Genomic DNA, 65,638 nt, shown 5'->3' with positions numbered 1-65,638 from the left:
CACTTTTAGTACCATACAGAGAACATAATTATAGATTATATCCAAAAAATGTCAAATCTAGAACCCCTGATGTTTTTGGTTTTTATTATTTGACCTGGAAGAGTGTTTAAGAATTCTATCTAGAACCCTACAGTAGTGTGTGTTCTTATTAAAGTAGAACCTGTGTACAGTAATAAACACTCTTAGGGACTAAAAAGTGCTTAACATTAACATTCAGCTTAGAACATGGAACAGAACAGTTAAAATGTAGAACCCTTCATGGTTTTTGGGTCCGTTTGTGGTCAAAGCTTTAATGTTTCTGTGTAGAACTTCACAGCAGTCTTTCCCGATCAGAGAGAGATCGAAGTAGAACCATGTTAGAAAGGTTCTCTGAGCCTAGAATGCACTGAAGACGTGTTAATCAGCTTCGAACCTCATTTTGATGTGAGTGAAGGTTCTGGAACAGCTAGTTTTGTGTTTTAAGAGATTTCTTCCTTCAGTCTCCTCATCATCAAACCTGCCACTTTTCCCCCCTGATAAATTCAGTGTGTTTTGGCTCTCGTCTAGCTCCATGATGAAGTTCCTCCTGATCAGACTGGATGCATTTCTCCGTATTTTGTCAGACATTTTTTAGATGTCTGATATCATTCTGACGCTAACCATCATGATCTCCATCATCACTGATGATTATTAAGTCTGATCCAGAAGCAGAGAGTCAAGCCCAAGCCACACCTGACACCACCACCACCACCATTAGGTTTACAGGTAAGTGTGAATGTTCCTGGCTTTGTCCACACTTTGGTCATTCCATCACTTTGCTGGAGGTCGTTCTTGGTTTCAGAACTTTTGTGGCTCATCTCTGTACTGCGTTACGAATTCCAGTCTGGTTTCTGATCCTTACTGCTGATGAGAAGTTCCTGGTGTGGCCTTGTTTTGGAGCGGACTGTAAATAACACATAGAACGCTTGGATCTAGAACTCTTCTGGTGTAATTTTGGAGAAGAATCCCTTTTTTGAAAGGTAAGAACTGAATGAATCTAGGTTGCTACAGTGAATTAGAGGTTATATACAGATGTTATGCACAGATGTTAGCCTACATGCAGATGCTATGTGGATTACAGATGTTGTCGTCCATCGATTCTTTAAAAGAAATGTAAAAATAATTCCACGATTCTGACATTTCTGCACCCCGGGAGGAACACCTTCGACTTCCCACAAAGACTTTGTAAAAAGTCTCCTCGGCACGAGCGGCGGAGTTGCTGATCGATATGCAAATCGGAGTGATGAATATGCATGAGCGGGCGCCGGTAATTGCACGTCAGCGCGGCGGCGCGCGGTAATTTCGGCGGCTCGGGGATCCTGCAATCAGCGCTCTATTCATTAACACCGGAGCCATTTCATCACGCGGCCACTCGAGTCTGCCAATCACCCCCCACCCTGCACACACACACACACACACACACACACGCAAGCAAGTAGCCGCGTGCAAAAAAAAAGCGACGTGGAAATAGTTTCAATTAGCAGCACGAGCCAGGGGCGCGTGGCGTGGTGTTAACGACGCTAAACACCGTATTTACAGAGCCTTTGAAGCCATGAATGGCCCGTTAACACACTGCGGGGTGAGAAAAAAGGCAAAACTTAACGAAACTGCATCATTTCACGCGCCCATGTCACCTTTTTGCCCCGCGCGAGGTGGCTGGCTCCGGTTGCCTGGCAGTTGTGTGAGCTCGCGCTCGTTAGATGCTTGTTTCTGTGGAGAGCAACAATTACCTCCAAACACAAAAGGAATAATGTGGACAAAAATTAAATGTCCAATTGAGTAAAGCGGTCGCGAGCCTCTTGTGGCGTCTTTGTCCCGTGCAATCTGGAGATCTGAGACGCGCCAATGGAACACTTTTCTTTTGTTTTATAAAAGCTTCACGTGCTCACAAGAACGGGTTTATTTCCCCGACTGCGATTTAACACTTATATTAATAACATCAGCGTTTAAGAGAAACGTGTAGCTTCAAACACTGGACTTTATTCTCTCTCTCTCTCTCTCTCTCTCTCTCTCTCTCCTCTTTCAGAAAAATTATACACTTCACATCTGAATCATTTTTAGACATGCGTATTATTTTCCCCCCAGTGATTAATTTACCCTCACATAATACCACAGGTGTACTTGTACTCGCGCGTGCAATTCGAAGGTCAGGAAAGATCTCTAAACTATTCAATGCAGATATACAAAATAATGTGTGTGTGTGTGTGTGTGATGTCAAATCTGGAATCATTGATGGATTTTAAAGTCCCTTGTGGGAAGAAGAGAACGCTTAGAACCCTAAACTATCCATACATATACAGATACAGTGTTTAAATCAAACAGACACTCTTAAAGCAAAAAAAAGGTGTAATCTAGAATGAATATTTGGAGTCCCTATATGGGATCATATACAGGTTCTGTGTATCTAGAACCCAACAACAGAATTTTTCAGAATCAGAACCGTAATTACTCAAAAATAGATAGTATAATATGTGCATATAGACTTCTTTAGTATTGTTAATGTCAAGCGAGAACAAAAACACAACATTAAGTATGTATAAATGGATAAAAAAAAATAACTATTGTGCTCGTGCTGTGGTGTAAGAGTAGAACTCTTCAGAACATGGCTGTTATCAGAACCAGTAACTCCACTTTATCACACTGAGCCCAAAAAGCGCCTGTTTTTGTGTGCTGCAGTTCCTCTCTCTGACACTAGGGGCAGTTTTTGCAATAGTTCAGGTTTGGAGGTTTGGGTGGAACACATGGCTTAGGACCAGAACCCATCCGGCTCCACATGGCTCTCAGTGAAACCTCTCATCCTCTCTCCGCCCGCTCGCCGCCTGCCGCATTCTTCACTGTTTGTGTTTGTTTCCATACAGATTCCACAAGTACAGCTGTCTGTTTTCCAGCGAATCATCAATCTGTTATATATATATCCTGGTGATGTCATCTGCTTTCGATCTTCACTGCAGAGCGCTACTGTCTCAGCCGTACCCTCCATCTCTGTCTCACCGCCTCCTCTGGTCTCTTCAGGATTAAAGCACAGGTCCAGTTGCAGTAGTGGACGAATAGCTGGACTCGCTCACCATCTCTGGGATGTGCATGACTGCAAACCTCCATCCTTCTCACAAATCACAGAAAGCTGCATTCAAATTCCACCAAAACCTCAAACCCCACGGTTCTATTACCTGCGCTGGATCATGGTGATGCTAGACCTTTAAATGTTTATGAATATGTGAAAATGTTGACTGTTGGATGTTAGATTCCAGATAGTATTAATTAATTAATTTATTTATTTATTTGTTTATTTATCTGACATAAAACCCGTGCCAAATCAAAAAACATGATCCACTGTGGTGACCCCGAACAGGAAGGAGCTGAAAGAACAAGAAAAACAACATTTATTTATATATATATATATATTCATTCAACATTAAACCCGTGCCAAATCAAAAAACATGCGGACCAAACGATCCACTGTGGCAACCCCGAACAGGAAGCAGCTGAAAGAACAAAAACAACATTTATTTACACATTTGTTTATTTGTTTATATTTTGTTTATTATTTATTTGTTTGTTTATAAGGTAGTTTGAGATATTTTACCATCTTATTTCTCCTTTATAATCACTTTAAAATTCAGATCTGTTAATACCAGGTCTCAGGATCACCTACTTTTACAATTCTCCCAAAGACATGAGGAGACATCATTATATAATGATTTTAAATATAAAGTTTTGATTTTCCTATATCTGTAATAACACTTGTACATGTTTTAAATCCCAAACTCCTTAAATCTAAAAAAATTAATACAATTTTTAGGTATTACTTGACCTTTTACCCAGTTGTTCATGTCACGTCTATTTATATTTATAGTAGGAATTCATTAAATTTCCTCAAGCTGTTGCTAATTTTTTGGCCAACCATCTAATGCTCCTCATCACATGACAAACCTGAGAACATGAAGAATCTCACATATCCTCAGAAATCTGTGAAGCCTGGTGCTGACATCAGAAAAACTGGTTCTTCACTGGTCAATTTGGTGAGAATGGATTTTAGCTTCCTGAAGGACTGGTCGATTTTTTTGTATAGTGATCTTTAAGGCTTCACCTCAGAGAAAGAACCCAGAGAACCCTTCAGGCCACTTCTCCAGAGAACAGGGCTCCAGGGTGGCTCGGATGGTCATGGATTTGTAGCTTGTTACAACTTTTTGTGATCAGGAATACTCTGTAGGATTTGTTCCACTGTAGATTTAAGGGACAGAGAAACTGAAGAACCTTCATGGTTCTAGAGCTGTTCACATTTGGAGACTTTCACAGTCTAATTCTATAGACTGATGGAACTGATAGTCTATGATGATAGACTAGATGGAACACAGCTGGTCTGATTAAGTATAAAGGATTCTTTAACATAAGAGTTCTAGCTTCTTAAAGAGGTTCTATTTGAAACATTTCTGGCAGGAAACCACCCTGTGCTAGGGTTCTACATAAATCCCTCAAGGGTTCTAAGAGAAGGACACACAAAATGTTTTCTCCTTCTTTGAGGAAAGTCAAGGTTAAAAGTGGTTTTAGGTTAAAATACTGTGTTTAATGGAAGTTCTATACAGAACACTTAAGGGTTCCCCAGATGGACCAATCAAATAACCCATTAAGGTTCTAGATTAAACCTGATTTCTAAAAATGCATAAGCTACACTCTTAGAAAAAGGGTTCCTTTAGGCTTTTTGATTGACAAAACACCCCAGATTCCTAAGAAGGTTTTATTTGGAACTTTGTTTAGAAGGGAAACACCCTGTTATTGGGTTCTACCTAGAGCTTTCAGAGGGACAAACCACTGCTAGTGTATCTGTTACACTCTCATTAGTGGATTCCTCATGGGTTCTTTAGATGGTTAAGTGATCTAGTTTCCTGTAGCGATCGCACTTAGAACCTTTTCTGAAAGGGAAACAGTCTGTTTTTATGAAAGTAGGGGATAATCCACAATACTAAGATGGAGAAAACAGGCTAAAGTTAGAAGCAGGATGTTCAACATTACACAGAACCTTAGAATGAGGACTGGAACTAACGAGAGAACATGATAAGAATTCTCAAAAGGTTCTGCGACACGGAAAACTAATCAATAGTGGAACACAGAACTGAACAAGGGAACACATCACTGACAGGTCAGGGGTGGAGTCTAAACCCGAAACAAACACTAAACATAAGAACCATGTTCTAAGAGGGGACATGATGATATCTGCTCTGAGAAAAGGTTCTTGTGAAGGTCATTAAGGGATAATTAAGGGTTCTTAGCTTCCAAAGAATGCTTTTACTTGGAACTCTTTCTCACTAGGAGAACACTGTGTTGCAGTATTGTCAATAGAACCCTCAAGGTTTCCTCAAGAACCCCATTTTAAACCTGTACAAACATCTACATAATAGTTTAATCACTTACTGATTAGAAGGTTGTGGGTTTTGTTTTCAATGCAGAATAATTCTCCAATGAAATGAAGGTTCTTTCACAGAACCAATCAGGTTCCACTTCACTGCTTCACTCTCTCCTTCCATAACACTTCTCTCTCTACCTCTTAAGAGGATCCTGTCCTTACTTTATGCTTCTTCAGGAAGGGACTTCCCAGTGCTCGGAAAAGGGGGTCTGGGGAAGAGAGAGCATCTGTCCCGGGAAGACCGACACTCCGTGGATCCTCCATTGTTTACTTTGACACCGACTGCAGTTTCCTTTGCAATAAATCTGCCCCGTCAGAGGGCAGGATCGTCCCCGCACTGCCCCTTCCATTGTCTCTCACAGGAAACCTCGGCGAGGAGGAGACCGGTGGTTCTGTGAGAGGGCAGGAGGGCAGCAGGAGAGAGTGGACTGGAGTGGAGAACACTCACTCAGATAAACAGCAGCCATGTTTCCTAGAGTCTGAGTGCGTGAAGGATGAGGTTTTATCAGAACACGTAAGGGTTCCGTTTAATCCTTATCAAAACTACATGCAAAGTTTTATTCAGCTTTAAGTGGTTCAAAGTAAGTTCTTCAAGAGATCCTTAAAGCTTCACTGGATATCTGAGGGTTCTTCAAGGGTTCTATGTGGTAGAACATGATAGAGAAGTACTCTGGCACAGGACTGCACACACCTGGAAGCTCAGAACACGTAAAGAACCCATGAAGAACCTGTTCCTTTATGTAAGAAAGTCGTTAAACACTGCTGAGGTGTTGTTGGTTGCAAAATTTTGTCGGAAAACGAAGGCTTAACATTTCCTCGTGTGCGTTTCTCGAATTAAAAGCAGATGATCAAAGAGCTTTTTGTATCCTCCTGCTTTAGAACCCGTGTGAGGTGAAATGGCGTCCACTCAATGGGCTGCAGTTTGGATCTGATTTTAAAAAGTAATTTATTGCTTCCTCAGATCCTCAGATGTGTGGACACTTGAACCAGGTCAAATAAAAAGAATCATTTATTTTCTCTGGTAATTGATTCGAAGGCATTAAGTAGAGAAGCATGCAGACAACATGCAGATTTCAGAACGCATTTAATTTTGGCACGAAGCAGCAGCGAACCCGAGCTGTCGAGAGCCCAATGTCTCGGTTCCACTCTCTCGCTCCAAAGAAGGCAACGTACAAGAGGAGACTTGAGATTCGAGAGAAGACGTGGAAGAAATGAGAATACGTGAGCTCCGTCTGGTTTTCGGGAAACTTCGGGAATCTTCAGGAATCTTCGGAAAAAGGCCGCCGGATCGACCCGTCGCCGTCTCACTGACTCAACACCCCGACACACACTTGTCTTTTCCTCAGGCTCAGTGGGTGGCGTGTGAGAAGGATGATTTCATTTGACAGCAGTTATTGCTCTAATCCGAAACAACAGCTGAATGCAGCAGAGAGTGTGCGTGTCTGTCTGTGCATGTGCGTGTCTGAGGCGAGGCGGGAGCGAAATCAAATCCTGATGTCAAGAGAAATGCAAAGGAAAAGTAATGTAGAATAAAGGAACGGGGGGAAAAAGAGGTGGTGTGAGTGACAGCATGGACTTGGCTGCCTTGTAATGGAGGTGTAGCTCAGGGCCAATAAGCAACACGGAAATGAGAGGCGAGTCGGGAAGGTCCGCGGGGTCTCTGTTAGGACAGCCGAGGTCTACGTTAGGGCCGCACAGATTAGCATTTACATGTAGCCTGTCATGAGACAGGTGAAAATAATTACTACTACTACCGGCCTCATTACACATCTGGTTAAGTTTTGGGGGAGAACTTGGTGCTAGGGTGGTCCTCTCACCGCAAGCAGAATGTCCTTTTAATGCACCGCACTCTGGCCTCCTGGAAAAAAGCGTCTACGGTTCTTTCATGCAGGTCCACGCGTTAGCGATAGCCATTGGTCCCGATCCAATTATTGATCAGCAAACGCTAGTTCAAAGGAGGAATCTTTGGAATCGACCGCGTGCCTGTCAAATTGATTAATTGGTTCATTAGCCGTCAACAGGATACAGCGAGGAGCTCGGGCCAAGAAGGGGAGCGCAGATGTGCGTCCTCGAGACGGGCTCAGCTGCCAAATCTGATCTCTTGGGCCGGGAAGCTCCCTCGGTGACAGTGTTGGCAGAGGCCAGAAGGCTTTCCTCAGTGGAAGTGCATAAATGTGTACTCATGCTCAAGAGCTGAGATAAAAGAGCAGGGAGGGGAGCGCTGTCGCTGGAGTTAAACATGGAGACCGGCAGAATGGCACACGTCGAGCGGAGACTGCTTATTCCCTAGACTTTTTTATATCGTCACATCTGAGAGAAGTACCTTCAGATGGCTGCGTATCAATGAGTTAACAGTGACTCGCCACGCTTCAATGCAAAATCAAGATCCGGCCGAACGTTTGTCCTGATAAACCACGTGAAGTGATTCGGGATGAGAGTCGCTGCTGTGATGTAGACCACGGCGGAGCCGGATCCTGGATTCTGATTGGTCAGAAGCTGCTGATTAAAGTCGTGCAGCTGCATATCACAAGGTTTTACGATATCAATGCGCTCGTTCTCAGAAATAACCTCTGATATGGTGAAGTTTTCTCCATGGAAGGAGTCTCCAGTACCAGAGCTTAGTAACGGTCAGAGTTTCTTGGTAAAACGACAAGCTGTGTTTTTTTTGACTTATTGACTTTAAAAGAGAGAAAAATCTGCTGAAACATCAGTGAGAACAGGAGCTGGCTGTTCTGTCAGTGTTCCACATACTAATGGATGGATGGATGGATGGATGGATGGATGGATGGATGGATAGATAGATAGATAGATAGATAGATAGATAGATAGATAGATAGATAGATAGATAGATAGATAGATACTTTATTCATCCCAAAGGGAAATTTACACCAAAGGGAAAATTACAGTTTACTAATATAACTATAAGTGGATAAAAAAGTATAATGTGTCTCTCTTTAATAAATAACGATGTGTAATTGTTGTTTCAGAATGTTGTGTTATAAGAGGAATAAAACACTTTGAGGTAGATGAAGGTTTATACGAGTTTACTGAAGCCGCTGATCTCCTTATTTGGTCAGATATTTGGTGTGTTGATTCCGACTGATACTCAGATTTAATTATGGAGCATAAAGGATGATTTCTGGCAACGCAGCAAGACAGTCCCGTATGTACATGGCTCAAACCGAAAGGTCATAGGAATTACACACAGACACACACACACACACACACGTACACAGTCATGTTTTGCCTTTGAAGATGCTGTCTTTCAGATCTGATTGCGAGGTCTTGTTCGCCATGGCAACACACACAAAGCAGCGCTTGCATCTTGGACATAAGTAGCAACAGATGCCGAGCTGACCTCAGCTGCTTCCTGGAAACACAAATTTGTCAAAATACGAAAAGTTAAGTTAATGTGGACGGCTCGTTCTTCCTAAGGAAAGTGTACGACGGCGGCTTTTGGGGGGTGGGGGGCGGGTTATGGCGGCTTCGTATTCAAGTAACTGTTTAGATGCTGACGAAATTGAACACAGGGCCTCTTCAGCTCAGGACGAAGGCGCCGTTTCATCACGTCGACCACGCAAAGCTTTCTGAGCACCTCGGATTACCTCTGATTACCTCTTCTCAGGTGTAACGGAAGCCAAATTTCCAGTCTGGGTCTCACTCAGAAAGTTCTAGTTGGAATCACAAATCTCCAGCACTGACTCGGTGCACTGACTCCGTGCCCTCCGCCTCCTCCTCCTCGCCCGGCCGCGGCTGGCGGAAGCAATCACCGTATCAGAGGAACACTCTTGACCGCGTGATATCACCTCCCATAATAGAGGAAAGCACACTGGCCGTGTCCACATGCAATCAATTATTTCTTAAGGAAAAAAAAAAAACATGTGCACGGGGGGAATTTCAGCCATTAGCTACATGGTGGGATCATATCCAGGGTAATGGTGGCTCCCAGAACAAACACATTTAAGCAGCAGGTCACAGGGAACAAGGCTGCTGCGCTAGAAGATCGCCGCTTTCAGTCTGCTGGAGCTCCCATCGTGTGGCAGACTGAGAGTTTAAGCAGCACTAATTGCACCATTTCCAATAATCCCATGACCTTTCACCTTGTTTTCTGGCACCTCCTGCTTCCCGCAATCTGGGGAGAAGTTTAGCCAAGTTTTCTACACCCAGGAACTGCAAATTCACAAGGAGAATCAACCTCAGAGCTTGCTTTTGTGTTGTGTTGAAATGTTTCATTTGAGAGATGCTGTCAGGACTTACTTATAAAATAAATAAATAAAAAATAATGAATTAGTAAAACTTCCAAAGTGCTTTCCTATTAAATTAGAAAAAAATATATATATATTATATTATATATTTATTTTCTATTATTTTATTATATATTACATATAAGTCAGAAGTCATAAATATTATTATTATTATTATTATTATTATTATATAAATTCTACTTATTAGCAATAAATTAATTCTATCCTTAAGATTTACTTTATTACCATAATAATAATAATTGTGTATTAAACTACTGTGTACAACTATTGAAGAAACACCCATAATTAATAAAACAATTAATTTAAGCTGGGAATTAAGATCAAATAAAATAATTATTATATTAATCAGTCATTAATACAATGATAAAACTTTAATTAAATAAAGCTGTATATTTATTAGCTATCATTTTTTCCTTTTTTAAAAAAATAGAGAATTTTTTTTGGCATCTACCTGAGTTCTGGACTCTGATTGGTGGTCAGGTGTTGATTAATTGCCTAAAACAGCAGCTCTCTCAGTAGCACAGGTTTATATTAACCTGCTAGGTGTAATACGTTCTTGTTTCCATAGCAACAGATTGTTCTCAGGGACTCGAATGTGTCACATAAACTCAGTGGTGTGTAATTGTTTATATGTTTTGTTTTTCTCGAACTAGATGTCTATTTAAGACGTATGGAAGGAGTCTCCAGTGTCAGACGTCCAGCTGAAACTTTTTTTTCATTTTCCCACAGCTTCAGAAAAACGACAAAGTGCATGTTTTTTTCTTCAGCAGAGAGGGAATGACTATTTATAGCTCTTGCACAAATAACAACATTAAATGTAACTATAAAGAGATAAAAACTACAAAGTGGGTTATATTTAATGACTGAGAAATGGAACAAATTGCTGTGGTGTGAGAGGAATAAAACATTTTGCTGTGGTTATTGGAAAATAATCAGATTCTTAAACCTTGTATAGTCTGGACTGGATTTTCAGGGCAGATGCACTGCTTTCTTTATTTATTTTTTTTCTCGTGCCTGTCAGATTAACATTCTTCTCCTGTGAAATGGGTTTTAGGGCATTTTCCAGAGCAATTTAATGACATTTGGGAAAAGCCTTGCTAGCTACACGCCAAAAATAAGTATTTAAATGTGGTTATAACTCCAACCCAACACCACCCCTCTTTTTTTAATACAAATGGACTGCTCTGTGTGTGTGTGTGTGTGTGTGTGTGTTGGTATACGGTTCCGTACAGTACAATGGAAAAGCCAGATAAAGATAGTATTACCGCTGTGTGAGTGTGTGCTGGGTGACGTGTCGGTTCTCGGGCCGCTGAGGGTCGGCTCTGTCGTTGTGTTTATTCTTGTTGCAGTGCAGCCCAGACTCTGGAGCCCAGAGGAGCTTGTTTCTCAGGCGCAGACCGGCTCTCCTCAGAGCCCATATCAACACAGTGTAAAAAGAACCGGGCTGATATTTCCCAGCGTGCAAAGCCGCCAAACACTTCCAGACTCCCCACCGCCGGCAATGTAAACAAGGCCTTAGTGGGAACCGGATTTTTGGTGCGTGCCGTGAACCTGTTGTGCTCCGACTCCAGCACAAACCAGCCGCCTCACCTGCGGCTCGCCGAGTCCCAGAACTCCCAGAAAAACAGAACAGAATCCATCTCAGGATCCGAAGCCAACGCGGCGATCGCCTCCAAATGCGCACAGCCCAGAACTCGGCCTTGGCCGCGAGAGAGGGATGAAAGCGGGTTTTCCAGAGCACGCCAGCCAGAGCAGATGTGTTCGGAGTTTGGGAAGAGCGTTAGCCGTGTGCAGAGGCCAAGAGAATCTGAGCGTTCCACCGTGGCCCAGCTTGGAGCGCATGAAAAATGGTCTTAATGCTATTAAGACACAATACTGTAGTTCAGGCCAAGACATTACTGATCCTACACACACACACACACACACACTCAAACAAAAGTTTGCTTGCGTGTAGAACCCTACAACTGATGGTTTTCCTTTAGAAGTAATTCATACTAGAACCTCTTTACATAACTAATGCTACTGCTAAAGAATCATCAAAGAACACTTAGGGAACTCTGTGTGTAAAATCACGCAACAATTCATTTCCATTTCAGAAAATCTAGAACTATTAACCATCCAAAGAACCCTTAGTGAAACGTTTCATGTCAGGGTGTAAGGAACTGATCTGAGCATTAATGGAGAACAGGGTTACAGCGAAAATACTAACGGATCCGTTAAGGTTCTCCTTCTTCCTTTTAGATATAGTTCCAAGTCAAGCAGAAAGGTTAGGATCATAGCTATCCCAAGAACCCTTAAGGAAAACGTACAATATTAGTGGAAAATCTTCGGCTTGTACTTCCTGAGGAACCCCTAAAGCATTTCTGAAGAACTCTCCAACAGATTGTGCCTCTTTTCCATAGACTTCCATGTAGAAACCCTTTTAGGAAGCTCAGAACTATCCCAAGAACCTGAGTGAAATCCTTGTTTCTAAAAGCGTAAAAGGATATGTTATTAAAAATCAAACTTCTGGGTTCTTAACATCCAAAGAATTTTTCAAGAATTTGAAAGGCTTGAAGGTTCTATGTAGAGCCCTGCAACAGAGAGGGTAGAACCACCCTATCTAAAGAACCCTGGAGGAACCCTTTAATCTAAAAGTGTTTTATGTGATACATTTGGAACAAAACTCTGAAAGTGTTCCATGTAGAACCCCTTTAAGAATCTAGAACAATTAACCACACATTCTGTTATGTTTTGAAGTCGACTCAGCTTTCAGCTCAACAAGAACACGGGAGAACCTTACACAGAACATGTGTTTATTAGAATTCTGCAGTTGATAACTTATCCAGAACCAAGATGAAGTTCCAAGTTCCTGCTATAACTAATTTTTCAGAAATGATCATAAATTCTTTCAGTGGAACTTATAAACACTGGACCTGACCACACTGAAGTGATTGGACAACAGAAATCCATCCTCCGAGTTCTGATTGGTCCACGCTACACAGCTCTTAATTTGCATAAAATAGAAAGTGGAACATTTCCTTGCACACCTAAAGAACCAATAAGGAACCTTTCTGTCTAGACAATGTTGTGTTTTTCTCTTTATATTAAAAGCCCTAGTGTTTTTGTGCTGATTATATAAATATGCTCACACTGTAACCATGGCAACGCTCCTAACCTTCCTAGCAAGTTCCTGCTAACTCAACAAGGCACTTTATCCCCCGTGTTGGTTGCAACCAGGAAGTAAAAAAAAAAAAGCCCTTAATGTCAGTTTTTCTGAGAAGTTCCAGATTATTCCAGATTATTAAGACTGTTTTTCCTCAGCGAGTGTTTAATTATTGAATTTCTGACGCTCAATTTATTCCTTAGCTTCTGCTGAATGGTTTTATTCAGACCCTGAGCGCAGCGATGCAAAAATAAACACCACGCTCTCACACATTTCAGATTATAGCCATAATTAAAACAAATGGCTGAAATAAACGAGTGAAATGGATGGATTGATGGATGGATGAATAGATGGATGAATAGATGGATGGATGGATGGATAAAATCAGGTCATGTCTAACAGGGGATATGGCTGTTGTGTTTTTGTTAACAGGTCTGCGATGGTGATGGATGGAAGCGCGTCAGAATGGAGCAGAAACACCGCCCGCTCCACCCAGGGGCAAGAAACGCTGCTGTATTTTTTTAAAAAAAGGGCAAAATTGGAGAAATAAGACGCAGCAGTGAGGTTTATTAATGTATATTGATTCTCACGCTGCATACAGTTGCATCTATATATATGCAGATGTACACAGTGTCCAGTTTGTTTATGGTCAGGTCCAGAATTATTGGCACCCTTCATGAAATAATAGGAAAAATAAAAGCAGATTTAAAAAGCAGCAAGACTTTACACTTATACTTTATTGTTATTTTTCTTTTTAAATTAAACTTGTTTTTTACTTTCATTTCTTTACTTTTTGTTTGACTTTGACAGCTATACATACATTTATTATTTTCCTCATTTAATGATTTATTTTCATGACACATTATTATTTATTTATTTATTTTCTCATTTAACAATATATTATTATGACACATTATTTATTTATTTATATGTTTGTTTGTTTTTTTAATTATTTTCTCATTTAATGATTTATTATCATGGCACATTATCTATTATTATTATTATTATTATTATTATTATTATTATTATTATTATTATTATTGCCAATAATTTTCTTATTTTTTTATGTGCATTTTGTGTATGAAAGTTGCTACACGAATAAAAAATGCTTAGTTTATGTATTTACTAATGTTTACAAATGTAAGAACACAATGATGACAGTATAATTTTTACTTTTGAAAAATATTCAAAGAATTTGTAAAGAATTACGCCAAATGTACAGCATTGTGTAATAGCTTCTAGACTTCCACCTTGAAACCCGGAGCACTGATTAAACCTAAAAAAATCAGGAATAGAAAATATGGACTGTAGAAGGAACCAGTCTTTTTTTGGAACTTAAAACGAAAAAATGAAAATATAGATTTATACGAGGATGTTTGATGATGTTTGACATCCTGTTACTGTATTATTTTTTTTTCACTTACGTTTAATTCGTCTTTAAATTAATGAAGCCAAGAGACGCTAGAGTGAAGTCATGTAACTGTAACGTGTGCGTGGGATGGAGGTTATTTTATCATGCTTTTAATTTGCTATTAAAGAACGAAACGCTGGACGCTCCAGCATGACATCATGATGGTGTGCGTGAGCCGGGGCTGCGCTCGGGGGTCTGAGAGGTGAAGGCCGAGCACCAGCAGAGGGACTTTCAGCCATTTCCTCTCGTCCTTATTTATTTTTCGCTGCGTTGTTTTCTCAGTATCGCAATGCATCACTTGACATTACCCAAGCAAGCTGGAGCTGCGCAGCATCAGCTGAAAGCAATTTGGCTCCGGAGCAGCACAGCTGCCAGGCGGATAAGACTCTCACTCTTTCGTTTACTTTGAAATGCTTTCTTTTTTTTTTCTCTCCCCAACATCCAAAATACACAAGGCAGCCAAATTGCTGACATGTGTGCGAGAGCCTGGTGAAATCCTGCATTCTTTCATGCCCTTCTATGCAAAACTCCCATGTTGTTTATTTAAAGAACACAGAACACTTTGGCACTATTAAGAAACATGTTATACGGTAAACTGAAGGTTTCCTCGCAGGAAAAAATCCTCCGCTGTTTATTTTCCTATGCCCCCAAAAAACTTATCTTAGTTGTGTTTTGAAAAAAAAAGGGCCACATTTACAATTTAAAGGAGCCGGTGGACAGTTGAGGGTGGACGGAGGACGGTGGGTGGTGGTTAGAGGGTCGGGGGGATGAGGGATGGGTGGGGATTTGTAGCGAGGCTGTGCAGCGTCTGACATTAACAGGCAAGGCAAACGTGGAAGTGAGCTGTTTATTTGTGCTCGGGGAACTGGACAGCTCAGCTGGGTTCCTTCTCTCAATGAGTCCACACATCACTTCACTTCATATCTCGGTGTTCAGCCAGCTGCTGGCCGCCACAGACCTTCTGACAAGGTGCAGCTCTGTTCCTAACCTCCAGCTACCGCCCGGGACTCTCCACTCCACTCACCGCTTAACTAATGTTTCCTCTGGAAGTGGCCTGTAGGCTTCAGGGGCGTCAGTCAAAATGTTCCCTGTCCTGAGAAACATAATAAAGTCTGCTGACCTTTTACAGAAACTTTATTGAAACTTGAGGAGAAGTTATTAATGACCACTGAACATGAATGCTTCCTCAGGAAATCACAGATTTGTATCACAGCCCTCTGTTGCCATGGCAGCACTCTTTAGGTGGGAGGGGCATCCTCTTTCTCTCTTCTGTCAGTCACAGCAACATCAGCCAATCAGCAGCGTCTGAGAGCTGGCGTATGTGGAAGAGGGCAGACTGCTCCTTCCTCTCAGTGTGTTAGGATCAGAGGCGATTGTTTTAAGACACCTGGGATTCGATTCGTATTTCACTCAAATATGGAATTTAATAGCAATGATCAGGCATAACATTATGACCACCTGCCTAATATTGTGTTGGTCCTCCATTTTGCTGCCAAAACAGCCCTGACCCACCGAGGCTAGATCCCTGAAGGTGTGCTGTGGTATCTGGCACCAAGATGTTTGCAGCAGATCCTTTAAGTCCTGTAAGTTGTCCCCGGAATGATGAAATCCGGACACATCCTCCTCAGAACTTCCAGGCATGTGTAGAAGAATTCGGAATAAGTGTATCAGGAATTTACACACAACACACACCGAGCCATCCGTGACTCAACTCTCTTCACTTCCTCAGGGCAGTTTGACCCTGCAGGTGGTGCGAGCAGGAGACAAGGAGGAAACGGGATCGATCTGAACGCCTGTATGAGTTCGGTGCGAAAGTTTGTGCACCCTGAGTGAGACTGATTATTACAGATATTCCTCTGTTAATGTGAGCAACAAGAAATGGACAAAAGTATCTGTGAAGCTGTGAGACCTTACTTTATATTCCTCTGAGAAAGTTTTCTATTATTTTTTTCCCAGCGCTTTGCTCATGTCTGTGATTTCTTTGTCATATTATCATTCCAAAATGACGGTTTCTTCATTGCAACACTTTCACTTGTTGTGTGTGCTAAGTTCAGGTTTACGTGTGTGTGTGTGTGAGTGAGAGAGAGAGCGTTTTCACGATTCCAGTTTACTCTTAAATCATCCACTTGACAGTTTGAACCTCAATAAGGCAACGTTCAAATCAATCAACTACAACAGCTTGAGAATAACTCAGTAATAAAAATTTTTTTTTGGAGTCAAATTGTGCAATAGTGATGATAAGGGGGCAAAAATTTTTGCACCCATTCACATAAACAGCCCAGGGTCTTTGTGGAAAGTGGATTACAAACACGTTTAAACAGGAAACGGATCAAACCTTTTGACTAGGAAAGTAGTCAGGCAGGGAGTGTGTGTGTGTGTGTGTCTGTGTGTGTATATGTGTGCTGCACTCAGGGTGAAAGTGGGGTCCTGGCCCACAGTGACTGATAAACCCACCGCAGTCTCGGAAACCTGAGCTGCAGGAAAAGACTAACACACCTCGACATGTTCAGGAAACTGCAGCAGGACTCCGAGCTCGCTGAGATCCGCTCGCCACCAGACACGCCGCACGGAACCGCTTTAAAACTCGCCGTGTTTAGATGAGCACAGTGGGGAGGAATGCCTTCATCACGCACCTCCTCCTCCTCCTCTTTCACTCTGTCTGTCTAAACCGTGTCATGCTTCATCCTACCTCCCAATCCACACAGAAAACTGGGAAAAAATAAACAAGAGAACTTAAAGCGGCCGTAAGCAGAGACCCGGCTACAGAGATGATGGAGAACTCTGTGTGAACTATCATTAGGCATGTTAATGTTAAACTCCGCCTCTTGGAGGTGTGGCTTTAGAAAATGAAAGTTTCAAAACAGCTAGCTTCAGCTAACAGATTTGCAACAGATTCTGTCTTGCCGTGTAATTGGTGTTTATCCCGTGTATTCGGTTCCTCACCTCAGTCTGGAAATCTCGTCCATCTACATGCATGTTTGTTAGCCGTGTTTTGTCACTCCTTGCTTTAACAAGTTTAGCTACTTCTGTGTTTTAATCCTTCCTCCTTGTGTGTTTCTGTCTGTGTTTTTCATGCCTGGATCTATGACCATGATTATAGGTTTAACCGAATAAACAAAACGCTGATCACACACTTGCTTCCTGACTCTGACCTACAGGAGCAAAACAGCTGAAGGTCAGTGCACTTGTAGATTTCGTTCACGCTGCATTACTGGAAGCTTTGGAGTTTTGTAACGTGTTTGTTTGGTTCAGCTGTGAAATCATTCACGCACAACTTTATTGTTTCGTGTGTGAGAATGAAAACGGTGACGCATTCTTACATCATTACGCTTAGGAAGAAAAGAAAGCCTCAGAGGAAAGGAAAGACGAGAGGAAAGGAGGTGTAGAGAGACGGAGAGGAAGGTTATGTAGAGAGCCACGACTCGGCCTTCTGTCATTTCCGCAAGGCAAAAGTGATCCGTCAGAGCTGAAATTTCAACAAACACCATGTATATGAGACACTGCCTTTGAGACAGACAGACAGGGAGAGATGGAGTGAGAGAAAAAGACAGAGAAAAAGATTTGCAGCTCGCACGAACACCGTAGGCCGAGTGTGTAAATAGTGTTTTGCTCTGTATCTCAGGAGGAGTAATGAAGGCCTGGGGACGAGCCAAGACAAACAGAGCCGGCTGTGCAGCCTCTTTCCTCCTTTTCAAACCCACACCCCTGCTCTCTCTGTCATCTGCATCCCCCCTTCCAGCTGTCAGCAGCTGGATCTGTCACTCACTGCACCCTCTTCCATCCAGTAATCAATCACTCGCTCTGTTTGTTTGCGTGTCTACAGGACCAGAGTGTCACCACGCCGGACCCGGTCCGTACCGGCCGGCCGGAGCTGCGTGAGAGACGACAAAACACGTCGCCAAGCCTTCAGGAAAATAAACACGCCTCAGAGATACGGACGCGTCGACAAAAAAGTAGAACCTCACGGCGGACACACGCTAAAGCAGCGATAAAGTGAACAATAAACGGTGAGTCTCAGGATTCCTGCACTGAAGTTTATCAGTTTAACCAGGAAATAAAGTTCACTGCAACATTATTCATTAAAGCAGCTTTCTTAAATCTTCTGAATCATTTTTTCATACAAGAGTTGACACCAAAGTACAGTCAGAGTCAGAAAGACTGAAAAAAACTAAACCTGCTGAAGGATAGAAAGAATCTCCACATTACCTTCAGTTTGAGGAACGTTTATAATTTCTGCTCATTTTGAAGCTAATCTCTGCACACCAAAGTGTTGTAGTTCTGTCTAATCTATCACCAGTTTGCAAGTGAAGTTAAATGTAAAATGATTTTTAAAACTAAAATTAGCCACAGAGGCTTTATTTTAACCAGCTTGTTAGTGTTGTTAGTTAGCTGGCTTGCTAAGAAAACAGGACACTGGTTTTAAAAGATTAGTCACATTAGCATTGTAAGCACCAAACACGTCTGGCCTGATGGACTGTGTTTGTGGTAAACGTTACGTCAATGTCTTTAATATTGCAAAAAATGACCTCAGAGCTCGCGTGGTGTTTAAGGCCCGGGGATCCGTCAGCGCGTATCCAGTGGCATGACGACCCCCACGGTCGCTCACACACTGTTTAGACGGCTCATGTCATAACACACGAGCGTGTGGCGGTCCGTGCAGACTGCCGCTGTGGCCTCTATTTTTTTTAAACTTCAGTTTTGCAATTTTTACAAATGATATTTGAAAAGTAGGACAAAGCGTTTTCTGGATCCGAAGCCAAAGAACACAAACACTCGGCAAGCTTGGACACATTGCGCATACACGCGGTACCGTGTTCCCCAGCGAGTGCTAAGATCACACCACTCAGAGTCACTCAGGTGTTGCAGAGCGCTGCTCTCCACGCCCCGGCGTTAACACTTCGCTACTAAACATACCGGCCACACAGCGAACCTTTCACACACCTCCTGGAGCACAAAAGAGCTTTACACGCCGCGTGCTGCGACGGAATGCAAACAGCTGGATGTGTAGTAGCCGTCAGCTGCCAGATGCTCGACATTCCCTCTACTGTGAGGAGCAGAACAGCGTAAACTCCAGAATATGGGCGAGATTTACGTTTAACACCAAAGCTGGTGACTCCTCTGAAATGTCACATAACCACATACTCACACAGAGTCAAGAGAAATGTTGGGAAAATTATCAGTGAAGCATGTTTAGTGCTAACGGGTTGCTGCTGTAGATCAAGACACGTCCCTGATGATGTGACAGATTGCTTCTGCAGTTCTGCTCTGGAGCCATGATGCTAGCTGCAAATAAACAAAATTTATCTCACTCATAAATATATACATTCAAATTCTCCATAAATTTCAATCAATTGCTGATCTAATCTCATTTCAGCTTAGTTCTCACCCAATTTCCACTCGCTAGCTAGGTTACACTGCATTAGTAAGCCTAATATTAGCAATTAGCCTAAGAATAACAATATACAATAGTTTGTTTGTAGTAAGCTAGCTTGATAGCTGCAGTAGCTTGTTAGATAGCAAACATGGCTACCGATTTTTACCAGAATTGCAGAGTATAAAAGTTACCATGTTGCTTTGTAAGCTTTTAATCATATGTTTTATTAATACACATAATAGCATATTAGCTTGGCATAACGCTAGCAGCCATGATAGCCTGCTAGCAAACATGGCTGATCGGTTTGACGCTTGCTAGGTTGTTAGCTCGCAAACCTTGCTGCTATTGTTGGTTATACATGCTAGCATGTTGTTTGCTAGAATATTTAGCAACGTTTTAATAACCATATATGATAGTTACCTTAATATTTCAGCTAACTTACTAGCAAACCTTGATATTAACAGCTAGCTTGCTAGCGGGCTAACTTGGCTAATAATTTTCCCCTACATAAAAGTCCCATTGTTTGTTAGCTTACTAGCAAATTTGGCTGTGTGTATATTTAGGAATATATATATTTAATTACATGCAGCTACTTTTTTAAAATCATTTTAAATACATATGAAGTGTTTGATGTATATTTTCCAGCGTGTTTATAATTTTTTTAGTCTTAATTATTTAAAAATCTATTTTCTTTTCCATAAAATAATTATATTCTTCATTTTAAAAGACGTTTCAGGATCTGTGAATATTAGGAACACGGAGCTTGATTCTTCTGGAAATCTGTGGTTTTGTGTGTGTGTGTGTGTGTGTGTGTGTGGATTCAGTCATTCCTTTCTGTCAAGCACCTGACACTAATCTCATTAAAAATGCAAGCTTCATTATACATGTGGTATGGATCAGACGTTGCAGGATCCCAGAACGTTCAGTGCATTGTTCCGAGGCGAGGAGAACCATCTGGGCGGTTAGGGTTCCGCGCTCGACCTGCATGAAAGTTCAAAGTGGCTCTCGCGAGCGGACGTTTTAAAAGGAAACATGAAAGCTCTTCACAAAGCTGCAGATCAGAGCGAAGGGGGAAGCCAGAAGGTAAACACTCGAGGCTTCTCTTTTCAGCAGAGAGGAGCACAACGACGGAACCTTCAAGAACTTTCAGGTTGTGTTTGTGTGAATAGACGCTCTTTCCACACCTCGGCTTGGAGCAGCAGCGTGTGGAGTAAAACATGTCGCTCTTTCTGCACTCAGGTCTCCGAACACACAGCGCTCGTGACCTGACGACCTGCAGGACCCAGCGTTGAGATGTTTTGCGTTCAAATATTTATCTTAAACCCCTCAATAGTGGGTGTGAACCAGAGGAATATTGACAGTAGAGTTCTGCGATATGAGGTGGTGTGTTTAAGAGTATTAGCACCGCGTTTTTTGAGACTTTGAGACTGTATTGTATTTCTTTCCGCTGCCAGACTCGGCTTCCTGCACTGGGGCAGTGTCAGCCCGCTCTGACCCCACTTTCCTGTGTTAGGGTCTGAGCTGAGGGGCTGCCACGAGCCCTCAGGCCCTGCCCACAGCCTCCAGACTTCAATGCCAAAAAAAAAAAAAAAAACCCTCCACCCGTGCTGTCACAATGTGGTCGAGGTCACAGCCAGAGCTGTCAGCGGCTTCCTGCACGAGCCGCTAGCCTGCACCACACCTTGGGAATTCGGGGAAATGTAGCGTGTGTGTGTGTGTGTGTGTTTGTGAGGGGGATTTTAGATACACACATCAGGGTCAATAACAACTCTAGGAATTTACACAAGAAGCTTCTTGTATAAACAGGAGAGCAGAACAGAGCGAGGTGATACCTGTGGAAAAAACAATAGAGGCTAACAATAAAGGCGATGTAACGTAACCTAAAGGAAGAACAGCATCATGGTGGACGTTTCATCTGTCAGAATAGTTTGAAAATGAATATGAAACGTGTCTTAACAGCTAGCTAACCCTGACAGCATTTCTGCTTACGCCAGATAGAAAGAGTGATCGAGGTGTTTGATCAACCTTCTGACCAGTCAGAGTCCAGATCTCAGCAGCACTGTGAACACACTACTGCTAATAATAACAACACGGTCCTTCTCTGGTCTAAAGCCTCCAGAATTGCATGATTAAGGTTGCTTATGAATGTGTTATGAATGCTGAGTTTTTAGAGCCATCATAAACAAAGTGGTGAGGAAAAAAACTCCTTGAGAAGAAACCTCGAGATGATAAACCATGACAGTGTACAGTACAGGTGTCTGAGAGCCCAGCATCCAGGTGAGATCAAGCTGGGGGAAAAAAACAACGTTCTTGAGAATGTTTTTGGTCAATGCACAGGAGCAGAATCTGAGACAGATGTGCAGAAGATCCGAGCAGAAGAAAGGTCTGGATGAATTTATCAAATATAATTAAATAAGAGAAAATCCATTAGTGTTAACAGCAGAGAGAGAGAGCTGGTGGAGTTTAGGCATGGCGAGTGTACTGTGGATCAAAAGCCGTCTAATGGTAAGAAAAATGATCCAAAACAACAAATGACTGTGGTTCATTAAACATTTCTCTAAACATTCAGATGACCAGATGTGGTACGCTTGGGTGACGTTAAGCCAAAAGCTACTTGCTCTCACACACACACACACACACACACACACACACACACACACACAAATTACTTTCAGATTATAATCTCCTTCAAAATAAACACAGGTTTATATGATAAGATCTTTTGCTATACTCTTAATTCACCTTCTCGAGCTGCCGGACAATCCCTGAATCTTTATTAACACCGAAACTCGATCCGCCACAACCTGCTTTCAGAAGAAAAAAAAAAGGTCTTTGCCTATTTTCTATATATTAATCAAGAGTGGTGAAAAACAGAGCTTTGCCCATTAGTTTTATTTATATTGGGCCGAGCCGTACGTTGCCTGTGGGGCCGGTTGACCCGAGGTGGTCTGGAGAGGTGCAGTTGAACAGAAGGGCACTGCGGATCTGCTCTCCTGCTCTCGCGCTTTGAACTGGAGTTGTGTTGCACAGACGCTCCCGCTGCCGAGCTCGAAACAGGAAGTCAGAGCCGAGCGCTGGAGGAAATTGGCCTCGGCCCAAAGGGACCGAACCTCCAACCTCGAGGTCCCTGACATTACACAGCCTCAGTCTGGTTTTACACTCACACACTCACACACACACACAGAGCTTAGAGAAGGGGAAAATTTGCACTTGATTTGTAGCTGAATGAAGCCATTTACTCCAGAGGCACAATGCCGAATGAATCGCTGTATTCTCTGAAAATCACACTCCTCCAACACACACACACACACACACACATGCACACTTCATTTCATAAAACCTTATAAAGCCTTATTATGTCTTTTGTTTTTGAGGTTTTCAGTGTGTATGGTTCATTGCACTGATTCTTAATTGCATTGTTTCATACACAACCACAGGCAGAGGAGGTGTATATTTTTTCCCTAAAACATTTCTTTCTTTCGTTCCATCTTTAAAGGTTTTTGTGACTTCAAAAAATAAAATAAAATAAAAAATAAATAAAATACAATAAAAGTAAAATTAAATTTAATTAAATTAAAGTAAATTGACGTAACTGAATTACAAATAAAAATAAATAAAATAAAATAAATTTAAAAAATGAAAATAAAAATAAATCAAAATCAAATACAAATAAAATAAAATAACAAAATAAAACAATTATGAGGCAGCTTTGTTTTTAAATCACAATATTTTTAAAAATAAATATTTTTACTAACCTAATTGACAGAACTTTTTTTTTCCATCATGTGCATGTCACAGCCTCTAAATAATTCTTTGATTATAGAAAACAGTGACATAAATAATTTAATTCTTTCTCCTGGAAATTGTCTGGTTGTGGAATACATTGGTCATGTGATCCTGAGAAATCATTACATAATAAAATAAATCCATTTTTTGGTTTAATAAACAATGACGATGACAACAATCTCAAGTATTTAGTTCCTGTTGTCACTTAGGTTATAGCAGCTATAAACACACCTTCCCTCACCCGCCTCTCCTACAGTTATTGAGGAAAAAAAACATTGTTACTGAGAAACCACGAAGAAGTGTAAAGTCCTCTGTCCTGAAGATGTGGAAGACCTTAAAGCCTGACACTGGAGACTTCCAGATGTTCTGTAAACATCTCATTACAAAACATTAATGATTAAACAGTTCTTAATCGGTTTATGGCACTTTATGGTGACAGAGCAGTTGCTACAGAAACGCATCAGAGCGACTGCATTAATATAAACCTGCGCTACGGTCAGGGAGAATTAATCAACACCTTCTGACCAATCAGAGTCCAGATCTCAGCAGCACTGTTAGCACATTCAAGCTGCTAATAACAACAACACGGTTCTGTGTGTGGTTTTGTCTCAGGATCTTGAGTTTCGGAGAACATTAGAGCATCACTTAACTCATTTGACCAAAAAACACTTTTTTACTGGACAATTAAATAAATAAATAAATAAACTGCAGAATAAAAATAACTAAAAATAAATGTAATAAATTACTTTAAATGTATTTTTTAAAATAAATTAAATAATTAAAATATTTAGAATATTATCCATTTTAAAAATATATATAAAATAAATTTTTTAATTTTTTTATATTTAAAAAAATAACTTAAAAGAACTTTAATATTATGATAAATAAACGAACACACCCCAATGATCCAGAGTGAAGTGTCTGTATGGATGAGGAGACAGAATAAAAAAAAGTCCAGTTTGAATGAAACTTATTTAATCCACAACACATGAATAATTGTATTTATTGAATACATTTCTACATGTAGGATAGCAGAGCGACGCTGTGGGCAAGCAGCGCATCTGCTACTGTCCATCTGTCTGGGTCCGGAAATGTCCGAGAGGAGCTTCAGCGGCTTCAGTGGAGGGAAAGTGAAACGGCTCTTCACCAGTTCCAGAAAAACAGGCGGCTGCCATGCTTGGCGGGTTCCAGGGGGGCGTCGATCACGGGGTTGGGCTCGGGTCTGGGTCTCGAGTGGTATGGGTTCTCGGGGAGGGGCCGGGAGGTCGCCACCTTGGTCACCTGAGAGAGAGAGAGAGAGAGAGAGAGAGAGACAGAGGAGAGAGAGAGAGAGAGAGAGAGAGAGAGAGAGAGAGAGAGACAGGAGAGAGAGAGAGAGAGAGAGAGAGAGAGAGACAGGAGAGAGAGAGAGAGAGAGACAGAGGAGAGAGAGAGAGAGAGAGAGATGAGGAACGAAAATAGATATGGATCCTATATGGAACATCTGATATTTCAATTCAGATTGTCTCTAGGAATGTTTGTAGATAATTCCATTATATTTCTTTTGCATCTTCTTTATTATTTATAGTAATAAAACACACACACACACACACACTAATGTGCTTTTTACAGTCAACATACACCACAACTAGTAGGAAATTCGTTCATTGTTAGTATGATATGGACAAAGGTGTAATGAGTGTGAGGAAAGTGTAGTGTGTGTGTGTGTGTATCTGACCTTGGACAGGTCTCCCAGTTGTGGTCTCTCCCAGCCCAGCTTCTCCAACACACAGTTATCAAACTCCTTCTGCTGCTTGCGGCAGTGACGGAGCTCGGCCAGGTTCGTGTAGTCCAGACAGGTCCAGTACTCGGTGAACGACTCGGCACAGTTCCCCTTAATCTGCCTGTGTGTGTGTGTGGGAGAAGAGAACATTATTGAGAACCTCTCCTGCATTACCTCTATCCATCCCAAACACACACCTTTTATTGCTGACGACTATTGACCCGGAGCGTGCGCTCACTCTGCAGATGTTTGTTTAGATGTTTCACGAGCAGAGTAAACCATTTTTTGCAAGGTTTCAGCGGATTTTTCCAAATCAGTAACAGATCCAGAAGTTTTATTCAGCAGATCCCTGATTCCAGACTCACAGAACTGTGCATTTTTGTGCCGGAGCCGTACACAAGAACCAAATGTTTTGCAATAAAAAAAAAAACACTGGGAAGGCTTCCAGATTAGTTCCCAGCCAATGAGGACGAGATAAAACATCCATGAGTGTGAACAGGGAAGATACTGGGATTACAAAGAGAGAGAGAGAGAGAGAGAGATAGTGGGATTAAGGCCTCATACCATGTCTATGACTACACTAAACCCACTGAGACCTACTGGAGCTGCAGATTAACCGGATTTGGTTCTGATCTTCAGCCAGTTAATAATGAGAACCGTGGCTCTTTTTTTTCCCTCTCTCTCACGCAGGTTCCTTTCCGCTCTGTTTGCGCTCAGTCCTGCTTGTTTACACTGCGGACAGAATGGTTTATTCCACCCTCCTCAGCCAGCGGTTAGATCTGTCCGCTTCCCCCCTGAAAAAAAGCTGGTTTGTGTTTTAATGACAGACACCAGTCACGGCGCAGAGGCGTCGCTGTGTTATTAGAGCCCAGCGCCTGCCATTAGGTAGACTGAGACGAAGCAGACCGCTTCCTACACACCACGGGGCAGGGGGCAAAGCTCTCGGCTGCGCTCTGGATGCACGCAGACACCACACGCTCACCACTCCACGCCTAATTACGGGATTTAGTCGCACGGCGTGATGATGTCACAGGGTTAAACACCGATCATTTTAATTACAGTTACTTACTGAGGCTTTCTGTCTCTTTATATCTAAACAACAACAAACGCATGAACTTAATCATCATCTGATGAAAGATTTGATGAATTAATTCTAAAGAATGGAGCTGATCATCAGATATACAATACAGCAAAAATATTTTAAAAAACCCAATACAAGGTTTTTTAAGGTATAAATATTCATTTTATTTTATTTCATTTTATCGATGAACATCACAAAAGCAGATCTATCAAAACATTTTCATTAATAAGTTATTTACATTTTTTAAATTTATCTATTTTTTTTTTTTTTACTACTTTGTAAATTTTATTACTTTTTTTACTTATTTAATAGTTTTAATATTTTCTCATACAGGATGTTGGACTTTGTGAATGATGTTGAATTTATTCTAAAGAATAGTGCGGATAATCAGAATTACAACAGAGCAAAAAAAAAAAAAAACACTAAAAAAAAAATTCAATCTGTTCAGTTCAATTTCATTTATTTTTGAACATAACAAAAGCAGATTTTGCAAAACATGGGATTTAGGGGGGAAAAAAAAGTCCTCTGCTTTTTAAATATTATTTTAAAAAAATATTTAAAATCAATTTCTATTTTATTTTTTATTGTTCATATTTTATTTTTGCTTATTTGTGTATTTTCATAAATATAACATTTATTTATTTCTTTGAATTTTATTACTATTATTACTTATTTAATACTTTGATAATTCTCATACAGGATGTTGGACATGAATAAATAATAAATCAATTTTTTTGTTTATTTATTGATTGTCGGATTAGGACTTAAAAACAGCTGTTTTGGAAAAAACCTGAAAGAGCGTCTCATCCTGTTTCTCAAAGAAAGCAATCCAGTGATTCTGCTGACCAGATGAAGTTTTACGCAAGTTTTAAAAACCACAACAGACGCCGCGTACGGCTCCAACTGAGGCACATACCGGCCCTGAGATCTTATGGCTTTGATTCACGAGCTACGTAAACACCTGGATGATGAAGGACAACTGAAATTAAATAAATAAATGGTTTGAAGGGCATCTTGAACATAACGTGTAGCGAGACTGGAGGTGTGTTACGTTTCTGGTGTAGAAGGGAAAAATCTAGCTTCGTGAAAATGTGAAAGTACCTGAAGAAATTAAGTGCGCACTCGTTGACTTTCCTCCCTTCGTTCAGACACTTCCTAGGGTCCTTCTCCTCCCACCTGCACAGCATGAACTCCTTGTTGGGTTTGTCGCACTGCGAACCGTAGTGATGTGCGGCGGCCTTCAGGACGGCTGATGAGACGTTTACCTTTCAAATAAATAAATAAATAAATAAAAAGACACAAGCGTTAATAAGTGAGTTTAATGCATTTGGACAGGACCCTGGTGTCTTCTCGGTTCTTCAGTCAGGTGAGAGAACACAGCAATCACACTCAAGACTCATGTCTTCATCTGCATTCAAGTTAACTCTAATAAGAAAGTGAGTCGAATCTGAGTTGACTCACTGCACAAAGTGAATTCTCGACTCGTGTCTCCATCTGCTTTCAAGTGAACTCCAATGACAAAGTGAGTCGACTCACTGCACAAGGTGAATCAAACACGAGTCGAGCACTGTCATAGCTGCTCTAGCACAGAAAACTAAACTTCTGACCAATCAGAGCAGTTTAGTATACAGTAAAGAATCAGAGATGTTCTGAATGAAATGCATTAGTTGTGATTTACGAATTACATTAGCATTAATTAATATTCATTGCCTCATATGCATAATTGTCTCAATAGTTCTTGGGCTTTCACGAGGTTAGGTTTTCTTCTAATACGAGTAGAAATATACCTTTTAGAAGGCGTACCTGGTCTTAAGAGTGTTTATGAATATTTATTAATTATGAATAATTAAGAAAATATCACAATTTATAGAACACTATATTCGTGAGCAAGCTGCTAATAATAACTAGCTAGCAAAAGTGGAACAGGACATTTATCCACTCAGCTTATAAAAGGTGCACAGATTCAGTAAATTATTTAATATATGATAAAATATTAGACTATATTAGACAGAAGCAGGATAGCTAGTTGTCTAGCTGCCCAGACTTCATTTCTAAGCAGTTTGCTAGCACCAGTTTGCTTTCAAGTTTAACCTAAAGATGGTTTCACCTTTTGTAAACAAACATACCTCCTCGACGCTCAAATCCGACAACGTCGGAATATCAACCTGACCGGGCATGATTCTGACTTACAAACACGCCGAAAATAATAATAAAAATAAGGCTAACAGCTCACTCGCTGCTAACCGTTTTTAACGTCCCGGTCAGCGCGATATCGTTCCTTCCACCCGTTTTACTCAAGAAATCCCGCCTTCTAGTTATGATTGGCTAACGTGTCACCGTGACAAGAAGTCAGCCAATCACGTCAAAGCTTTAGTGTGCGCGTGAACTGCTACCTCCAAGAGTGAGTTGTCTGAATACAGGCGGGACAACAACTCCGCTGCAAGGAGGACGGCCGGGACTCAATGGAAGGTCAGTAAGGGGCGCATGCGCAGGTTTGTTATGGCGTGGAAGCTGACGCATGACGCAGACATTATGCGACGATGTGTACATTTCGGGCAGCAAAATATTATATATATATATTTTTCGTTATTTTATTTCCAATTCAATTATTATTTTTCAAATTTTAGGTGAACTTTTACCTGAAAAGTTCATTTGTAGCTCTTTAAAAAGCTAAACAACCCTCCGTATTGGCCAAGTGTTTCCATGGCAACATCAACACGTCTGCATCAGCTCAATGGAGTTTACAGGTAGCAGTTACAGAGGAACATATAAAAATGGAAGGTAAAATAGTTAAAAACGTATTTTGTGGACGTCCAACGAACTGTTTTTGAGAAATTAATAAAATATAAGAAGGTTTTACACAGTTATACGTTTTAAAAACAATACAGCCAGGTCTGATCGAGTTTATTGCAGGACTCAGTGGATTCATCACTGCTTCTGTTATTATAGTCTTTAAACCATAATTTCGCGCCTTTTATAGTCTTTAAAAATGATAATGAGTTGTCTTGTCTGTTTTAGGATGGAGGGCAGAGGAGAGTACACACTCCCCACACATACCACATATGAGGGAGAGATGAAGGATGGCATGTTTCATGGAAAAGGAGTCTTGCACTTTCCTAATGGAGGGAAATATGAAGGAGTCTGGGAAAATGGGATATGCAAAGAGGTCCATGTTTGTTTTTGTCCCTATTAGTACGCAAAACATATCCTAAACGAGGTCGAAATGGCTTTTTATTACTCTTCAGGATTAATCTCCCCTGTACCTGTCCTATATTTGAATAATTTCATTCTCCCACACACCTGATTCAGTTACCTGGCTCATTACCAACCCTCCCTGTGTTGAATCAGGTCATTTAGATGCATTAATTAACAATCAACCAATCAGGATGCAGTATAAAGCGTGTTCGTCTACTGAACATTAGATGATGCACTTGTAGGGTCACTACACGTTCTCTGATGGACTGAAGTATGAAGAGACAGACTGGGATTACTGTGACGGCTACGATCGACGTTTCTACACCGAGAGATGTCACGGACTCAAACCTGCAGGTAAATCAATCACTGTTCATCCTGAGATAAGGAACACACTTCAGTTCTTGATAAACTGCTCCTTTTTTGTTTTTTTGTTATTTCAGGAGAATCTCAGCTGACCAACGCCGACCCTCCTCCCGACATTCCTGATGGCTGCTACGACTGTGGAGACGGATTCTACGATCCCAACACCAGAGTCGTCACGGATTACACGGGCTGCTTTCTCAGGAACGCTGGTAAGGTGGCAGGAGTAACGATAGAATTGTGTGTAGAAATGCGACAATCACTTTTACTGTAGTTATAAACTGTTCCTGACCAAAAAGTAAGATTTTTGTACATCATTACAGGGAAACTTTACTCTCATCATTTTAGGTCGATTTTCTAAGGTCTTTTCTTTTCCGAAGATGTTTTTTCTTTAAAATGTTTTGGATGGTAATAATCAATATATCAATAAATAATGCTTTTTCAACTCAGTTTAAAATCTCTCTGCAGCCCTTAAGCCCCGCCTCTCATATGCCTCTCCTCCCATAAGCCACGCCTCCCAGTTTTAAAGACAAAGTTATTCTGGAACACTGCTAGCGATGTGAAAGGCTGAACGTGTTCCTGTTAGAACCTTACGGCTTGTTGCTTAGCAACAGACACCCAATCAGAACCTGAACAGCGCGTGAAAACCTCATTAAGTTAATTTATCTTTATTTGTCTCATATACATTACTGCACAGTGAAATTCTTTCTTAATATATCCCACCCTTAAGGGTTGGGGTCAGAGTGCGGGGTCAGCCATGATGCAGCGCCTCTGGAGCAGGGTGGGTTGGGGGCCTTGCTCAAGGGCCCAACAGTGGCAGCTTGGCAATGCTGGGGCTTGAACCCTGATCTTCCGGTCAACGACCCAGAGCCTTAACCACTTGAACTAGCACTACCACTCATATCAGGTGAAAACCCTGAACAAGAACGGCTCGGGAGATAGAGTCAGGCGGAACAACGCCGAACAGCTAAAAATCCAGATCCCGTGCCCAGGTGGGAGCAGAGCCGGGACGTTTCACATGATTCCACAGTAACGCTGGCCGAGTCGGGATCGAAACCCCGGGCCATCCAGAGCACGGTGCAGGAGTGTAACCACACCACCGCCGCCACTGTCTCACTGTCTCATTTCAGAGTGAGAGAGAGAGCGGGTAGGAAGATTGCGATCACACCATAACTCCAGGGTAGGTCCTTTCCGTCTGCCTGACACGCTGACATGCTTCTCCACAGCAGTCATTTGAGCCGTCTCTCCCGAAAAAAGCCAAATGTAAAACACATTTTTTTCCCATCATGTACGATGCCCGGGCTGTGATTTGAAGGGAATTTGGGATGTCAGGATGGCAGATAGCAGCTCCGCTCACCGTGCCAGACTTCCAGATCGGCACACCACCAGGCCATGTCGTGGATTAGGGAACGGTGGGGAATTAAATATGATACACACACACACACACGGTCTGGGACAGTGTATACTGTATGTGTCTGTGGTTTGATGCTCGTGTATATATGAACCCAACATGTGCTTCTAATAAAGCGTATCTGAGATATTAGTTCGATTTACACTGACAGGACATGTTGAGGTTTTATAGACTACCTCAGATAATATGATACTCATTCGTCATCACTTTGATCAGTGTGTGTTCAGGTGTGTGTGTGTGTGTGTTTGTGTATGTGTGTGGTTCTGGCTTTCCATTTGCAACCGCTTGGCAGTTAGCTGTGTTTTTCCGTGGTAGTTTGCTAAACCCTGAGTGAAGGAACTACACCTAACTCCAGACGGTTCACCTGATGAACTCACAGCGGTTAAAGCTTTGGAGTTCTTCACGCACGTCTCGAGCACACGTGAGTCAAACCTTTCAGGAAAAAACACATACAAAATTCCCCCAGGCCGCGTCTGATCCGTGACAATCCGGTCAGTTGTAAATAAAAAGTTTATCAGCAGGTTTCTTCTTCAGGAAATGCCTCAGTTCTGCAGCGCCACACGTCTAGCTCTTCGCTGCGGACAAATTACTCCGGTGTTTAGATTTTGGGAAACAGAAGCAACGTGCAGTTTGTTCAAAAATATTGCAGGCATGTGCAAACAATATAATAACTGCAAGAGTGGGTGGGATCAGCCAGAATTCCTGCACAGGTGAGATCGCTCCAAGCAAGAGGAACTGGGTCAGAGTTCTTGCAGGAGAAGGTGAGATTCCTTCAAGAGTGATGGGATTGGCCAGAATTCCTTCAAGAGTGAAGGGATTGGCCAGAATTCTTCGCAAGCAAGTAGGTTTGGATAAAGGTCATCAAGAGAGGTTAGGATTAGTCAAAATTCTTTTGGAAGTGGGCAGGATTGTTTATAATCTCTTAGTGAGTAAATAGGTTTGGTCAGAATTCCTTCAGGAGTGGGAGGGGTTGGTTGGAATTCCTTCAGAAGCAGGTGAGATTGGACAGTATTCCTCCCAGAGTGGAGGGTGTTGGAGCGAATTCCTTAGGAGTGATGGGATTGGCCAGAATTCATTGGCAAACAAGTAGAATTGGTCAGAAGTCCTCAGGAGAGGGTGTGATTGGTCAAAATTCCTTTGTGAGTGGGGGGATTGATCCTTTGTAGGATTAATTGGATTAATAAAATTGAAGGATTAATACACTTTCCTTGGTAATTCGATGGGATTGGTCAGAATTTCTTTAGGAGCAGTTTGCAATGCTCAGATTTCCTTCAGGAGCAAACAGGATTGGTCACAATTTCTGTGGGAGTGGATTGTCCAGAATTTCTTGCTGAGCAAATTAGATGGGACAGTTTTAATCTAGGATGGGTGGGATTGGTCAGAAGAACAGTGGGACTTTCTGTCATCTATAAACATCACCAGCTCCTCAGCACAGAACTGACCACTGGAAGGTTGTGATAACGTTATGGTCACAGCCAACCGAAAGCTTGTGTGTTTTTTTAGCTCAGTTTCACATCTCCCTGTCTCCCTTTAGCCCCACCTCTTACAAGCCCCTCCTCCTATAAGGCCCGCCTCCCAGTTTTAAAGATGGCTTTATTTTTAATTTCTATTTTGTGAAAGCAAACTCTTTCTCTTATTAAACAGCTTTTTATCCATGTTAAATGTTACAGAGCTTAACCGTGACATACGATTTGGTTCAGATTGACTTTCGTTATTACATCAACTCCACTGGTGTTGTGCAAGAAAGTAGAGCAGAGCAAAGCGATATTTTTATCACTCAGAGGTGAAGGTCTATTTGTCCAAATGGGTGTGAAGATGGAATTTATTGCCGGTGGCTTCCCTCCAGGATGAGGGATGGTCAAGCACACACACTCCGAGCCACCTCTGAAGAGGAACCCGTGTCCCAGCGGGGGGAACCATCAGGGAAGGACAGGAAAGACGGACAAACTCAGGGATGACAGGAGGCAGCCGGCGCAGGGAGCAGCAGCTCGAACCGGGGCAGGAAGCCTCGAGGAAATGCCCCGGCTCAGGGCCAAAGCCTGGAGCAGGACGGAGGAAAGAAACCCTGAGGGATCTCCGCACCGAGCCGAGCGTAGGACGGACGGAGAAGAATGTGTTTTTTTTCTCTGGGAATATGAGTCACTCGCATACCTGCTGCTGCTGCGTACAGATTCCCTGTCACGCTGCCAGACGCCCCCTGACCATTTAGCAGCACTTCAGCAGCACGAGCAGCAGGCTGGGAGGTCAGACCCCAGTGTGAGTGCCACCTGAGAGCCACTGACGCAGGAACACTTTTATAAACATTCTGATCTGAAACACGCAACGTTCCAAACGAGATCCGTTCAAATCTGAAACGTCGGATCCAAACTCCTCGGACCGATCCTGTAGCCCGTCTGGTACGACTTTATTTCAGTTCCCCGCTCCCAAATCGGAGCATTCCTACCTGCAGTCACTTCCTGCTGAATGTTCCATGCGCAAAAATGTCTAATTGTAGTTTCCTGTCACATACGTCTCATTTCAACATGTTTAGAGACAAAAGTGAGAAAAATAATCCTGGGAAAGGAAGTCGAGAGATTGTTGCTGTTACATCACCAGTTAGCGCACGTTGCTAATCCTGCTAATCTGAAATCTGAACACATAATATAAATGTGCATAAATCTTACACTGATGAACTGATTACTGTGTCATTTTTGTTTATTAGCTCATTAACTAATTAAGATATGAAGACTCATTATCAAAACTAGAAAAAGATGAATTGATGTCGGTTTCTTCTCCACGTTACTCAGTAAACAAGATCCGAGTCTGATGTCTCGTTCTTGATGATCACTGCAGTGTTAAATAAAACCTGATCACTCCAGCTACATGTTTGTGTTTGAGAACTTCGAAACACGCCATTCCTAACAGCATGGTAGTGTGTGTGAACCGTCTGTCAACAAACAAGGCCTTGTTATGGTGCACACACACTCACACACTCGCACAGTAGCACTGCTCTTCAGGTGTTTGGATGTTCCTCTGAAATGAGAGGTGTTTTCCTGCGTGCCAGGGAGGCGTTTAGAGGAAAGACAGATGATTACTGCGGTTCCTCCCTGAGCAGACGCTCTGTAACGCCAGGATCCGCGCCAAGACCCCGTCATTAGAGTGCGAGGGCGTGATAAAGCACACTGAAGCAGGAGTGTAGGAGCTTCACCTCGCTGTTAAACACTCTGAGGAAAGGTGCAGTGATAAACAGACAGGCTCAGATTCCCAGAATTTTCAAGAATTTTTTTTTATTTCAGTTTAAATCTAATGACATTAATATGTAATGGAAGTCTCATAGACCCTTTAGATTTGAATGCTTTCCTCAGACCTCATGTTACAGTCATACAGATGCACACACCTGGGTGCTAGTCGTTCTAAACCCCGCCTTCTTTTACTCCCGGGTAGAGGAAGGTTTCACACTTGTCATGTAGAAGCAGGGTTATGAAGCAGGGCTTTTTCCCCCTGGGGTTCTGAAACTCTGAAGCTCTTACAGTGTTGACTCCACATCGCGGTGATGAACATGTTACAGTGTGAAACCACGCCCTGTTTTTGGCTTGTTGCTTAGCAACAGACACCCGATCAGAACCTGAACAGTGCTTCAGCCTCGGATCAAGTAAAAAAAAGTCAGGCGGAAAAACTCCGGACATCATGGAAGTGCACGCCGGAACGAGGGGGAAATACGGTAAAAAAGAGATGAAAGAAGGAATGTCTGGTCAACTACACGACAAACTTAAAAAGATGAGGAAGCTGTGAAAGATAAGAAAACCTGCTCAGGTGCAGAAGACCTGAACATTTTTTCTTCACTGATGAAAGTGAAAGCGCGAGACGAGCCATTATTCAAAGTGGCCGGGCGCTGGATTTATCCAATCAGGATCGTCGATACTGTGAATATGCAAATTAGCAGCAGGGTTTAGGAAGGTAGAGTGTGAAACAAGGGCAGATGATGAAGAGCAGGATTCAGTGTTCACCCCGGGTAAGGTAGGAGCAGTGTGAAACTACATAACCAGTGTTGCCAGATTGGGAGGGTTCCCGCAAAATCTGGCTCCGTCTACCCAGGAAAAAAAATGCATGGGGCGGGTAAATAAAATTTGGGCTGGTTTTCATTTCATTAGGCTCATCCTGTTCAGTACGATGAGTACTAATCTTAAGAGACTGCACAAATATATTTAATTCTGGTGTTTCAAATAAAAATAGGCCCCGCCCCTAAAGTCTGACATCTGGCCTGTTGTTTCATACATGCTTTATTGAATGAACTGGATTCCTGCCCATTCGACTGGGATTTATCCGTTCAATTCGGATCGCACCGTATTCTTTAAAGCCGTTCTCAAATTTTTTACCAAGACAACAAATTCCATAAGCCTGAACCCGCTCGCGAGCAGTTCGTTCAGCATGAAGAAGATTATACGATTAGTTTGTTTTGCAAGTCCTTGTTAAAAATCATCCGAAGTGATCGGTTTGTAAAGGGAGCGCGAGTACAGCAGCTTAAAACTTTTTCATTCGGATTTCCTGATTCTGATTTTTTATTATCCCATAACCACTAAATTGTGTGCAAGAAGAAAGAAGAACTTTTTAATGGCCTTTCCAGATCTCCATACGACTCGCATTAGCTAACCAGTGACTCAACGGTCAGATTTCGAGCTTACATGCAGGCGAAAAAGTGCTCTGAGGTGCGTTCAGAGAACCCAATCGTCCCGTTTGCAATCATCATCACGACTGAGCACCAAGTTCAGGGTCAAAGAGAAACTGGGCGAAGTGGAGTTTTTTTTTCTCAGATTGTTGATTTAGTATGATTTCTGTGGCATTGTGACTGGATTCATCAACATATAAAAGAGAAAAACAGATCATTTTAGTTTATTTTACAATGTTTAAACAATTAAAGCGGAGTGTAACAACCACATTAGAAGACCTCTGTGTGTGTGCGTGTGTGTGTGTGTGTGTGGGTGTGTGTGTGGGTGGGTGGGTGTGTGTGGTGTTGCTAGTCTAGATATTGTTAGTGTAAGAAGGTAATATTTTCATGGGCTTTGTAGTAATAATGGAATTGATTTATGTCCAGTGAAACCACGTTTAGAATCGCTGGCTCTTTTCCCGAAGCTCTGTTGCCGCACTGTTTGTCCAGGTTTCCTGCTTGTAAAGTAATTTTTCCTGTGAAACAAGTGACAGGTTCCCGCTCTCCCTCACCGCCAGCAGAAAACAGGACCAACCCGAGCTCCTTCTCCAAAACCTGCAGATACAAAACAGGCTTCCATACCCTCTGGTCAGCCTGTCTGTTCTGGATGCAGCGCTTTTCTTAAATTAAACATCATCTTAATTAAATTGTCACGTTAGGCTTCATGCTAGCTACGTTCTCAGCTGTGATTAACAAAGTGAGCTAAGTGTTTTAGCTCCAGCTTAGGCACAGACGATCCTTCCAAGCTTTATTTTTATTCCTGATGTCTCTGTACAGGTTAATGAAATAAAGCCAGTTTTAAAACTGCTCTAAAGTCGTCGAGAGAGACTGGAGACACGTCCGAACACATGCCACAGGATAGATTAGCGTAGAATTGAGAATATCTCCATTTTGCCTCGTCTCTGAAACTCGCACGTGGGCAGAAAATGAAGGGTGGCTTTGTTGCTGGTTGTAGCGTGAGGATCTCTTGGTTCTTCCAGCACGAGCTGGCTGTGATCTCCAGGCCAATAATGCGAGCGCAGATCTGTTTGGAAGGAAACACTTTTCCTTCTGAGTGTATTTTAGGGATTAAGATAAACACCTTTTAACAAGGTGCCATTAGAGCTTCCCGTCTCGCCGGAGGGCTTCGGCTCAGAGACTGAGCCGAGTGACGAATTATTACCGGCATTAAGCAGAGGCAGGAGAGACGCTGGAGGACAGCAAAAGCCTGCTTCTTCTAATCACTGAAACATGGGCTGAAGGAAAAGAACAGCGAACTCAGGCTTTTAAGGGCTTTCCATTTGTGCTGCTCTGTTTATCTGCCCTTAAAAAAAAAGTTAAAGGTTTTTACAGGACGCAAAAAAAAAAACATATTAGCCATATTCAGAGAAGGCTTAGGGAAGCAATTGTTGTATTCATAATCATCAAGACCTTGTGTATAATTTAGAAAGCACATATGAGCCGAATATCAGAGATCCGAGTAGCGATCCTTTTACCGACTCCAGCCTTAACAAACATTGTTTTTAAGGTTGATGCTGTGAGACCACACACACTTTATTCCTCTGTATTCACATTTTGTCATGTATAAAAATGCATTATAGACAGGTGAAGATAACATGAATCTAGAATTTTAAATGGATAATATCGATCATTTATTGAAGAAAGCAAACCACGCGTCTGTTTCAAGAGTGCATGTGAGCAAAAAATTTCAGAAAGGAATGTTTTAGTAAGTCTGATATGAAAGGCTGGAGTGCAATGGCTTTTTCTTAAAGATCATGAAGCCTACCACAATGTGAGTTTGCTTTCAGAGACAGCGATAATTCCAGATAAAAGCAGTGAATGTGATCTGAATGTGTCCTGGTATTCTGTTTGCCTCCACAGACTCATAAAAGCCCTGGGCAGGTTGATTTTTTCCTCCACTTCTTCTCTTTGTTGTGTCTCTGAGCTTTGTTTTTACTTTAAACACTTTTACAATCTTAAATGCCATGAAAGATCAGTGTTTTCTGGATTAGGCATTGATACACGAGAGGATGTAAAAAGGGATGCACACTTTTGAGCTCCATAAAGGAACTCTGAGAAATAATAAACATGGCTCACATGTTATATAACCGATACAAACCTTTGCACTCATTTATTGCTTCAGAGTAATTATTAATGAAGATTGATCCTCTGTATAAGAGTATATATATATATACTCTTGTTCTTGGTGCACGTGAAACTGCACGTGTGAATACAAACAAGATTGTCATGAAGTGGACAGCTTGAATATGAAATCTTCTGAAATTAAAAACGCAACGTGAGTCCACTGCATGCCAGAAGTGTGTGAGGTGTTTAAATACAAACCCACGTGACTCTTCACGCGTGACTGTTAGGTCACCCTGCATTTTTTCATATATGCATTATTATTATTATTATATTTTCCTGCTTTTTACGCGGCGCACTGACGCTTCTGCAGCAACATGCAGCGAATGTGTTGCTTTGCATCCTTTCTTTCTTTCTTTCTTTCTTTCTTTCTTTCTTTCTTTCTTTCTTTCTTTAACCTGCTAGTGAAACACGGCTTGTTAACTCCTCCGCATTTACAAAGCACTATTGATATTGAAATTGCATGTCACAAGGTGACTATTTGCGGGCCGTTAAATGCGTCGGATAAAAAAAATCAACAACCCAACAGGAATAAAAGTCCATCCGGGGCTCCTTTTGAGCCTTAACGTGAGAAGCGCGAGGCCACCTGTGCTCGGAAACAGAGCCAGATTAGCCTATGAATTATAGCGCGTCGGTAAACGCCTGGGAAACGATCAGCCTCAAGAGGGCAATTTGGCCGCAAATATGAACATGCGCAAATTTCTGGACCCATTAACGTACAGGCGCGCTCGAGCGCCGGGGTGTAATTGCGGCGCGACCCCCGACGCACATTCAGCGCGCGCGGTAGCATATTAATTGCCTTAAAATAGTAATGAAATGACGTCCCGTTTGTACGCGCGCGAGTTGGCAGCACCGGCATAAGCGTCACGTAGGCCTATAGGCAGGTAGAAGTGGCACGCGGGGCGCGCTGGAGAGGCAGTCTTTAGGGGCCATCGTGCGCAATTACGGACAATCAGAGGAGGGCTCGAGACCCCGCGCTCTCCACAATGGGGCCCGGTGCGCGCTGTGTTTCTTTCTTTTTTTTAGTAGGGTGTTGAGTTAGTGAGTGAGTGAGAGAGGGAGAGAGAGAGAGAGAGGGACGGGGTGTTGGGTTGGGGGGTGTGGCGCTCAAGTGCGTGCAGCTGCGCGAGCGCGATTCAGCTCCGGCAACGGCGGCCACCTCTCGCGCCGCAATTAGCAACTCCTTTCACTTTTTTCCCCTCCTCTATTTAAAGGAAAAGAGGAGGAGGAGGAGGAGAGGGAAAAATCGGCAGCAGCGCCACTGTTAGCCACTGTTTTCTCCCCGCGGAATCATCTCTGCGAGAAAAAAAAGCAGCGATTGATTGTTGCTTCGAGTGGCTCGTGAAGAGCGTATTTTCATAATGGTGCTCTTAATCCTTCGCTTAAAAATGGAAATTGCCTTAACTGCACGTGAATGATGAGATTGACACATGGCCTCTTGTTGTTGTTTTTTTGTAAGGGCTGGGGGGTCTTCTGTTCATTTCTGTTAAACCTTCATCTCTAACAATATCTCTACCTAAAAGTCAAAAAGTGCGGATTATATTTCATATTTAATTATTTATTTGTTTAACACTTGATGCTTTCCACGAATAAGCCTGTTGTAATGAATGTGTTTATTATACAGGTAAAAAATTAAAAAAAGCTTTTATTTCTAAATGACAGTAGCATATGAAACTTAAGCGCAGGCTCGAGGCTCGAGGGTGAATGTGATGTCACGAAATACAACAACCAATCACGTAGGACATGTAAATTAAGCAAGGAATAAAACACAAAGAGACGAGTACATTTTACAGAAGTGTTTGATTCCACTTGTAATTGATTAACAAACAACATGATGTACTTTTATCCATTTATAGTTACATTTCACGATCCGTGCAAGTTCCTGTTCACACTTAGAGGCTTTGTTCTCTCAAAATAAAGAGAAATAAAATGTAGAAGTGTGCAAACTCCTCTGTCCTGAAGATTTCAGAAAGTTCTGCTGCTTTACATCTGACTGTTAGAAAGCGCTGACACTGGAGACTCCTTCCACATGGTACACAAAAATCTATTCCTCGTAGAGAAAACTTCACCACATCAAAAAGTGTTTATGTGGCACGTGAGACCTACAATGCCATCATACTGTTACTATGGAAACGACAAGAATTGTGGAATAGAATTTGACATGTTTTAGCTAAAATCAGTGAAATCAGACTCGGAGAACACCTAGTTCTTGGAATAACTTTGAACTTTCTGCTTATTCCATTCCTATGATATTCTATTGTTGTTTATTTTTATTCTCATATATTGTATAATGATAGTCTATTTTATATTATATTTTGTATTATATTTTTATATTCTTTTTATACTCAATATTATTTTTATTTTAAACTTTTCTTATCTTCTAGTGTATTTCTTATATTTAATATTCAAGTTTTACATTTTTATTTAAATTGCATTTTTTATATTTTATATTCTAGTTTTACATTTTATTTAAATTCTATTTCTTATATTTATATTCTAGTTTTAATTTTTTATTTAAATTGTATTATTATATTTTATATTCTAGTTTTACATTTTTATTTAAATTATTTCTTATATATAATATTCTAGATTTACATTTTTATTTAAATTGTATTTATTTATATTTTATATTTGAGTTTTACATTTTTGTTTAAATGATTTCTTATATTTTATAGTTTTACATTTTATTTAAATTCTATTTCTTATATTTTCTGTTCTAGTTTTTATTTTTTATTGACATTGAATTATTATATTTTATATTCTAGTTTTACATTTTTTATTTAAATTCTATTTTTCATATTTTATATTCTAGTTCTACATTTTCAATTACATTGTATCTCTTATATTTTATATTCTAGATTTACATTTTTACTTTAATTATTTCTTAGATTTTATATTCCAGTTTTAATTGTTTTATTTAAATTGTGTTTCTTATATTTTATATTCTAGTTATCATTTTTATTTAAATTTTATTTCTTAGATTTTATATTCTGGTTTTAATTTTTTTATTTAATTTGTATTTCTTAGATTTTATATTCTAGTTCTACATTTTTATTTAAATTTTATATTTTATATTCTGGTTTTAATTTTTTTTATTGAAATTGTATTATTAGATTTTATATTCTGGTTTTACATTTTTATTTAAATTATTTCTTATATTTTATATTCTAGTTCTACATTTTTATTTCCATTATAGGACAGTCATAAAAACATTTCACTGCACGTTGTATTGTGTATAAATGTATATGTGACAAATATAATTTGAATTTGAATTTGGAATGTAAATGTGAATTGGGAATTAGAATTTAGAATTTGAAATTTTGAAATTGAATTGAGAAAGCAGGTTATTTGTGATGACGTGAGGACACGTGTGAGGATGTTTTACTCCTTTTTAAAAATCTAGAGAGTTTCCTGTTTTATTTTTAACCAGCTCTTAGAATTAAAAAACAAATGGTCTATTGTGGAGAGGTTTTTGGTTTCTAAAGTCATGCTTGGTCTACTTTCACGTCAGAGCGTTATATGCGAGCGTAAATCTGAAATCTGCAACTGATTTGCTTTCGCAGATGATTGCGAGCACGAGTGGATCACACGGACGTGCCGGAAAGCCTGGGATGAGTTTGTGGGAAGTGATCCCGGGAACAGCAGGATGTGATTCTGAGTGAATCGACTAGACAGTTCGATCGTCTGGAATTTAAAAGCCGTCACTATATCACAAGGAGTTAGGGACTACACTCCTACATTTATTATTTTTATTTTTAATATGTTTTTATCATTTCTAAATTTATAGGTGATAAAGTGGAGTCCAGGTTTGAATCTGATCTGATACTGTTTTTGTGTTATTTTTGAATAAAGGATAAATAAACAATTTGTGACCAAAATTTAAAAATTAATTTCATTAAAATATTTTTAAAAACATATGTATATATATATATGTGTGTGTATGTGTGTGTGTGTGGGTGTGTGTGTGTGGATGTGTGTGTGTGTGTGCATGCATGCATGTGTGTGTGTGCGTGTGTGTGCGCGTGTGTGTGTGCGTGGGTGTGCGTGAGTGTTGGTGTGTGTGCGTGTGTGTGCGTGTGTGTATGTGTGTGTGTGTGTGTGCATGTGTGTGCATGTGTGCGTGGGTGTTGGTGTGTGTGCGTGTGTGTGTGCGTGTGTGTGCGCGTGTGTGTGCGTGGGTGTTGGTGTGTGTGTGTGTGCGTGCGTGTGCATGCGTGTGTGTGCGTGGGTGGGTGTTGGTGTGTGTGTGTGTGTGCGTGGGTGTTGGTGTGTGTACATGTGTGTGTGTGGGTGTGCGTAAGTGTTGGTGTGTGTGCGTGTGTGCGCGTGTGTGCATGTGTGCGTTGGTGTGTGTGTGTGTGCACGTGCGTGTGCGTGGGTGTGTGTGCGTGGGTGTTGGTGTGTGTGTGTGTGCATGTGTGTGTGTGTGCGTGGGTGTTGTGTGTATGTGTGTGTGCACGTGCATGTGCGTGGGTGTGTGTGCATGTGTGTGTGCGTGGGTGTGCGTGAGTGTTGGTGTGTGTGCATGTGTGTGCGTGGGTGTGCGTGAGTGTGCGTGTGTGCATGTGTGCGTGAGTGTTGGTGTGTGTGCATGTGTGTGCGTGTGTGCATGTGTGCGTGGGTGTTGGTGTGTGTGTGCGTGTGTGTGCATGTGTGCGTGGGTGTTGGTGTGTGTGTGCGTGTGTGCGCGTGTGTGCGTGGGTGTTGGTGTGTGTGCGCGTATGTGCATGTGTGCATGAGTGTTGGTGTGTGTGCGTGTGTGTGCGTGTGTGCATGTGTGCGTGGGTGTTGGTGTGTGTGCACGTGCGTGTGCGTGGGTGTGTGTGCATGTGTGTGTGTGCGTGGGTGTTGGTGTGTGTGTGTGTGCATGTGTGTGTGTGTGTGCGTGGGTGTTGTTGTGTGTATGTGTGTGTGTGCATGTGTGTGTGTGTGTGTGCGTGGGTGTTGGTGTGGGTGTTGGTGTGTGTGTGTGTGTGCGTGTGTGTGTGCGTATGTGTGTGTGTGCGTGGGTGTTGGTGTGTGTGTGTGTGCATGTGTGTGTGTGTGTGCGTGGGTGTTGTTGTGTGTATGTGTGTGTGTGCATGTGTGTGTGTGTGTGTGCGTGGGTGTTGGTGTGTGTGTGTGTGTGCGTGTGTGTGTGTGCATGTGTGTGTGTGCGTATGTGTGTGTGTGCGTGTGTGTGTGCGTGCGTGTGTGTGTGTGTGTGTGTGCGTGTGTGTGTGTGTGCGTGTGTGTGTGTGCGTGTGTGCGTGTGTGCGTGCGTGTGTGTGTGTGTGTGTGTGTGTGTGTGTGTGATTGCAGATCCATGTGGTAAAAAAGGATTCTAGTAGAATGGAATCTGCAGAAGTGGTTTATTAATGAGTCTCAGAGTAACATCACAAGATGAAACTGAAACCAGAAAGAAATAAAAAACACAAAAGAAATCTACTTTATAATTTTGAGTGCTCGTGTTTGTGTGTGTGTGTGTGTGTGTGTGTGTGTGTGTGTGTGTGCTCGATTCCGTCTCCTGCTGCTCTGCACTACAGATTTACTCCAGTATCGTTTAGTCACATACTGGGAGATATGGGTGGAGCAAATGTGTTCAAATAGTCAGGTTTAATTCTTTTTATTTAACTTTTTAATATAATTTTATTACAAAAAAATAAAATAAAATGTGACTTCAGGTCAGTGTGTCAGTGATCAGACAGAAGCGGGAGATATGGTGAAGTGAAAATTTCTTCAATTTATTTTCTGTAAGAAGTGGAAAAGATCCTGATTATTTTCTTTATTTTGTTTTTATTAGAATGGATTTATGTTGAATTTTCTTTACTTCATTATATTGTCTGATCAGCTGCTTTTGTGTGTGAAACCTTTATAAACACTTTGGTTTTAATCGACTTAAAAACTTTAAACTAAATATTTAAAGGGGATCGATTTTGTCTGTATCTGTCTGGGCAATGGTGCCATCTTTAATAAAACAATTCGGTATAAAAATAAGAACAAAAATGAAAATGTAAAAATTTAAAAAACAGACTACGCTTTTTTATAGTGATATGAATAAATAAAATAGTAAAATAATTTCAAATCAATTTTATTTGTAACAGACTTTGTCACAAAGCAGCTTTAAAGTAGAAATTTCAGGAAATATAAATAGAATTTATTAAAATTTAAAAAATAAAGAATTAAGGGAGTGGAATCGAGAGTGGAACAGTGCAGCTCCGATCCACGTAGAGTTTTAGTCGGAAACATCAAGATCCGCTCCGTCTGCCTCACGGAACACAGAGATCTGCTCTGTTCAGGTTACTTCTGGACCTGAGTGCCAAAGTTTGTGCACCCCTGGTGTGTTTTTAGTGGAAAAAATAAGAAACGTCTTTATTTTATAATTAAAAAAAAAAAGAAACGTTCATGGTGAAATAAAACGTGACTCTAAGGCAAAACAGTTCAGTAGTAAATCTTCATGTCTGATATGAAGCTCCAAAACCTGTAATAAAGATGAATAAAGAAGTGTTTTTTAGTGGCTTTTGTTTTATTTTAAATAATTTACACGATTTGTTCCGTTTTGCTGCATGTGAAACTGAAGGATTTTTTTTTTCTGTACAAAGGGTGCACAAACTTTTAGACTGTGAATGTATATTTATTTAAATTAAAAAATTTGATTTTATTTTGAATTGTATAATTTTAATGTTTTATTCCTGTTACACTTTAGTGAGGTTTTCATTCATCATACTTTTTACCCAATTAATCACTCTCTCTCTCTCCCGTTAGAGCAGCGATAAACATCATCCCCCTCACCTTTCTTCTATCTGTCTTTTAATGTTAGTAAAACAAAAAATTCTCTATTGAACTGTTAACTCCTCTGTCCTGAAGAAGTGGGAAAGTTTCATCTTCACTGACACTGGAGACTCCTTCCCTCATCACCAGGCACAAATAAAACATTTCATTGTTTTACATTTTTATCCCAGAGTGTGTTGAATGATGGATAGAGAGATAATCATGCACACATAGAGAGCAGATACAGAGCAGTGTGTGAGTGAGTGTGTGTCTGTGTGTGTGTGTAAAATTCAAAAATGCTGCTCTAAATTTTCCAACCAACAAATGATCCTTTTGGGAAATTGGACCAAAAGTCTCTCCTTTAGATTTAAGTGTGTGTGTGTGTGTGCTTTGAAACAGGACCCGGGACAGGAGATCAGCCCCGTGATGCAGCCTGACAGTGACTTCCTGTGTGTGATGGTGCTGGAATCAGTGAGTGAGTCATTACTGCACACGCTGACCCGTGAAGGGCCTGGCAGCTCCGCCATCGGCCTGTGATTGCTTCCTGCTTTACGGCACACACACACACACACACACACACACACACACACAGAGAACTAAATAATACAGTACGGAAAGCTACACTACATTTTCTCCCGTCCGTTTTCGACGCTACACTCTGACATAAACATATCGACTGATAAACACACATTTCCAGCCGTTTTTCCCCACTGAGAGAGAAGCTGGTTTTAATTTAGCTCGCGGTCAATCAGTGTCTGAGAGCCTGATGAGCTTCGGATCGTCCATCTCTCTCTCTCTCTCTCTCTCTCTCTCTCTCTGTGTGTGTGCCTCATCGTACACTCAGGAAACACTCAGACACCAGGTTTAATGTCATTTACTCCTTTTATTTATTTCAATTTTACAAAACAGACAACAGGACAAGGGGAAAAGTGCTTTACAGGCTAATATCGGTTTCAATAAATACAAGAATGTCCAGGCCTCGTCTTCATCCTCGTCCTCATCCTCATCCTCCTCCACCACTGAGCTCAAAACACACAAGCGTACTCCGCAATACAATTATACAGTTTAGTGACAGCTACAGCTTTTTTTTGTTTGTTTGTTTGTTTGTTTTTATTTTTATTTTTATTTTTTTGGCCCAAATCAGTCCGAGTCCGAGACTGGGCCGAGCCGCACGCTCACCTTACACACCGCAGGAAGTGAGGCACAAGCTAACATGGCATGACACAAAAATCAGAGAAACATACAAACACACACACACACGCATACACACACACACACACACACATCTGCTCCCATTTCACGGCAGGACACGACTTAAATAAAAAATATGTGTAGGTTTTTTTCTTTTTCTTTACATGTACTCGATTTTCTCTTCGTCTCCTCCTACTGTCCGCTTCACAATTTGATCAGAAACAAAACGGCGTTTCAGATAAACGTCTCTCTCACCTAAACTCAGCCAATGTGGAAGTATGGTTTTTTGTTTTTTTTATTTTCTGAGACACAGTGAGAATCTCGTGAGACGTTTATAACACTGACTGACTCCATTATGACTCACAGTAATAAGCAGGCTGCTATTCTAAACCAATTCTATACCGTTTTTTTTTTCAAAATAATTGGATTAGAGTTCTCACTTTTCGTCTCGTGGCTCTGCACTTCACTTCAGAGTCTAAGTATGAAATGACGACACGCATCGTTTACTCTGAAATCCGAAAAGCGTCTTCAAGTATCGAGATCGTCGGGGTTTTTTCGTCCTCCTCCTCATCGTATCGCCCCTCTCCTCCGTCACAACTGTGGTGTCTGGTGAACGTGTGTCCAGATCAGTGTGTGTGTCCAGGCTGCAAACAGGATCTGTGGGTTTCGCCTGACCGAGCAGACGGAGACGCAGATGTTAGCAGGCGACAAAAGCGGTTTTATCGCTGATAAATCCATCCAAGAGAGAGGGAGAGAGAGGGAGAGAAAGAGAGACGGAGAAAAAGAGAGAGAGAAAGATGGATATAAAAGGAGAGAGATATAGAAATGTAGAGATATAGAAAGGGAGATAGATAGAAAGAAAGAGTGAGAGAGAGCGAGACAGTGACAGAGAGAAAGAGAGAGAGAGAGATGGCACATGCAGTCTGTGCAATAGATCCATGTAAACACTTGGGAACAAACGCACAGGTCCAGCAAGAAACTCGACAAATAATCACTGATAGATTTTTTTTATGTTGTTGTTATTGTTGTTTTGTTTTTCAGTATTTTTTTAAAAGCGTGACACGAAGCTGAAACTTCCCGCCGTGTTCCACGTCTCGCTCCACAGTTCTCATGACTTTTGTCCTAATCCTGCAGTAAGAACCGTGAAGGTTCTCCGAATGTTTCCGAGCGGTCCAACTCAAACTCAAACTCATGGCCACTCTTCGGTGTGCGTGGTCGAGGTCCAAATCCTGGTCTTGATAACGAGGTTCTGGGCCACCGCTAACGGATCACAGGTGTGTGAGACTCGCCTGCAGGTGAGGAAAATCCTGTCCACTGAAAGGCAGGAAGAAACGCCCCCTCTCCTGGTGAGGTCAGAGGTCAAGAGCACGCGGGGACGCTGACCCTGTCGTTCAGCTAGAGGCGACCTCTGAAGAGCGGACGGAAGTCAGGAGCGGGAGGTCAGGGTCGAGGGGTCAGGGGTCAATGTGGCGGGGTCGTTAGCGGCTGAGGGGCAGCTGCGGCAGAGACATGGCCTGGTGGGGGAGACTCTGTGTGGTCAGCACCGAGAAAGGATGACCTGCAAACATAAAAACGGTGGATTAATACAAACACACACACACACACACAGAATATTCATGTTAGATGTTCCAGGATGTCACTCACTGTCGATGTAGCCGCGCAGAGCCACCATGCGCGCTCTCTCCGGGCTGCCGAAGGGCGAGTAATGAAGCTCATCAGGCAACGAGGGGGGCATGCGGGCCTGCGGGTGGGCCTGCGGAGGGCCGCCGTGCTGCGGTGTGTGCTTTTTGTGTCTCGCTCGACAGTTCTGAAACCAAACCTACAAACAAACACAGGAGAACAGCTGAGCTTCTCACCTCCTACTGCAACACACACCAATCTACAGAAACACTGTTACAGGAAAATAATCAACAATTCCTGTTACCATGACGAATTATGGCTTATTTTATGCTAACAGCATGACAACGTTCTCCTTCTGAACCGAAGAGAATATAACGAGAGAGAGAGAGAGAGAGAGAGAGAGAGAGGTCAGACCTGAGCATCTCTCACCTGTATGACTCGTCTGCTCAGCCCCGTCATGTCGGCCAGCTTCTGCAGCGTCTGAGCGTCAGGGTTGTTATCCTGTGCAAACTGAGCCTGCATCACCTGCATCACAGGAAGTGGCACAAAATAATCATAAACCCAAAACTCAGTAATGAAAGATTCTCATGTTATGAGTGTCAGAGCTTCGAACCTGCAGCTGCTCAGCGGTGAAGGAGGTGCGAGCGCGTTTAGCTGGTTTGGGCTGACTGTCCTGCTCTGACGGAACGGCTCCTTCCAGCGTGAGGCCACTTCCTGCACACAGAGAGAGAGAGAGAGAGAGAGAGAGAGAGCAGTCAGTATACTCTAAATCATAAAAAGTCATTTCCTAATCTCAGACTCGAGGTCACTCACCACTCTCAGCAGCCCTCTTCAGGTTCTCCACCATGGTGTCATAGTGGATCCTGCACAGCACCTTCTCCTCCACCAGGCCGAACTCCTCTCCGGTGGAAAGCTGCCGTTTGCAAGAGAAGCAGGCGAAGCAGGCCAGGTGGTAAGCGTTCCCACGAGCGCGCCTCACCCAGTCGCTGGCGTAGATCTGGCGCCCGCAGCGGGCACACTTAGTACCAAACCTACTGTGAGAGAGACAAGGCCTGGCGCATCAATACCCTGCTCAGCTGCTAGATCTCAGCATACACAACTCCACAGCATCATACACATATATATATCTCTACACATATATCTATACATATATATAAAACTGCTCTGCTGGTCTTTAATGTGTTTCTTTGCATGTACACTACATTGACAAAAGTTTTGGGACACCCCCCCAAATCACTGAATTCAGGTGTTCCATGAATTCATGGTGAGTTCCAGTGAAAGGAACTCTTAATGCTTCAGCTTCATACCAAGACATTTTGGACAATTTCATGCTCTTTGTGGGAACAGTTTGGGGATGACCCCTTCCTGTTCCAACATGACTGCACACCAGTGACCAAAGCAAGGTCCATAAAGACATGGATGAGTGAGTTTGGTGTGGAGGAACTTGACTGGCCTCCTGACCTCAACCCCATAGAACACCTTTGTCATGAAATAGAGTGTAGACTGTGAGCCAGGTCTTCTCATCATCACAACATCAGTGCCTGACCTCACAAATGTGCTTTTCTAGAGGAACAGTCAAAAATTCCCATAAATAAACACACTCCTAAACCTTGTGGAAAGTCTTCCCAGAAGAGGTGAAGCTGTTATAGCTGCAAAGGGCGGGGTTACAACTCCATATTACATTCATGTGCATGTAATGGCAGACGTCCCAAAACTTTTGGCAGTATAGTGTACCAAATGCAGAGGATGAAGCTTAGCTCATGCTCATTCCTCTGAGACACGTGATGACACACACACCACACCTCCTTCAACCTGCTGCTTCTCAGGGTTTTATAACACACTCGGCTATCTGCCCTCCCTCTTATTACACATACATGAACTCACACCATTGGCTAGTGTCACTATGACTGACAGATAAAAGTCCCTCCTTCTTGTGACCACAGATCATTGTGTTCTGTTGGATTCAAACTCGTGATCTCTTCACTACACAGCAAACACTTTTCTGTTGATGAATGGAAATAAAATCCAGAGAATTTTTCTTTCTGATTATTTTCTCTTCTCTTTCTGTTTGAAGGTCAGATACAGACACTGAAACAAAAAATTTGCTGCCACGCCCCCTATCTGTAACAGAAATGCTGTATTATTATTATTATTATTATTATTATTACTATTATATATCTACTTTTTGTTATTACTTCCTCTGACAAGCTCTGACTTCAATATTATTTTATTGTTTATTTTCAGTGAGAAAAATATCAGAAGTCAGATTCATTTCTAAGATCTGAACAGTTTTCAGACGGATTTCATTACATCATGTATATGATATATATATATTTACAATTAAAAATAAAAAACAACCACTTCCTGTTCCCAGATCCCCTGTTAAAGATATACTGGCATATCTGGACATTCAGCACAGAAGCGTTTTAGAAGTCGTGTTATCAGGTGACGGAACCGGATGGAGAGCAGTGACCATGTGAGGGTTCTGGGGTTCTGCTGTGGAGAAGGTCAGTGTGGCTTGGCGCAGTGGCTGAGACTAATGCTGTGCAGATGGCGGCGGCTTGCATGGGAGCCCCAAAGCCTAGACCCCCTCACACACACACACACACACACACACGGACCCATCCAACACCACCACCACACCTCTGGCACACGGAGCGCTTGTGTAAATAACGTGTCGTACACCACCTCCTCCAACCACAGAGAAATGTGGGATATCAAGATGACTGATTTGGCTGCGGTTCCCCTTTCCTTTCGTCCCAAGAATGATGACACCAGGCTTGCACGCCGGATCGTGGGGCCGAGGGGCCCAGGGTTGGGGGGTTGGAGGGGGGAAGTCGAGTGAGAGGTTGCGGTGGGTTTTTTTGTCCACTGAAATGACATCATTCCAGTCCAGAGAGGCAGATAGCTTAACACTGCTCGACTGGACGCGTTCTGATGAAGCCGTTTTCACCGTTTTTTTTGCTCTGCAAGTGCCCAGTTTCCCAAAAACACCATAAAACCCCAGCCTGATTAATGTGACGTGCTTAGTATTATCATTTTTTGAAAACATGTTCCAGAAAATTTCTGTTTCTATTTATGGTTCCAGAAATGTGATACCTTTAAAACGGAACGTGTGAATTTTGCGCTTTAGACTCGGGAAAGCGAACACACACAATGCGTCTTCTGTTCAAGTGCTTGAAGTCATTACAACACTGTTGCTAGGCAACCGGGAAAACACAGACGCCGAGTATAAGCTAGTTAATGACTGATTTGGATGCTAGCTTGTAGACATTAAGTCTAAGGACAATGTGAAGTGGAAACGAGACAAAACCATTGACGTTTCCTGTATAAAGCCTCAGGACCGCTGTAATTACACTGTTATTACACTTAGCATCCAGCGCTAACTCAACTGACATGAAGAGAAATCTCAGTAATGTCTCACGACATGTCCACTCAGAAACGCTCCACTTCTGAAGGTGTAATAAAATACAAATTAATGTAAAAAATAAAAATAAAAAATGAATAAATAATATTAAAATTAAATTAAAATAAAAAAATAATACAAAAATTTAAACAAAATAAAATAAAATAAAAAAAAACATAAAGCTTTTTGAGTGAAATTATCCCGTTTCTAAAATCCCAATGCCCACATTGGAACTCTAGAACCCTGATGCAGCAAGGGATGCAAATTCTAGAACCCCACGAAGAAAGGAATGGGAATTCCAGAACCGTCGCACAAAGAAATTCTAGACACACGTGTTTGAGAGAAAAGAATATCCAGAATCCTTTACACAAAAGGAATTTCAGAACCTCCTGCACAATCTGGGAAAATAAAGGAATTCTACATCTAAATTTACTTAGGAATGGGAGACTTCACCAAGCACAAAGGAATTCGTAAGTCCCTTTAAAAGAGGAATTCTAGAAGCCTGTTCACAGGAATGGGAAGTTTAAGCTTTTTGCTTCTTTCCTGAACTAAATAATTCTTCCTGTAAAATTCCGTACACACAGGAATCCTGAATCAGAATCCTGAATATTCCTGATAAACATTGTTCCATCCCACAGTTTGCTAAACGCTTCAGCTGAAGCTCAGAGTCACTGAGAGGTTTGATGTAAAATCCGTCTTTCTGCTCGTTGGTGTCAGCGTTAAAACGTCTGAAATCATGGAGCAGCTTCAGAGACGTTCAGTGGCATTTTGTGTATTTTTCTAAACCCAAGCTCTGACAGGAACAAACCACACAAATGAAACATCAACATGATGCTGCCTTTCAGAAAAACACTTTCACCTCGGACCACCATCAACATCTCCACCACCACCACCAACACCAACACCACCAACATCTCCACTACCACCATCTCCACCACCACCATCTCCACCACCACCAACATCTCCATCACTACCAACACCACCACCAACACCACCACCACCTACATCTCCACCACCAACACCAACACCATCAACATCTCCATCACTACCACCAATACCAACACCACCAACATCCCCACCACCACCAACACCACTACCACTACTACCACCATCTCCACCAACACCATCATCACTACCACCAACACCAGCATCTCCAACACCACCAACATCAACACCACCAGTAACACCACCACCACTATTCACTATAAACACCACCACCATCAACATCTCCACACTAACACCACTATCAACACCACCAAACCTCTCCATCAACACCACTATCAATATCAGCACCACCATCAACACCTATATCAACACCACAAACACCAACATCTCCACCAGCAACACCACCACCACCATCAACACCATCAAAATCTCCACCACCAACACCACTATCAACACCACCACCATCACTATCTCCACCATCACCAACACCACCATCACACTAGCTCAGGAACAGAATTCATGTTGTTTTGATCATACAGCAGAAGAGCAGTGGTTTCTGCAGCAGGTTTCTAACTGCACTTCCTGTGGTTTGGTTCTGGAACTGCGTGTGTTCTTCATGGCAGCAGGAAGCTCTTAAAGGTTCAGAGTGTTTCTTGACTGCGTCTGAGCTCCAAACTAATTCACATCCCAGGATAAAATAACAGAAACGCAGAGGAGCTACGAGGCCGCAGGATTACTCCTCGTGTGCTGTTCTCTAATTTCCAGAAACAGAAGTGTTTACTTTGAGGGGGACCAGAAAGCACCAGGGACGTGGAGCCACCTGCAATTTACTCAACACATTCCATTTATTTTACAGAAATTCTCCACATTTACGGCGGCATCAGGTGCTCAGAATTTCATCACTTCATTAGTTGTGTAAAAAGGAAAGAAAGTCTCTAAGATGGAAAATATTATCTGATCGAATCCAATCCTTTTTTTCCTACATAAATCGGTGAAAATCTCGACTCTGAAACCTGAGAGACGTGAAGATCTGAGGCGAGTTTCTCCTCAGCGCCTCTCTGGTTCTGACATCCTTCTCCTCGTCTGATTAGCAGCCGTCTCCGTCTTCCTGTGTGGCCCTCCGCTCACGCTCCTCCGACTGTTTAGTTGTTTTTTTTCCTCCTTAGGTACAACCTCCGCTGCTGCTGAGACTAAACCCACTCTGATTTCCTGCAATTACGCCCGATTAGCACAGCTGTCAGTCCGGCGCAGATGAGAGACCGACACGTCCACGTCTACGTCTCCTACCAGACACTTACGTTCGGCTCAGAGGCGTAAAAACACATAGCTGCGCTGCACAGAGATCAGATTATAGGTGCTGTTTCTCCAAACCTGCAATGTGGAACGTCTGCAATCTGTAGCCTAGCCGCTAATTTACCCCAGCGATCGATACGCAGTAGGGCAAATCAATGAGGTTATTACAGACAATATCCTGATTACTGCATCATGCTCTCGCTCAGGATTAACAGCAGATGAGTTTGAGCTGTCTGTCTGTCTGCCTTTCTTTCTTTCTTTCTTTCTTTCTTTCTTTCTTCCTTCTTTCCTGTCTATTTGTCTGTGAGTCTGTCTGCATGTCTTTCTGTCTGTCTGTCTGTCTGTCTGTCTGCATGTTTATCTGTCTGTGTGCATGTCTGTCTGTCTGTCTGCATGTTTGTCTGTCTATCTGTCTGTCTGTTTGTCTGTCTGTCTGCATGTCTGTCTGTCTGCATGTCTGTTTGTCTGTCTGCATGTCTGTCTGGTTCACTCGTTCACTATGACAGACGCGCTCGCCTTCTCCTCTGTAAACCTTATGATGTGAAGATCCTCTCACTGCAGAACCACACTGTCTCTGTCAGTTTCCTCACCGAGGGTGACCGACAGATTCCTAAATTCCGGGCTGTGACTTGACTCCTCCCATGTAGCACGGAATTCTACAGATCTCCAAATCCCAGATACAGAGGAATAGACATTCTAGAACAACATGAACATCACCAGCTAGCACTTTACCTAAAAGAAACCCCTTCATCTTAGATGAAAAGAAATACTAGAACTGAATAGAACCCCAAGCACTAGAAAATGTTTTTAAAATTGTAGCATCTAGAACCCTGTGCACGATAGAACAGAAACTCTAGAACTACAATTACACTAGAATTCTACAGTCCCATGAATGAAGAACAGAATTTTTTTAGAATCAACTGCACAAAAGAATTCTACACACAAGCAAAGATTAGTTCTAGAATCGCATGTACAAGGGAGTTCTGGAACCCCAAGAATCGAAGGGACAGTAGAGGAAATCTAGAACCACATGCACAAACTAGAGTAAGGGGTGCGCATCAATTCTAGAACCTTGTGATCTAGAATCTAGATCTAGAAGAAACCTGAAGATCTAGAATCCCAGGCATACGAAGAAAGGAAATCTAGAAATTCCTTCAACTGAACTCTAGAACCCATGAATAGAGACTCCAGCAATAGAAACTCTAGAACCCCCAAACACCAAGGAATAGACTTTAGACTCATAGCATCGGCTTCACTTATATTGGAGCAGCACAGGTGAGATCTATCAGGTTGCTCTTTATGAATATAAACACCAGCAGCGCTGGAACGTTCTTAAAAGAGAGTTTTCACCAAAGAAATAAGAAGGCTTCACGAGCAGGTCCTGGAGCTCAGCGACGCCTGAACCTGACCTCAGGGGAAAAACTGTACCTCCCTTTATACCTTCATATCAGCCTGATGTAGTGAACATTCACAGCTTCACTCAGTTAGATGAAAGATTAATATTAAAGGTAGAAAAGTCACAGGGTTCGATCAGTGCCCCCCCCCCCAAAAAAAAAAAAAAAAAAAGTGAATTAGAGTAGAATTGAATGAAAGCCGGATTTTGTTGGATCTGTTTTCATGTCAAACACTCAGGGTAAAAAAAATCACGCAGTATTTTTTTGACAGTGTCTTGGATAAACGCCATGATATCTCTGACACACAGGACAGACTGGAGAAGAGACAGAAGCGTGTTAGCGCTGCTGTAGAAACCGCACAGAGAGCCGAGGTTCGATCCTCACGCCGAGCTTCGCTCACTTACGCCTGACCGCTTGACAACTTGAAACTATTACAGCCGGCTTTTTCCTTGTCTGCACGAATATCTAACGCAGTCAATCACTGCTTGGCCTCCGGTAATGTTCCCATGATGCCCTCGATATACAAGGGCCTCCATAGAAATAATAAAAAATACATGCGTAAAAGGGCTGAACAGGGAAGAGCCGGCGTGCCTGTGGGAACCAAACTCTTTTTCTTCTTCTTTTTCTTCTTCTTCTTCTTCTTATTATTATTTCTTTTTAATTTCAGTAATGAGGAAAAAATTAGCAGGTCCCAGCGGTTGCTTTAATTTCAGTTTATACAAAAAAGCAAAATGCCTTAAGGACATGACTGAGACTTTAGAGAAAAAAAAAGAAGATTAATGTGTAAAAAAATTTATCAGTAAATCACAGAGCAAAAGAGCAAAGAAGAAATCTTTCAATCCAGGATGATTTGTCACTTCTTGCACAAGATATGCAGTTATCTCTTTGTGTGCTGATTTGAATCTAATCTCTCTCTGGTCTGATTGCATGCAGAATACACACACACACACACACACACACGTATGACACAAATCTGAAAAAAAAAACCCTATGAAAACTTGTTCTCTACACCCAGCACTTCTGCCTTTCTGCAACAAAACTGCTGCACAGATGTGTGTGTGTGTGTGTGTGTGTGTGTGTGTGCGTGTGTGTGTGTGTGCACCCAGCCCCAACACGGCCCGTGAAGAGCCAGCAGCATTCACAGCCTATCATGTGAAGCATCACTTCAGATTATTGGCCCTAACACAGAAAATAAATGTTCTCCTAAAAACACAGTATCAGCTTTAAAGGGGCCAGTCACTTCACACAGCCTGAGAACGAGCGAGAAGGCAGGCCAACATCCTGCACGCTCTGCAATCACCACATCTCTCACACCCCCTCGCATCCCCTCACATCCTGAAGACACTTTCACAGCAGCTCCTATCTTTTCACTCTGAGAGCAAAGAAAAGCCGCTGCTGTGCTGCCCACTGCCCGCTGTGCCACGTGGTCAGGTCTGTAATAACGCGTCTTTAGCTTATATACTGTATATGGCGGGTGGAGCTGTTATTACACTGTTATTACAAACCAGCACTAACCTTTCAGAAATAAGGGAAAATAATCCTGAATCCCTGCATACTCACATAACTGCACCTTAGAGAACTTTAACACTTGCCTCTACATGATCCAGGTACAAAGGAGGTACGGTACCGCCCCAGTGACAGGCACAGGGGTACTGTTTAGGTCCATCAGCATCTTTCTGAATCCATGAAACAGTTAAAACTCGGAAATATTCCATTTTTGTCCGTAAACAAGCCGTGTCACATCACAAACAGGAACAGATAGAAAAGATGATTTCTTCTTTTAAGTTGTTCTTTTTTTTTCAAGATGATGACGTCACAAACATCCTGATTTTCCCCTTTTAACATTTCTATTCAACCCACTATAAACAATATTTTTTTTCTAAACATTTTTTAAATGTTTCTCACACTGTGTGTGTGTGTGTGTGTGTGTGTGTGTGGTTTGTTTTTATTTTCGTCACACTGCTGGAAGTCAAACACTCAGCTACTTATTATTATTCTTAGTTATTTATTTATTTTTTTGGAGTTTGTTTAATTATTAGATTGTTTGTCTGCTCACTTCCATCCTGTAAACTTCAGATCATGGACCTGATGGATGAGTGAGAGAGTGAGAGGAGAGTTCATCATTAAAAAAGCTCCGGTAAACATCCAGAAATGTTATCTTTACGCGTTTATACACAGACTGGTCCTGGGTTCGTGAAATAAATCTGTGCGCTTCCACAAACTTCCACAAGCTTTAGAGAATTTTGGGTTTTTTCCCCAGAAACTGAAACGGAAAAGGAGCCTGCTTTTCAGGATAAAGTGGAAAAAAACTTACCCTACCTGAAATAATCCATTTTGCAGAAAATCTCCTTGTTCTTGATGTAGCAGCTGCTGTGTTGGCGGAGTGACGTCCGGCACACTGAGCACTCCAGGCAGCGCACGTGCCACATCAGGTTATTCACCTGCCAATAATAATAATAATAATAATAATAATAATAATAATAATACTAATAGCAGTACACATATCCTTAGCTCATATGACCTGTATAATACATAATGACTGCGAATTCGGCTCATTTGTTTAAGCCGCATTTTGAGCGCGTGCGCTTGCGTTGCGTTATAAGTAAAAAAAAAACAAACAAAAAAAAACATTTGTGTTCATTAATTACATTTAATCCCAACTTATTTTTGTCTTCTCATCGCACGAGCACATCTGCCATCATACTGATGTTTACTGTCGTGTTTATTTCTCGCACGTTATTTAATATCACGCTGCTGGAACGCTTTTATTTCCGCATCAGAGATAATCCAATCCCATCTTATCTCTTCTTAACTTATCTGTACAGAGGAAGCTGCGCGCGCTCGCTGACATCGCACACCGCACTTGACCTACGCAAATAAATAAATAAATAAATAGATCCAATTCCAGACAAATACGGTGTCTGGTGTTACTTAATGTTCTCTGTGGAAAAAATATATAAAAAATATAGAAATGATGTAGACATCAAATGGCGCATTTAATAATTAACACAGACAGAGGAAAAGCTTTATATTTACATTTAAACCTAATCATACGGCATAGGGACGTATAACAGGAGAGTCCGAGCGCGTGCTTTAAAATTTCGGATCAACTTTTGTATTAACTTTTGGAATTATATATACATTATATATATATATATATATAATGCCTTATATATTGTATTTATTTATTTTATTTTTTATTTTAGGTTAAATTACATTCCGTAATTTATTTATTTACGTTGTTTTATTGCATTTTTAAATTTTAAGAGTTTTTCCTTTTTTGGTATTTTTTGTTATGAACTGAAAACGTCATAAAGTTGCTTTTGATCTTTTTTTCCTGACTTGCTTTTATTTGCGCCCTGTTCTGTTTTCCTGACAGGGAGCGGCTCGTGCCACGACAAACTACATGTCAAATAATAATAATAATAATAATAATAATAATAATAATAATAATAATAATAATAATAATAATAATAATAATAATTAAACTGACATTTGTTTTAAATGAAAAGAAATCCATATCTCCAAACCCGTGCATGCGCGTGCCTGCGCGCGCGCGTGATCGTAGCGACGCTGCATGATTTCTCCCTTTAACAAGTTTATGAGAACAAATGATTTGTTAAACAAAACCAGAAGTTGCTCCTGCTGCATGCGGCTGCAGTCTCGCTTGCCCAGATTAGTGCTATATGATCAGAACCCAGAACACACCATATGCATGCTGAGCTTTCTTTCTTTTCTTTTTTTTAACTCTATAAAACAACAACAGCAAAATAAATTTAAAATAAAATAAAATAAATAATAATAATAATAATAATAATAATAATAATAAATCCTGCTGTGTGACCTGCAGCACCACGGGGTCGGCTCGTTGTTTAACTTTCCTTCATTTATTTTTCTTCATTTTTTCTTTTTAAAAAAATTCGATTAGATTTAGATTAGATTGCTGCTTCATAATCATCATTATATACAATCATACGTGAGACTCTGCGTTATTCTGCTCTACAGAACGCTTTTAGAGACCGTGCCTCACGTGCATCTGCTCGCTCAGTGTGTTCTCTCTCTGATGCATGATCACAACACACCACATGCGTACCTCACTCCTGGTTTTTTTTTTTTTCAGGTTAAATGTTTGAACTGTATTAAATTGCTGCACCATACTTATAATCATAGCGCCATATATGCACGCGCACTGATGCATGATCCTAATCATAGCACCCTTCAGCTGTTGGAGGTTCAGCTGTTTTTCCTGCATTGAGCACATGATATTTTGCTCCATGAAAAACATTTAGAGAAAATACGCACGTGCGACGTGGACCTAAGTTTACTTATTATTATTTATTAATTCCCGTTTTTTGTCTAATTATAAATCATTGCTGCAAAATATTAATCACAACAATTGCGCAACATATGCGTGTTTAACCCCCCCTCTCTCTTTTTTTGCTCTGTGTGTTTCATTACTTTTGTAATTGCTTTATGATGCACTGAACTGCTGCAGCATAATCCTAATCCTAATCAGAGTCATAACACATAAATGCATGATAATTTCTCATATTTTCTTTCTCCTCCTCGCTTGTTTGTTTGTGAGCTCATTGTGTTTTTTATCTTTCGGTCAGATTAATGCCGCACAATCATCATCATCATCATCATCATCATCATCCTAACACTTTACACGCACGCGCAGCTGTATTCTTATAAACTTGTGTTAAAACAAAAATTTTTTTAGACTTTAGACCCCAACCCAAAACACATCGTCACATACACACGTCAAGACTGCCGTACCTTGAGCAGGTACCTGTCGAGGATCTCGAGGCCGCAGCTCGCGCACACGTTCTTGCCGGTGGAGGGGACGGACGAGGCGGAGGCGCTGGATGTGGGCGAGCAGATGGACGGCGTGGACGGAGGACTGGGAGAGCAGCGCGGTTCCTCTTTCTCCATCACCGACCTCTGAGACTCGCCGTCGGAGTGGGACTGCGCGAGAGAAAGCAAGAAATATTCATTTAAAATAAAAACATTTCTTCTATTCCTAAAACAGACAACATTTAAAACAAACAAAGCAACCTTCAAATATTTACCTTCAGCGTTTCAGGGATTTTTTTTTTTTTTTTTTTACAGATGTTTCATCATTTAAAGCTGAATTAAAAACTTTATCATTAATAATTTGTTGGTTTTTTTATCCTTTAAAATTTAACTAAATAAATAAATAACCAACCGCGTTTATTTTCCATTACACTAACGCGCAATAACAGTGCATGCAGAGCTTAATGAAAGGTCTATATTTTTATAATATGAGAGAGAGAGAGAGAGAGAGAGAGAGAGAGAGAGAGAGAGAAAGAGAGAGGGGCTGTCATTCACACACAGCTCTATCATTAACATGTAATAACATGTAATAACACTCCGCCTGTCACACCGCACACACTGTAGAGGTCATTAAACACTCAAGTCCAGAATTTAAAAAGTTTCATGAAAACACGTGAGTTTTACATTTTTACATTAATTTAAAAACAAGTTTATTCCTGTGTTTTCTGTGCAGATGTTAGATGTCGAATACAGGAACATGGAAACACCTCGTGCACTTTTTTAAAGTCTGCACGAGCTAAATATAAAAATATATAAATAAATAAATAATAAAAAAAAACACACACAAAACGGACCGAGAGCGCGTGCGGTCAGTACAGAGAGCCGAGGAGATTAAAATTCAGGTTTAATGATGTCAGAATCATAAAAATAGCGAGAGAGAGGGAAAGAGAGAGAGAGAGAGCGAGAGAGAGAGAGACTTTACAAACCAAGCAGCACCTATTTCACATAATTATTAATTTAAAATAATTGCTATTAACAGCATTAATATTTCGTCCTAAGGGAGATCGATACTCCATGATGAACGAGTTATTTAGTCTGTTGTGTCTCAGTCTCTGAGTGGACATTGTGTTTTTTGACTCACGTGCAAAAGTCGCAGTGTGAACACCTCGGTTAAACCGGACAAAAATAGATAAACAAATAAAATAAAAAATAAATACAAATGAACACACTGATAATGCCATGCGACAAAATTAATATAGGACGCTCTCTCTGCGCGCGTGCGAGTGTGTGTGTGTGTGTGTGTGTGCGTGTGTGTGTGAGAGAGAAAGGAAAAGTACAGAACGTTCACAAATAATCAATGTATAAATAAATCTAAATAAATAAAAGTAAATAAAGCGCAGATCTGGAGGATCCGAGACGTGCCCAAAAATGTTAAAGCGACATTTGTGTACTGTGTTTTATTTTTTATTTTTTAGCGACCATTTTGTTTGCAAAAACAACTCAAAAATCCCCACATATTTATATATCACATAAATGATCATCTAAGTTATATATAAACCTTCAGTAGATTCTTTTTATAATTTAAGACAACCAAATAGCATGAACAGATATTTTTAAAATAATTATTAAAATCTGTAAATAAACTCTACTTTCCACCCTGACGCTGTGTGTTTCAATACTAATGCTTTTTTATGATATTATTGTGTATATATTTATATTTATATATTAATATATTTATGGGAAACTTTTAAAAATATAATTTAAGACGCATTCCTCTGAAGCTTATTAAAGTCGCAATTCACGTCGGCTAAAAAGTACAAAATAAACCCATCAACACAGTGCAGTCTGCTATCTTTACTTCAATTAGAATTAAAATAATCAAATAAAAACGATTCGATTCCCTGATCAATTCAGTAACACACGGAACCTCTAAGTGTTTAAAGCCGAAAAGATCATTTTTGGTGGTAATAAAGTTGGATAACATTTCACGCGACTCTTGGTGCTCAGTGTTTGACTCAGTTTTAATCTGAAACCCCAAAATATCTACATTTAGTATTGGACTAAACCCCGTCTCGCGCAGCACAGAACTGGTTCCCTGCAGGAGGAAAATAATAATAATAATAATAATAATAATAATAATAATAATAATAATAAACGCGTGTGAAGCGATAAGAAGACGCTTACCATGTCGGCGTGTCGGCGTGTCGGTGTCGGGTGTCCACGCGACGTGACGCTGCCGGTATACCGCGTGCGTGCGTGAGCGCGCGCGTCTGTGTGTGTGTGTGCGTGTGTGTGTGTGCGTGCAGGGATCACCTACAAAGACACAATTCAACGACGAAGCGACGTCAACGTGCGGCATCACAAACATCCAGCTCACCATGCGGCATCTCTCTCTCTCCCTCTCTCTCTATCACACACACACACGCGCACACACAGTATCCCTCAATACGCCCTAAATACGCGTTCAAAAACAATAAAAAACACCGACTTAAAAGCGCGACTACATAAAATCCGCCTTCTCTCTCTCTCTCTCTCTCTCTCTAATGAAGCTATATTCAATCCGGATTGATTTTTTCTTCCCCTCCTTCACACAACACTCATTACTTCTTTGGATATTTCGACGCTGAGAAAAGAGAGTGATAAAAAAAGCGAGAGAAAAGAAGAAGAAGAAGAAGAAGAAGAAGAAGAAGAAGAAGAAGAAGACAATAAAAACAAACTACCTGCAATTACAAACGGTTCGAAATGCAGAAGGGCCCAGGAGTGTCAATTTCAGCTGTCAATCAAAGAGGAGGAAGAAGAAGAAGAAGAAGAGGAGAAGAAAAAAACAAGAGCTAGGAAAAGAATTGCAAATTTGATTTTTTAATTGCGGTAATTAAAATCTAATCTCTCTCTCTCTCTCTCTCTCTCTCTCCTTCGTAATGACACGCGCACTTGGTGTACACAGGGGTTGATTTCTTCTTTCTCGCAGTTTTGTTGTTTTTTGAAAAACCTCCGCCGTGAGATCGCGAGTCGAGGCGCAGGACTCTGAACCCTCGCGCGTGACGCTGGCGTTGAGAAGGAAAAGAAAAACAAAAGACACACAAACACACACTTCTGCACTTTCTCTACTTCTTTCCGACTTCGTGCACTCCAGGACGTCATTTAGTTTTTGTTTTGTTTTTTAACCCCATACACGCCGAGTCTACCTACCTGTTTTGCGTTATTAATTCCTTCGGATAAAAATCGGTTTCCCTCTGACAGAGGGGCCAGAATCTCATTTTTCCAATACATGAAAGAAATGCGTGAAAAACAGACGCGTGCGCACTTTCGGACGTCCTTCAGGCGTGAGCAAGCGCTTCGCGGAGCTCTCTTCTCCCATAAGATCCTGGTCTCCAAAATCCGCAGATTGTTTTTGCTTCAGAAAACTTGTGTGAAGAAGTCCGGGTGCGCGCGCAGGTCGCCTGCTGCACTGCGTTATTTAGGACTGTTAGTGAAATTCTTCCTTCTCCCCCCACCTCACACACAACCCCCCGCCCCCCACATCCAACCCCAACCTCCCCCCACCCACCTTTTTTTTCTTCTTCTTCTTCTTTTTTTTTTGGATGGATGGACTTGCTGAATGCAGGAAGTGGATGGAAATTGAGGGGAAGGCTGGCAGGTCCGAGAGCCGCCTTCAAGCTTAGACTTTACGCACGCGAGATTCTAGAGACTCCATACTAACGCATTAAACATCCAAACGGGTTGCCATGGTTACTCGGCGTGATGTTTAATACAGAAGTACGTTGTTTACTTTCGCAGGTTTGATGTGATCATTTGGGAGGATTTATTTTATTTTATTTATTTTTTTTTGCAAAACTAACAGATGATGCGGTTTTAAGCAGCGCAAAGAAATGGAGCTTAATTTTTAATGAACCTATTATTAATAAAATACTTTAGTGTGAAAGTTAAATGCTTAGTGTAGTGTAGTTTAGTGTAGTGTAGAATTAGTTTTTCTTTATATACGTGAGTATGAGGTTTAGTTTTTGGATTATTTGTTTATTTGTTTATTTGTTTATTTGTTTATTTCCTTCCTTCCTTCCTTCCTTCCTTCCTTCCTTCCTTCCTTCCTTCCTTCCTTCCCAGGCTACATCAGTATGTTCTTTTAAATCTATTTTAATTATGTTAGCCTAAAATAAGATTACTTTTTATTATTGTTATTAAAATCAGCCACAGTCATTCGTTTTATTTTTCCGTCCTATTTTATCGAGACATGACTAAAACAAATTAAATGCTTTTTACCGGATAAACAGAATTATTTGCAAACGCGGAGGAAAAACAACAACTAAAACAACAAAATATAAACTATACACAGCACCAAACAGAAAGAAATCCAACTTTAATGAAATTAACCTGCATTTCTGTTTTCTGCAGCTGCCATTCGGTTATAATGGAGTGAGCCATGGTGGTAATAAATATAAAATAAAATAGAATAAAATAAACTGTATTTACATTCAATTAAATTACATAAGATAAAATAAAATTAAATAAAGTTAAATAAAGTAAAATAAAAATAAAATGTAATTAAATTCAATTAAATTATATAAGATAAAATTAAATTAAATTAAGTAAAATAAAATAAAAATAAAATGTAATTAAATTAAATAAAAAAAATACTTTTAATTAAATTAAATGAAAACCACAAACAAACAAATAAAAAATCTGAATTTTTTTAATTTTATTTCTTAGCGTTGTCAGAAATTATTTTGCATATTTAAAATGCCAAGTTTAATTTATGTGTATAAATATAAATAAGAAAAGGTTTTGGTTCCAGTCGGAAATCCGACATTGTCTTTGACTTTAACTGTCTTTACATTAAAAAGAAGCTGAATAAAATGTGTGTGTGTGTGTGTGTGTGTGTGTAGTGTCTCCCAGTGTCGCATTATATAATTTATATTTTTCATCTCAATGTTCGTGCATAAATCGGATCATTTCTAACCGCAAAGAAGAAGCTTAAAAGCCTGATGTTTTTCAGCAGCACTGTATATTTCTACAAACAAATAATCTAAACAATTAAATAAACAATTATAATAACGGTTTATTATGATGAAGAAATCATTACACTTTGATATTGTCGATTTTATCTATTTTAATTGTGCTGTATTTATTTATTTATTTATTTTATTAAGAAACATTAAATAACACATACAGAATAAAATCGATGTATAAATTCGATCTTTATTTATTTTCAGGATTATAAAATTAGACTGGAAATCTGTTCGTCTCGGGTTTTAAGCTCAGTGTCTCAATGGAGGGAAAAAATATTTTTAGCTTTTCAATTTTTAGCATTATTAATTCGGAATAATTATTGGAGTAAAAAAACAGGAATCACACAAGATACACACTTTTTTTACGGTGTGTGTGTGTGTTATATTTATATAAGTGCGACAAAGAGGGAGGAATAAATTATAGACTGAAATAAATTCCTTCTCCTTTTTCTTTTCATTTGCCAAAAGCCTGAAGCATCACTGACTCACAGAACACATTAGTGTAGAATTTCTGTCTGCAATTTAAAGGAAGTTGTAGTAGTAATAATAATAATAACAACAACAATAATAATAATAACAATAATAATAATAATAATAGCAAACTCAGAGAAAACGTGCGACAGACCACCTATAACTAGACCTTTAGACTCTTCAGAGGAAGTTAACTCAGAAGTCTGGTTTATTACTATGTTATTACATAAGTATACATCACCTTTGTTTACATACTGGATGCGAGTGAAAACATTCATGAGCAAAAAAAAAAGCAAAGCCTGACGTCAGAGAAGATCTGAACATGATTATTTATTTATTTATTTATTAGATCAGACCTATCTGGTCACACGTCTCACAAAAAAATATTTACAAAAGCAAAACATTTCTGCACAGGAGCGCCTACAGCCTAAAACACACCACAGCTCATTTGAATATGCAAATATAGGACACGCCCTTCACCACACACAGTGGGAGGGGCTTATATTCTAAAAAAATAATAAGAAAATGATTAAACTGGCAAGGAGTTTTATGACGCAACACCACACACACACACACACAAACACACACAAACACACACACACAAACACAAAACATGCCATAAAAGGCCTGTTTTAATATTTTTAGATAATAATTAAGAGATAATTTTAGGGTTAAAACTTAAAGCTAATCGTTACTTCAGACTTTTTCTTAACGGGAATAAATAACGAGAACACAGCTGCAGCTCATGGTCAGT

The 65,638-nt window shown here is 41.0% G+C and overlaps 4 protein-coding genes across 7 annotated transcripts in view; 1 reads left to right on the top strand and 3 right to left on the bottom strand.

Annotated features, from left to right (window-relative positions):
- Positions 1-24,358: 24,358 nt before the first annotated feature.
- Positions 24,359-28,543, bottom strand: ndufa8 (NADH:ubiquinone oxidoreductase subunit A8). The gene is made up of 4 exons (XM_058412775.1): positions 28,370-28,543; positions 27,345-27,508; positions 25,118-25,283; positions 24,359-24,681 (listed from the first exon to the last, which is right to left on the bottom strand). Exons 1-4 carry the CDS (start codon positions 28,418-28,420, stop codon positions 24,544-24,546), a joined length of 519 nt encoding a protein of 172 aa, XP_058268758.1. The 5' UTR covers positions 28,421-28,543; the 3' UTR covers positions 24,359-24,543.
- A 228-nt stretch (positions 28,544-28,771) lies between these two features.
- morn5 (MORN repeat containing 5) lies at positions 28,772-42,148 on the top strand. The gene is made up of 5 exons (XM_058412774.1): positions 28,772-29,024; positions 29,262-29,409; positions 29,681-29,792; positions 29,879-30,010; positions 41,578-42,148. The coding sequence occupies exons 1-5, from the start codon at positions 28,978-28,980 to the stop codon at positions 41,664-41,666; spliced, it is 528 nt and encodes a 175-aa protein (XP_058268757.1). The 5' UTR covers positions 28,772-28,977; the 3' UTR covers positions 41,667-42,148.
- A 3,462-nt stretch (positions 42,149-45,610) lies between these two features.
- Positions 45,611-62,880, bottom strand: lhx6a (LIM homeobox 6a). 4 transcript variants are annotated; one of them, XM_058412672.1, is made up of 9 exons: positions 62,600-62,880; positions 61,595-61,723; positions 59,393-59,581; positions 56,933-57,054; positions 48,389-48,606; positions 48,189-48,289; positions 48,005-48,100; positions 47,600-47,774; positions 45,611-47,513 (listed from the first exon to the last, which is right to left on the bottom strand). In XM_058412672.1, the coding sequence occupies exons 1-9, from the start codon at positions 62,678-62,680 to the stop codon at positions 47,434-47,436; spliced, it is 1,191 nt and encodes a 396-aa protein (XP_058268655.1). In that variant the 5' UTR covers positions 62,681-62,880; the 3' UTR covers positions 45,611-47,433. The 4 variants fall into 4 exon arrangements, with proteins under 4 accessions (XP_058268655.1, XP_058268654.1, XP_058268656.1 ...); XM_058412671.1 differs by having other exon boundaries at positions 48,389-48,609; positions 62,600-62,879; XM_058412673.1 differs by lacking the exon at positions 61,595-61,723 and having other exon boundaries at positions 48,389-48,609; positions 62,600-62,876.
- A 2,309-nt stretch (positions 62,881-65,189) lies between these two features.
- Positions 65,190-65,638, bottom strand: part of rbm18 (RNA binding motif protein 18) — an 18,428-nt gene continuing 17,979 nt past the window's right edge. Inside the window, exon 6 of the mRNA XM_058412414.1 lies at positions 65,190-65,638. This exon is cut by the window's right edge and continues 718 nt beyond it. The gene's annotated coding sequence lies outside the window, so the exon portion shown is untranslated.

The sequence above is a fragment of the Hemibagrus wyckioides genome, linkage group LG16, assembly GCF_019097595.1.
Source record: "Hemibagrus wyckioides isolate EC202008001 linkage group LG16, SWU_Hwy_1.0, whole genome shotgun sequence".
Classification (NCBI taxonomy): Eukaryota; Metazoa; Chordata; class Actinopteri; order Siluriformes; family Bagridae; genus Hemibagrus; species Hemibagrus wyckioides.
Note: the sequence above shows the minus strand (reverse complement) of the source record. Positions and strands in the feature narration are given on the sequence as shown.

Excerpts from the sequence above, each read along its gene's own strand:
- ndufa8 (XM_058412775.1), bottom strand. The coding sequence starts at position 28,420 with ATGCCCGGTCAGGTTGATATTCCGACGTTGTCGGATTTGAGCGTCGAG. Across the intron at positions 27,509-28,369 it reads CGGATTTGAGCGTCGAGGAG|GTAAACGTCTCATCAGCCGT; the intron begins GTATGTTTGTTT and ends TTTATTTGAAAG. Across the intron at positions 24,682-25,117 it reads AACTGGGAGACCTGTCCAAG|GTGACCAAGGTGGCGACCTC; the intron begins GTCAGATACACA and ends TCTCTCTCTCAG.
- morn5 (XM_058412774.1), top strand. The coding sequence starts at position 28,978 with ATGGAGTTTACAGGTAGCAGTTACAGAGGAACATATAAAAATGGAAG. Across the intron at positions 29,025-29,261 it reads GGAACATATAAAAATGGAAG|GATGGAGGGCAGAGGAGAGT; the intron begins GTAAAATAGTTA and ends TGTCTGTTTTAG. Across the intron at positions 30,011-41,577 it reads CTGCTTTCTCAGGAACGCTG|ATGATTGCGAGCACGAGTGG; the intron begins GTAAGGTGGCAG and ends TTGCTTTCGCAG.
- lhx6a (XM_058412671.1), bottom strand. The coding sequence starts at position 62,680 with ATGTATTGGAAAAATGAGATTCTGGCCCCTCTGTCAGAGGGAAACCGA. Across the intron at positions 48,101-48,188 it reads TCACCGCTGAGCAGCTGCAG|GTGATGCAGGCTCAGTTTGC; the intron begins GTTCGAAGCTCT and ends CCTGTGATGCAG. Across the intron at positions 47,514-47,599 it reads TCTGCGCGGCTACATCGACA|GTCATCCTTTCTCGGTGCTG; the intron begins GTGAGTGACATC and ends TTATGTTTGCAG.